General features: G+C 36.0%; 1 protein-coding gene across 1 annotated transcript; it reads left to right on the top strand.

Annotated features, from left to right (window-relative positions):
• The first annotated feature begins 21,760 nt into the window (after positions 1 to 21,760).
• On the top strand, positions 21,761 to 70,660 carry Gabra1 (gamma-aminobutyric acid type A receptor subunit alpha1). Its single transcript, XM_059269256.1, has 9 exons — positions 21,761 to 21,834; positions 25,383 to 25,492; positions 38,542 to 38,609; positions 45,351 to 45,571; positions 48,188 to 48,270; positions 54,198 to 54,341; positions 62,565 to 62,717; positions 67,623 to 67,825; positions 69,968 to 70,660. Exons 1-9 carry the CDS (start codon positions 21,761 to 21,763, stop codon positions 70,277 to 70,279), a joined length of 1,368 nt encoding a protein of 455 aa, XP_059125239.1. The 3' UTR covers positions 70,280 to 70,660.
• Positions 70,661 to 72,089: the final 1,429 nt, after the last annotated feature.

Below are 72,089 nucleotides of genomic sequence, written 5' to 3'. Positions count from 1 at the left end.
CATGGCTGTGGGCCTGTTCCAGCTTCATCATTAAACACAAGCTTCATGAAAAAAAAATAAAATGAAACACTAGTGGCAAAATTAGTACACCATGGGCTTGAGAACTGAATATACTAAGAACTAGACCCAGCATTTATTGATTTCTTTAATAGTTTGAAAAATGTATAACTGGGAATTAATGTGATAACTTAGCTTTTACTTTTCCCCATATAATACAGAAAACAAAAGCATATTGAAAAAAAAAACTAAGGCTTTCAGACTATGAATTGCCTCTGCTACATAGCAGCTCTACTTCCAGAAGTATGCATTCTTTGCATTTCTTAGAAACAAGTTAAAACATTTTCTTCAGATGATTATTTTCCTCATGTAAAAATGTGTCTGACCCTAAACAAATTTAAAATTTCATTAGATTAAAAATTTGCCTTTTTCAAGTTATTGCAGTCCTTTTGTTTTGTTTTCTCCAGAGCTGGGAATTGATCCTAGGACCTTAGGCATGCTAGGCAAGTGCTCTGCCACTGCACTACACTGCCAGCACCTTGTAATCCTTTTGACTTTATGCACTTACAAAGTAATCTATCCAATAATAATCCTTTTCTTTAAAGATATTTGTCAGGAAACTCATCCTTTTTCTTCCAAATGGTCAGAGTCTCAGAGTGCCTGGAATAAAGCATGGGCCAACTACATCCTCATGGTGAAGAAAGGCACTTCTGCCCATCTTATTATGTAGATCTCACACATCTGTTCTCTACTGTGGCATCAACTGGAAAATTTTATATGCAGTTTCAGACTCTATATAGAGCCAGGCTTTTCAAACAATGTAGATAAAAGGCACCCATCATTTTGCCCCATTTCTGATCCTAACAATCTTTGTAATACTGCAATTCTTTATCTGCTGACGACAAGGCTGTCGACTGCACAAGGGAAGCGACATCTGCAGTGTGAAGATGCTGGCTTGGCATATGGCCTGCATATTGCACAATTATTCTGCCTTGGGGACAAACTGTTGCAAGGTTCAAACCTTGACTTAGGCATTGGCTAGCTGAAAAATCTAAAGCCAAGAATTCCCCTTTTGACGTGCTGATTCTTCACCTCTGAAAAGAACATTAAAAGGAATGAATAACTTTGATGTTTGGAAAAATATTAAAGTGTTCATCACAGCTCCTAGCAGATAAATGCCCCTCCATAATATTTTTATTTTATTGTTTTCTCTTTTGTCTTCTTCATCCTTCACTTTTTTGCTTCATCTTATCTTTAGACTGTTATTTTTTAGCAACATTGGAATTCTCTGAGTTTTAGTAGCAATAAGAACAGTAGTTATTAGTTGTGATTATACTTATGTCTGTTTTCTGCAGGCTATTAGTTTAAGGGAGTTTTATTATTATTATTTTGAAATCCATGTTCTGCGTATTGCCATTGTGGTCCTTATTTTCTTAAATGTTCGTGACATTAAAAAACTTTACTTTAAAAAAATAATGAGGAAAGTGAGTCAATTAAACTTTACAAAGGAAAAGAGATAGCATCTTTTCCATCTGACTGAAGAGTCTACAGTAAGGTCAGATTCTTTCAGAATTAATGAATTCTCTCTCCTCTCCTCCTCTCTTTCCTGGGATGTTCTTGCCCTAATGTCTTACAATGAAGACAGAGCAGTCGTCATCAATTGATAAAGACCTTCCATGACCCCCTTAGTGAAAGGAACTACCATTCGCGACTGTTATTTTCTGTTTTTCTCCCTTTGATTTACCTTGATAGAGTTTATAGCCAGTTTGAATTAAAATGAATATTTATTAAGGCATTTGACTTTTTCCTTGCTCTATAATCTAGGGATGCAGCAAAAGAAAAGAGAAATTAATAAATTAAAAGAATACCTGCCGCAGGGAAGTGTTCAATAGATGGAGAAATCAACACTAGATGATCCCTTATCAAATGTAGGTGAAAAGACTTGCAGGCTATCTTTTACAACGTTTTTCTGAATTAGTTTGTTTGCTGTATCACTTCCTTTACTTTCATTCTGAAAAAAAAAACCTGTGCTATTCCCTATGTTCCTTTTAAGTTAATGGTTTATAAATTGCTACACTTTCATATATGCTAGCAGAAGACATAAGATTCCTAGGTCAAAGAGAGGATTTTGTCCTTAAAGGCAAAGTCAGCCGCCAGCGAGCATTCTCTGCATCAGTTTCCCTTCCCCCACTTCTCATTGAGAGATATGACAAAGGCTACACTGTACTACACAAGTACTAACCACAGGAGAGGAAATTCTGCATTCCAGCTGGATTTTTTGTTTGTTTTTGTTTTTTGTTTTGTTTTGTTTTTAAACACAAAGTGAGTTTCTGTCCTTCTCTCCAGAAGGAAATGCTGTTTCTGCCTTCTGAAGTGAAGGAAAGCCTACTGTTGGGAGAGAGATCTTGTTTATCTTCCAAGGAATTTACTACAATCCTCTGTAACAAGCTAATCTGGCTTAAAGGAAGGGCATATCTCTGCTTATAAGACAGTAAAAGTCCACACGCCCCCAGGAGCTCAAGTCACCTGTCTCTGTTTGTTCCTCGGTCATGACCTCACCCCCCATTGGCTCATACAATCTTGACTCCTGGAGCTCGACCCAGTGCTTGACTTTTGGATCTCCACATCTGCTTCCATCAGTTATTGGATGATGAGCCTACATGGGACCGACCTTGGCCCTCTGCATGTGTGTGACAGTTGTGTAGCTTGGTCTGTTTGTAAGGTTTCTAGCAGTGAGATCAGGACCTGTCCCTGGTGCTTAGCTGGATTTGGGAACTTGTTCCCCATGCTGGATTACCCTGCCCAGCCCTTATACAGGGGGAGGAGCTTGGTCCTACCTCAACTTAATGTGCCATGCTTTGTTCAAGCCCATAGGAGGCCTGCTTTTTTCTGAATGGAGAAGGGGAAGGAGTGGGTGGATGGGAAGGGTTATAGATGGGAGTGGGAGGGAAAGGAATGGGAGGAGAGAAGGAGGGGAAACTGTGGATGGTATGTAAAATAAAGGAAAAAATGTTAAAAAAAAAAGACAGCAGAAGTTCCAGATGCATTTAGAGGTTGTTTCTCGATCGGTTCTACTAAGTCTTAAATTTCAAACTAATGTCTGCATAGCTCTTTTAGAGATAACCTTCTGTATGACTCTACAAACCATTGGATTGCTCCTGGCCCTCAAGAAACTGGCAGATATTAATTAGTAAGTAGATACAAACCCTCTAGCTCTAAATGAACTCTTCTCCATTCTACCTCAACTTTGTGATGACCACCTCTGAGTAGTATTAGTGGCTAGGCTAATGTTTCTCAGAGATGTCTCCCTAAACATAGCAGTCAGGCCTCCTGGGTGTGTTCTGACAGATTTGGGGATATTAAATCACACAAGAGAAGTTAATCCATGTTTACACTAGAAAATATCTCCCTGTGTGAGTAACTGATGCTGTCATTTTTAGAGATCAGAATTTCCCTAATCAGAGTGGCCCCTGGACTCCTGGATCTTTGCATCAGAAATGTGCTTCTCATAATAAATAATGCAGTCAGAGTCGATGTATAAGAGTTCAGAATTAGCAAGAAAAACCTGGTTAAGAAATTTAGACATCAATACTCAGGCTGTCAAGTTTAAAGCTTCTTGATAAAACTTGCTCTATAGACAATGGATGTATGGGTGGATGTAAGCTAAAATAGTGTTGTGGTCAATGTTGGGAATAGTATATATATATATACTATATATATATAATATATATAATATATAATATATATATTTATATATATAATATATATTTTTTTCCTTTATTTTACATACCATCCACAGTTTCCCCTCCTTCTCTCCTCCCATTCCTTTCCCTCCCACTCCCATCTATAACCCTTCCCATCTACCCACTCCTTCTCCTTCTCCATTCAGAAAAGAGCAGGCCTCCTATGGGCTTGAACAAAGCATGGCATATATATATATATATATATATATATATATATATATATATATAATCATTACTCAACATAGAAGCCAGGAAACCACACACATGATTCATCAACTATAACACTGTATTGTTGTTATTTGTTGAATAAAATTGTCCTTACAAAGACATTTTTCACGGGGTGAGGCATTTGCATAGGTACTTTATGAACTCTCAAGTGGTGGTAACATGAAATATTCTCTAAGTGAAAATATTCCAAAGGCAAAGTCTCCATTGAAGATAATCAAGGTGACCTATGGCTTGAATTATTGATATCTAACCTAACATTATGAGGAATTCCTATAAATTAATTCTGTATATGTAGAAGCTGAGTTTCAAAGAGAGAGGGAAAGGGAGAGAGAGAGAGAGAGAGAGAGAGAGAGAGAGAGAGAGAGAGAGAGCGCTTCTTTCTTATATGTAACAGTGATAATAACAAATATATAAGATATACTACCAGTAATTTAGTTTTTTGAGACAGGGTCTCACTATGCATTTCTTACTGGTTTGGAACTTGCTATGTAGGTGATGCTAGGCTCAAACTCATAGAGATTTGCCTGGCTCTGTCTCCCACATGCTGGATGAATGGTGTGTGCCACCAAGTTCAACTCTTATAACATTTTAGAAATTTTCATTGCATATCATAGGTCAGACATTAAGCCAGGTAATTTACCTAAATTATATTTCTATACCTAAATTATATTGTAGAAAGCTATGCTTTCAGCATAGATAAAAAACAGATAGTTAAGTATATATTTACATTTTGCTATGTTGTTACCTTCCTTGGAAAAATGACATGGGAAAAGTTATACTTTTTCTTGATAATGAAGTTAACATTTATGTCTCGATAAATACCGAGCTGGTATAGTATGTTTTGAACAGAGGAACTTAAGGAGTTCAAACTTATTCTCCATTTCAAGACTGTGTGGGAAACAAATACACATGAGAGGAAAAGAACATCCTTGGTAGAGGTTTGGAGCTGTTTGCTTACATAATTGTTATGCAAAACCACAAAGCCAACCTTCTATGTTTTTCCATGTAAGAGATAAAAGGTGATTCATTTTACAGTGAGATGAGTGAAGAGTTCCCAAGTAAACAGACAGGAAAGTGGGCTAAGAACTCTGGTACCCTTCATCATGACACTAACAGACTTAAACATATGCTCCCCAGGGTATTTACAAGCACAGAATGATTCATTCTCTCTAAAGGAAAAAAAAAAGTGGCTGTATATCACCACACTGGCAGTACTGGTAAAATGATATGGTATTTATAGCATATGCTGGAGTGTATTTCTTACTCAAATATTCGGTCCACTGATTGACAGCTCCTATTTTCAAGCATTTGTTGGTGTTGAATTTACGGGGACCTATAAGCATGCTCTTTTGGGGAGTCACTGAAATTCTGAACTAAGCTTATTTCTGAAGGAATGTGTTACTCCTGCACGACAAAAGAAGTGAATCTGAGCACTCTGCAGCCACTTCCTCCTCAGCTTCTCAGGGTGCATGAAATCTCAGCAATTCTGAGAAGCCAGCTCTCCCTGGGTGATAATTATAACAAAACCGTCTTTGCAAAATGTTCAGACTTTTGGAATTTCAAATGCACTCTGGGTGTCATTGAATTACTATGTGTGTATCTAGAAATCTAAATTACATTTTAATCTTACTTTGCTGTTGTTTTGTCTTTTAAAATTGAAAAAAAGATATATGCATTAACAATATAGAAGGGGATAGTAAAAGCATGTGTGTGTGTGGAGGGGTGTAGGGCTGGAGATATGGCTCAGTCATTAAGTACATGTCCTGCTCTCCCAGAGGACACAAGTTCGGTTCCCAGCACCCACATGGAGAGGCTCACAATCTCCACTAACTCCAAATTCAAGGGAACTGAAGTCTCCCACCCCCCTTGTTCACCTTCACAGGCACCTGCACTCACATCTGCACTTACCTACCAACCAACCCACCCACACATACACACGTACACATATAAAAAACTGTATTAAAAATCAAACAGTAATCCCTATATAACTATGGACAGTTTTAGATATCAGAATATATATCCCAGGCTTGGCTCAAACCCAAGATAATCTTGCCTCCACCCCTGGAAATTTGAGATGAGAGACAGGCATCATCATGTCCTGCTTAACTTGTATATTAGAGGTATTTTGTAAATTGGCAACCATTGTATTTGGATTTTTTCCTCTTGAATAATCATGCATTGTACATACACTTTTTTCTTGCCAATGAATAAAGATTTGCTTCATCTATAAAGTTATACACAAACTTAGTAATGTAAATATATCCAAATGTATTCAATAATTCTATTTTTATGCATTTTGGATGCTCCCATGATAGCTGTATATTAATATTCTACCTAGGTATATGCTTTCATACTTGAATTTTGTTTATGGAATAGATTGCTGAAACTGGTTGCAGATTTTGAATTTCGAATGAATTGCCATGGATGGTAACTAACCAACTAACCACTAATAATGAGTGTGGTTTATCACTTCTGCTATGAGACAGGAGAAAAGCCAAATTAATTAAGGGACTATTCTATTACTAATCTCAACTCTTTGATTCTATTCTGATTCTTTAAACTTTTCTTAAAGTATAAATTTTATATCAAAACTTACAAGATTAATAGATATAGATATATAGATATATACATTTTAAACTTTGTTAAGATATGAATGGTCATATAGAGTACTAATTAATTCTAGAAAAAAGGCTTCAATTAGCTGCATATATATGTCTTTGTGTTCGAGTCTCTTATCAGTTTTCTGCAGGAATTCACGGCCAGGCCTAACATCAACTGAAGTCTTCAGGAAGAAGTTGGGGCCCCACAACAACAACAATTCCACATGGACAATAATAACATCACTAAGCTGACAAACATCATCTACAGATCAGCTTTGAACTACAAGGTGCTCAGAGCAATTTTGAGATGACTAGATGAGATGATCCAGTCTCAAAGACTACTTGAATAAGGACTTGAGATAAACCCTGAACTTTGGCATTATACACAGACTGGATAATGAAGGATATAGTTACCTTTCCTAGAACTTGACAATTAACCTAAAATTTTTCTTTCAGGATAAAGATAACTTTGCCCATACCCAGCAGGAAGCAATTTTAAGAATACGACGCCCATATTCCCAAAGAGGTGGTGTGGGGCGGGTGGTTTTTTGGTCTTTTTAATGGGTTTTGGGTCTGGGATAATTTTCATTGTTTAGGGGGGCTAGAGAGATGGCTCAGAGGTTAAGAGCACTGGCTGCTCTTCCAGAGGTCCTGAGTTCAATTCCCAGCAACCACATGGTGGCTCACAGCCATCTGTAATGAGATCTGGTGCCCTCTTCTGGTGTGCAGTCAGAACACTGTATACAGGAAGTGCTGTGGGATGTTCTGTATGTTAAATGTGTTGCTAATTAGTCAATAAATAAAACACTGATTTGCCATTGGCTAGGCAGGAAGTGTAGATGGGACAAGGAGGAGAATAAAGCTGGGAAGTGGAAGGCTGAGTGAGAGAGACACTGCCAGCCACAGCCATGACAAGCCGCATGTGAAGATCCCGGTAAGCCACGAGCCATGTGGCAAGGTATAGATTTATGGAAATGGATTAATTTAAGCTGTAAGAACAGTTAGCAAGAAGCCTGCCACGACCATACAGTTTGTAACCAATATAAGTCTCTGTGTTTACTTGGTTGGGTCTGAGTGGCTGTGGGACTGGCGGGTGATAGAGATTTGTCCTGACTGTGGGCCAGGCAGGAAAACTCAAGCTACAACTAATCATTAGTTTGTATTATTTAGACAGCCATGGCATCATATAGCTTCAGTTTACATCTCCACAACCACAATTGCAGTTAAATGTTTATTTCTATGTTCATTGGCCAAAAGCAGAAACTTCTCATTGTTTATCATTTCATGCTCTTCTTATTAGCTGGAGTTTCTCTTCCTCTACCAGGAATCCATTTTAATTTCTGGGTATGAAATAATTTTAAAGGTTTTAGTTGAATTTGACTTGCTTTGATTTATTTTACCTTATAACCTACGTATAACTCCATGTATTATTTAATAAATTATAACAGTTTGGAAAACTATTCATATCAAATCTCATTTATAAAGAGATCTGTAATTTTAGAGTCTTCATGTCTTCATGGCTATGCAAGTCTCTCTGTCCAATAACTATTGATTTCTATTTAGTAAGTTTCATGCCCATGTTTAGATAAGATAGAACAAATTTATGTCTCATTTTCCCTACCTAAAAGATTTTTGGTATTGTTCACATTAATTCCTTCAGTAAACTTTTTAATCAACTTAGATTTTTAATACAAATCAAACTGAACACATCATTGAATATGATTTATTTTATATGAATGGGATTTTGTTCAGGCAGCCAGATGTTTCTGCCATTTCTCACATTTTAAACAAGTCACTTATTTGCACTTCCTGTTTATTCAGTTAATATTATTTCCTTCTCGGGTCTCTGAGGGATTTGAAGATTAGAAAGTTATAGTTATAGTTTTCCTCATTAACAAATTCAGAAAAGAAACTCACAAAAAAGGTGTAAAGTGTATAAGTTTGAAAGACATCAAAAGATATTTTTGGTTGGTAATACAAGTTAGGACAGAACATGAATTAGGTACAACATTTTAGACTCACCAAAATAGGTTAAATAGTGAAGTATTTTCTCTGAATCTGTCCAATGTTAATGGACTGGACATTGTTAATATAATTCTTGACTGTATATATTGTATATACTTATTGTACTTATTGTATATATTTTTTATAGTAGTTATAACCTTCTTTTATTATTTTAGACAAAAAAGGGAAAATGTGGTGATATATTGTGTACCCTAATAAAGCTTGACTGGGGATCAGAGGACAGAGCCAGTCACTAGTAGATATAGAGGTCAGGCAGTAGTGGCACACACCTTTAATCCTATCACTCTGGAGGCAGAGATTCATCTGGATCTCTGTGAGCTCAAGGTCACACTGGGCTACATGAGAGAAACAGATATAGGTAGTGGTGACACATGCCTTTAATCCCAGGAAGTAATATGGCAGGACACAGAAAGGTATATAAGGCATGAGGAAACAGGAACTCTCTCTCTCTTGAGGCAATAATATCTATGTAGACACAAATTCTCCCAAGGGTCACCAGAAAGTGATGCTATGGGCCTGACAAGGATATGTTTTTATATAGTATGGTGATAAGTGGAGAAATCTCAAATTTAGGTTTAGATTTGGAAGCTAGATAAAAAAATGATCTGTACAAAAGAGATTACTAAAACCTTTTTACACAAAATTGAGATACATAGTTTTAATTATCTGTGTTGTATAGGAAAATGATTTTTTGCATTTATATACATTTTTATAAATATTTGACATCGTGTGCTCTGAAAACTGTTTCTAGCTATAGATTGATGTTTTATATAGGATCAACTTTAAAATAATGATACTTAAGCATGAAAGAATTTCTGAAAAATTAGGGGCAATATCAGATTTATGAACACTTCAGCATGTTTAAAAGCATCCAGTGCTTCTCTGTGGGTCTCACAATCTTCATTTTCTAGGGCTTTACGTTTTGAATAAAAGAAAATGCTGCTCTATCTTCTGTTGTAGTTTCATTGTTGTTATTTTTTGGTACTTTTACTTTTCCTGTGTTATGACATATTGTTTAGGATTAAATTACACTTTGATTTTAGGAAATATGAGCAGTGGTGGCCACATTTTTGCAGCAGATTCCTTTAAGTCAGTGGAATCTTCTCTGAGCATGTGTATGAAATGTCTGGAAGCCAGGCTTGTACTTGAGCCCCCCTTAAGCTTTTGACAAAGGCTTTCTGAACCATGTCTGACCTTCAACAGCCATGTTCCTCCAAGCCACAGGGCAATTCCACCAAATTCGATGACTTGTTTGGGAGTCTGACAAAAATTTCTCCAGGCAGTGAAATCATGATTTAAACATATGGCTGTCAGACTAACTTAGGACAGTTCAATCTGTAAAACAGCTACTTTTCCTAGAGGTATGAAGCCTCAAGGTCACCGGAAGAAGAACAAGAGTATTTCAACATAGTTCAAAGACCTAATGATGAAGGGAAACAGAACAGCAGTCTAGCTGAGCTGCATTTCAGATATCCTTCCTATATTCTGGCTTCATTCCACATTAACAGATGAGAGGACTACAGACATACCTAAGTTTATATTAGCATACAACAAGAAGTGTAAAACAAAATAAAGATTGTTTTATTGTCAGTATAACAGTAGTGGTGACATATGCCTTTAATCCCAGGAAGTAATATGGCAGGACACAGAAAGGTATATAAGGTGGGAGGAAATAGGAATTCACACTCTTGAGGCTGAGGATTTTGTAGAGGTAAGAACTAGTGGCTGACTGTTCTGCTTCTCTAATCTTTCAGCTTTCACCCTAATATCTGGCTCTGGGTTTTTTTTATTATAAGACCTTTTAAGATTTGTGTTACATCTGGCACCCAATGTGGGACTCAAACTCATGACCCTGAGATTAAGAGTCTCAGAGAAACCTTGGGTGATTGTCCAGGCAGCCAGCTATTTCTGCCATTTCTCACATTTTAAACAAGTCACTTATTTGCACTTCCTGCTTATTCAGTTAATATTATTTCCTTCTCGGGTCTCTGAGGGATTTGAAGATTAGAAAGTTATAGTTATAGTTTTCCTCATTAACAAATTCAGAAAAGAAACTCACAAAAAAGGTGTAAAGTGTATAAGTTTGAAAGACATCAAAAGATATTTTTGGTTGGTAATACAAGTTAGGACAGAACGTGAATTAGGTACAACATTTTAGACTCACCAAAATAGGTTAAATAGTGAAGTATTTTCTCTGAATCTGTCCAATGTTAATGGACTGGACATTGTTAATATAATTCTTGACTGTATATATTGTATATACTTATTGTACTTATTGTATATATTTTTTATACTAGTTACAACCTTCTTTTATTATTTTAGACAAAAAAGGGAAAATTTGGTGATATATTGTGTACCCTAATAAAGCTTGACTGGGGATCAGAGGACAGAACCAGTCACTAGTAGACATTAGAGGTCAGGCAGTGGTGGCACACATCTTTAATCCTATCACTCTGGAGGCAGAGATTCGTCTGGATCTCTGTGAGCTCAAGGCCACACTGGACTACATGAGAGAAACAGATATAGGTAGTGGTGACACATGCCTTTAATCCCAGGAAGTAATATGGCAGGACACAGAAAGGTATATAAGGCATGAGGAAACAGGAACTTGCTCTCATGAGGCTGAGGATTTCTTAGAAGTAAGCTAGTGGCTGCCTTTTCTGTTTCTCTGATCTTTCAGCTTTCACCCCAATATCTCGCTCTGGGTTTTTATTATAAGACCTTTTAAGATTCTTGTTACAAAGTCCCATATACTTTTTGAACCTAGTTTCTTTATCTATAAATAATGCTACTATAAAAATGTGATTAAAGTTTATTATGGGACTAGACCTTAGTACAATACCTGGCATGTTATTTCTTCTAAAGAACAAAGAGCTAATCATGTCTATGAGCCAAGAACCTACTGTTCTGAAACTCATCTGTCCTTTTCTTAAAGGCAATTTGAGAATGGTCTACCTATCAGACTCAAAATACTGAGTGTGAGCAAAGGCACATAGCAGTCCATTGAACTACTATCAAAATTTTACTTGATTTGTTTCAATGACTATCATCTTTACAAGCAGTTAAAGTATGCTGCAAACCAAATACTAGAAATAATGTTTTCCAGAAACAGCAGAGCTGTGCATGTATGAACTCACAGTGTTGAGTCAGGATCCACAAGATCTGTGCAAACACAAGACAGAAAAAAATTCTTTTTTTGGTTTTTTGAGACAGGGTTTCTCTATGTAGTTTTGGTGCCTGTCCTGGCTCTCATTCTGTAGACCAGGCTGGCCTCGAACTCACAGAGATCCACCTGGCTCTGCCTCCAGAGTGCTGGGATTAAAGGCGTGCACCACCACAAAAAAAATTCTAGCATCAGAAAGGGATGGTTGTAAAGTCCCACTCATAACTAAGGAACTATTGCTGATTTATGGATGCCTTGAAGGGGGGGATTCATTTTCTTTAAGAGTGTGGCTTTAGGTAGGTGGACCATGCTCCAGTGGGTGACCACACAACCAAAAGTACATAGGTAACCTTAATTAGACAGGACGGGAGAGATGACTCAGCAGTTCAGTGCACTTGCTGCTCTTGCTGATGAGCCGAGTTTAGTTGTCAGTGCTCAGATGTCAGCTGACAAACATTTGTAATTCTAATTCCAGGACATCCGATGTCCTCTTCTCATCCCTAGTGCCACAAAAGCTCCTAAGTATGGAATGGGATGTGGATCTGGGGTGAGTTGGAGGGAAGTGGTAAATACGATCAAAATAAATGTGTGAAATTCTCAAAGAATTAATAACACACACACACACACACACACACACACATATATATATATATACACACACATATATATATACACACACACACACACAAATCTTCATTTGTCATCTAGATTATTTTATCTTAAAATGAGCTTTCAAGTATATGGTTTCTGGTGTGTGTGTGTGTGTGTGTGTGTGTGTGTGTGTGTGTACTGATCCAGAACATTGCTTTCTGGGCCAAATCCCAAGTTACTATGGTGAATTGTCTGCTCTTTTATGAGATTTGCGTAGTCATAATATTGTTTCACAGATAATTATACAAAAGTGATTGGTACTCAGATTTGATCTTATTAAATTTCCTCATACTTCTATTCAAGCTTTCATATATATATATATATGTGTATATGTCCACAAATATGTACATATGTATATACACATATGCATATATATGTATAAAATTCCCCACATATATATATGTGTGTGTGTGTGTATGTGTGAGAGAGAGACACACACACACAAGAACAGACAGTTTATATGCATATATGTATACATGAACACATGATATATACATGGACACACGCATGTGTATATATACACTTAGAGAGCGACAAAGAGAGATTGCACTTTTCTCTAAAGAAATGTTTTTGTGAATTCCATTATAAGTGAAGTAGGAAATGTGTTTAGGTTAAAGATCTTGATGTGTATGGATGAAAATTATAGTAAATAAAATCTAATTTCCACTTTCCACATTTAACACAGGGCTTTAGTTGCATTTGGATGTATTTATGTACAATCATCATACAAATGCATCTACATCCACACTCTTGTTTTCACTTCATTCCACAAAGCACAATTATTGTAAACATCAAAAACTGAGAGCTGTTGAACAGATGGGGCATTAGTGTCTTAATTCTTGATCTTTGTTCCCACAAATCCTTCCGTTTCATATCCTTTCCACAAATCCTGTGACCATTCAGGGCTTGATGAATAGTTTTCCAAATGCTGCTGTAATATTCATGTCATTTTTGTGTGTGGTATGACTTTAAACAAATATATAAATGCAGATGTCCAACAGGATAATGAGAACACATTAAAGTCTTGAAATACTATAAGCCAGACATTATCATAATCCTACCAGAAGATTCTACATAAGCTATGTGCAGTTTCTTCGAACCAGCTTGTCTATTGTTTTATTATTATTATTTCTGGTAAGTAAACTAAATTTTTTTCCTAGATAGTAAACACTTAATATATGTTGCTAACTGAGTATTTATTCATCTAATTTGCCTGACAAAAGATAGAGAAATAAATGTGCATCTATATTTACAGTTAAAATATATTCGCTTTGTATACCTACCCATGAATTTCAAATCTACAAAATAAAATGCATGTGCATATTTAATATCTTAATTATGTTCTAAAAATAACATATGTTTCTTCATTCAGGTCATTTAGCACGTGTCTGATATTGCATTTTAAACTACCTTCACAGTGGATATTTTAACAGTTGTCTGTTTTCATACCTCTTTTCTGACTTGTCTCATTGTCTTCAAATTGCCAAGTGAATCTACTAAGCTGAAAACCCTTGTTCAGGGCTTGGGCAATATGAAGACTTTATTTCTTTTTAAATAAATAAAATCACTTCTAGCTGTCAGCTTATCATTCCATTCAATTCTAAATAAATCTGAATTTATCTACTCGAGTTGATGGATTTGGCATCTATGAAAAGTCTTTTAAAGAAAATGAGTGAATCCAGGTTACCTGTGAGTCACTGTATTGAAAATTACCAACAGAGGAAACATCAAGAGTGTCCTACTTAAATAACTATTCAGCCGTCCCTGTCTCCTGCACATGTATGTTATTTTTTATTGTACAGAAGAGAAGTTGTTTTAAGTTTGTCCTTGGGAGCATCTATGTTTGTGTGAAGTAGCTGTGGATCATGTGCTGTGTGGATTCTGGGAGGCCTCATATTCTCTTCAAGGTTTGGGTTTGGGAACTATGTTAAATAATGTATAGCTAAAATTCATTAAAAAACAATTATTTTTGTCAGAACACCCTACATATAAGAACGTATTCCTTGGTTTAAGATGACATGGGAGTTAGATTCTCCTAAGACCTTGTGTGATGACCTCTCTTTTGGAATTTTATTCTCACACAAAAGGGAATACTGATCCCAGTACTGTGAGTTACATGGCCCCTCTTTTAAAAAGTGTGTTAAACTCCAGCAAATTAATATATTACTTATAATAAGGGATATAATGAAAAGTGTGTATTCATTAGATACAATATATGTTTCAAACGAAGGAGTCAAATGAGTTATTTTCCCATGCAATGCTGTGACTCATGTATGAGGTATTATTACCTCACTAGAAATTCAGTAAATGGTATTTACAGAACACTAGAAATAGACCCAAGCTCAGAACTGCTACATGTCAGAGACTTCAGTTCTCATACATATGTGTGTGTGTGTAAATTTATAACATTTACATATATAATTTATAACGTGTGTGTGTGTGTGTGTGTGTGTGTGTGTGTGTGTTTGTGTGTGTGTGTGTATTTACCTCCTTTGCAAATATTATTGGGAAACGATGTAACTCTTACAATCTGCCATTGTTGTGGGCATGACCATTCTACATTATCAGATTGCAGGACACATCTGAGACAAATGGAAAAAAAATGGCCTTTTCAATTTTTGTTTTTACATTGTATTTACATGGCCCTTAATGCCTGCAATTATTAAACTATGCTTCTAATATGAAAAAAAATACTGTCTTAAATGACAAATGTATCACAAATAAAGTACAAAAACATCCTTTTTTATAAATCTCATTTGTTTTATTTCAGTGTCAGTTATAAAAAAGGAATATTCTATGCAATATATTTATATGGTTCCTTAAGTAGGGTGGTCTGTATTATATACTAGGGGAATTAGTAAATTTGGAAATATTGTATGTAATTATTCATTTATGTATAGATAAATAAATATTAAAATACAACATTTATATTTATTGTTATTGATTACTAAACATACTTCATAATATGTTAATATTGAGAAATATTTTCAGCACACACAAATCTGAGCCATGCCAATATCTTTTTTTTTTCTGGTTTTTCGAGACAGGGTTTCTATGTGTAGTTTTGCGCCTTTCCTGGATCTTGCTCTGTATACCAGGCTGGCCTCGAACTCACAAAGATCCGCCTGCCTCTGCCTCCCCAGTGCTGGGATTAAAGGCGTGCACCACCACCGCTGGCTGCCAATATCTTTTTAAAAGTGACTTTGTTCCAGGTTTCAGCTAAAGCTGATTTTTTTTTTAACTTATGTTTTATCCTCACCTTACATTATTTTGTAAATGGTAAAAAAGGTTCTCTGAATAAATGAGAACACTCATTATTTTACTCTCATTTACTATGCATTTAGTTGAGAAAGTAAAAGCAGTTTTCTATTGAATAGAACCAGCTCCACTTCTTCAATTAGGTCAGGGCTTCCTGTCATTTAAGAATGACAGAGAAAGCAATATGGACCAGACTGCAACAACTAGAGATAAAGCTATTTGGCTTTCCTAGGATCTCTGGTGTTAGGTTTGACCTCAAATTCCTCCTGTTAAGAACTAGTAACTATTAAGAAGTTCTTAGCCATTGGTTTCATGAGAAAGAGGGAAAATAAACTACAGCCAGAAGTCTGAAATAAAAAAGAAATTGTGTGTTGTTTCTCAACACACAGATCTTCAAAACAAAGACTCTTGCTACGAATAAGTGTATCCTCACTATCCAATCTTTCTTTAACTTTTAGAAGGGAATACTTTTGAAATTAAAATGTCCATTGATATCAGAGGGAAACCATGTAACTGACATAAATGGTCAAGTCCAAGCATAAGACAAACGAAAAGAATATTTGTTTAACACATGGCCTCACAAGAAAGAAACAAAGATATGGAAGTATGAACAAGTGAGTAAATGAGTGAACTTTGAATTCCTAGGATTTAATTTCCATCCTACCATCCTAGAATTATTCACTCATGATCCATGTAACCTTGGGAGTTTGTTTTGATCTCTCTGAGACACAGGTATTGAAAGACTTGTAAAATGGGTACATTAAGGTTTGCTTTAAGAACTAAGTTGAATGAGTTATGCTAAATAATTAAGACATAATTCTGCAAAGTAAACACTTAGAAATGTTAGACATCATGATTTATGCTACTTCAATAACTTATTTCATCAAGTAATACACTTTGTAAGGATTTATTCCAGATGTAACAGGAAAAGTATATGCCATCAACTATCTTAAAGAATTAATGGAACTGGACAATATAAAATAAATTGGGTTCTTGTTATTAATTTTTTTTGTGTTTTATTATTTGGAAATTGGGGAATATATTAATATTTCAGATAGGAAACTAAAAACATATTCTTAATTTAGAATCCTGATTACTGTTTTTGGATTTATGAAGTTATTAATATTTTAAATGCATGTACTTTATAAAAAACGTAAGTGTTCTAAAACAAATGTATATGTACTGCAAAGTTTATCCAACATATGTGAGGATAGATACCAGAACCAAGATTATATACATGGAAATGATGTAATATACTCTACTTTGCTTTTTATTTTAAGGGGCATTTCCATTTCTGCACTCACATTACAGCTCCAAAATTATTCATATGTATTTCCTTTTAGTGTGTAGAAATGTTGTATAACTGCATGCGGTTGTTATTGTGCATAAAGCAGTATGTGATTGGAATTGTTCAAAGAGACTTTTGCTCAAATGATAATATTTCAGGGCCAGTGTTTACAAAAATTATAATCAATAGAGATTTGGTTGTATGACATTAGATATAAGAGCTAAAGTTTTCCCCAATTTGTTGAGAAATGTTAAAAAAAAAGCTACAATAATTTAAACAGGAGAAGAAAAGACTTTAAAAAATATCACATTTTAATGACTATTGATTGTTTTTCAAAAGGTACTGAAACTATGGAATATTACATATTTTTGAGAGATAAGAAGACACTTTATAGTTGTTAACTTGAGGTTTCAGAATCTTAGTAAAGCCAGTTTTGCTTTACAAACTGCTCAATGAATATGTAAATTGATTGATAAGTAAATAAATATGTCACATGAGGGAACTGCAGTGGACTTCAGTGCAAGAGTGCATCCACGTTTGTTACCTGCTTCACTGACAACACACTACTGTTTAAAAAAGCGACACCTGAAGTCAGGCTTCAAACTTAACTTCCAAATGTTTATCTCTAAAATACTTTGTTAGTAAATTACCCCCCAAGGGAAAGAGAACAAAGTCACATATGAATGTGGACTACCATTCTGTAGGCCACATCAATGCAACCACCCAGCTTAAGTTTTAATCTTACAAGCTGATTTCCTTGCAGCATAAGCCAAGAACACTTGTAGAATACTAAACACAGACGTGCTTGGGGCCGGCTAATTAGTTTTTGCTCTTTATATTTTTTTTGACAACACTCAGCCTCCGTTTCAAATTTCTCCTCTGCGAGAAGTACACCCAGAAGAAAATGGCCAGCGGGCTTACCAAAACTCGGACTTCATCCACCAGAAGTATGCTCTCATTTTCAGCATCTCCTTCCTGTGGTGTTTAAGTGCTGAAAGACAGCTCCTGGCAGTGCTGGGCCTGTCTACCAGCGCCCCTAGGAAGATAGCACCCATGACCTGAGCTATAGTCATTCACAAAACCTGAGCAAGGAATCACAGCCATCGCTCATTCCCTGAAAATTCAGTTAGGAGGATGTCGAACACACACACACACACACACACACACACACACACACACACTCCCTGAGTGTATAATTATCTGTAGGTGGAGAACTCCTAGGGAAGGTAATAAAAGAGGGCAGAAAAGAAAAAAAAAAAAAAGCTACTTTTTTTTTTTGGCCTGACTCCTAAACATCCCTCCCCCCTCCCATTTTTCTGATCCAAGAATGATGGAGTTCACGGCAAAGGCATGTTTCCGGAAATGGAGATATGTCTCTCAAACCCGAAAATGATTTATGTGAAGTTAAATATTCCACATTCGGAAACCCAGCAAAATCCAGAGTTACGGACGTCTGTGCTTTCTTCTCCACAACGCACACAGACAAAGGTTAAAAACCCGTTTCCGAAGCCTGTCTGGCTGTCCTCTATGCTACAGATGAAAGGCGGGGTGCAAAGCGCTCAGAATCTGAGAAAAGTACGAAGGACTGAAAGCTAGGGGCCCATTCTCTAGCGGGCAGGGCTCTTCCCTGCTGTTCCTCACTGTTCCTGGCTCTGCAACATGCAGGGATTTAGACATATGTGTGGGAGTGTTCGAGGGAGAACAAGTCGAGAGGACAGAGCGCTCCCCACACGTGTAAGCCTGCATCTCCCTGCTTAGTAGCTTGCGTTCATTCATATGGATGCAGTGGTTAAATATTTGATCAGAGGTAGCAGAGTTACAAGGATCAGGTTTGCTCTAATGAGCACACCTTAGAACTGTGTGCTCATAAATCGCAAGAGAGAAAAAATCCTAAGTGTAGCCCCCATGTCTAACCCTTTTTACCCTTCCTTCCCCCCATTTCCAGTCCCACCTCCCACCCCCCCAAAATAAAGGAATGCTTGTAGGAGATTGAAGAAAGATTTGAGTCTGTAGCTACAGAGCAGGGGATTAGGGCCAGAGCGGTTCAAGTTAAATTGCGCTGCATATAAAAAATGGGCGGATTGGTGTCCAGATCCAGATCCAGTGGCTGGTACCACCTTCCTTTCTAAAATAAAATCTCTCTGGCATGAAGTCACCGCCTATTTCACATCCGGTTTGCGCTGGGACGTATTACTACTGTCTTGGTACAGAGAAATCTTTTGTTGTATAGCTGCAGATTGGATATTGGGAAGCAAATTTGGGTATGAAATCTCCAGTGCAGGAGCACGCAGAGTCCATGATGGCTCAGACCGAGTGAGTGAGCGCGGCGCGAGGACGCCCTCCGCCCGGCGCGCCCGCGCTCGCACACTCGCGCAGCTCCAGCTCACCGCGATCCTCTCTCCCACACTTTTCTCCCCGGTCTGGAGCGATCCGGTGCCCAGAGGGGGCCCCGAGGTAAGTGAGACTTCGGACCGCGTAAACCCAGAGCTTGCAACGTGCCTTTGTCGTAGCTGGAGAGGCACGGATGCTCTAGTGAGGAAGAGAGCAGGAGCCAGCAGGACAGGAGCTGAAGCTGGGAGCAGGTAGAAACAAGGAATGTTTTTCTTTCAGGGCGAAAACTGCAGCGATATAGGAGCAGAATTTTCTCTCTTCCTTCTCTCCTCTCTGAGGCAGATTTGAATGTACCCTGAGGGGTGGGTGGTGACATGTTGTTTTGATTTTTTTTTTTTTTTTTTTTTTGACCAAGGGGAGCTGGGGTGAGTTGGGGAGGGGCGCTGGGGCTTGCCATTAGCTGAAGTTAAGAGGCTAGAACAGAAAACCTGTCACCCTGTTCCATGCTAGGGAAGACTCGCTCACCGTGCCTGTACATGTCCCTTCTCCCCTTCCCAGCTGCCGCTGCTGAAATGCCCTCTGGTGTAGGGGTCTCTCTCATTCGGGAAATGAGAGGCTGAACTTCCTTGATCTGGGTGGCAGGGGAGGTGGGTAGTGGAGCATGTGTCTGGCTAGGGGCAGGATGGAGGTGGAAATGGGTAAGGAAACAGCTCTGTGCTCCCTTTTCAACTGTTAGGCTTGTATTCGCAAGAAACTTTCTTCCTCCACAACTGAAGTGCCATGGCAGATTTTGTTTTCCTCCAGATATCAGAGGAGTGCAAAAGCCACGGTGTCTTGGTTTGGGGTTCTGTTTTCTTCACCCCTTTAGGACTTTCTCCCTTTTTCTAGAATCAATGGGAACTAATAGGGCTAAGAGAAGTTGTTCTCCTCTTCAGAACAGATGTCATTTTTTTTTTAAAGGATGAATTATCATCGTGCGATTTGGATCCAATATTTTAACTTAATGATATTTATCCAAGATGTCATATCATATTCTACTCCTGTATGTCAAAAACCAGTCACCAAAGGAAGAGAAAGCTATGATGAAGCTCACAGCTCTTATCTTTACATCATTTCACTCTAAAGAAATTCGGGTTCCTTGCTTACATGTCTGTTTGTGAGGGTTTTTCCTGATTGGAATGATCCGGGAGAGTGTGGAGAGCATTTTGTTGATGTACTTAAAGGCATACCACATGGAACTAGAGAGTGCTCAATGTAAAAAATAGGTTTTAGAATGCTTCCATCTATCCATTCCTGATCTTACTAAGGAGTTAAGATTCAGTAGAGTGGTTAAAATAAAATACATGGGATAGTTTTCATAGTAGGACTGGAAATAATTTCAGTGCATTTAAGTAATTATATCTGCTTCTCAACCAGGTGGTGCACAGAATGTCAAAATTTGGCCTAATAATTGTGTATATACACACACATAATTATATGAATGCATACAACATACACATACATATTTCTATAAGCCCTCCATTCTATAGTCCTTTACTCTTGCAGTATCCCCCTACCATATCCAAATTCAGCAACCAGATAATGATTGATTGCACTTTACCTAAGTGGGAATAAATACTCCCTTCTTCTTATGCAAAGCAAACTACTTAAGCTTCCATCTGTTTGAGATGAAGCATTTTCTTGCAGCAACCTGGAAGAAATTAGAGAATGCATGCAAGATATGTGTGGGTATGTTTGTATGCATTGTATGATGTGTGTGTGTGTGTGAGAGAGAGAGAGAGAGAGAGAGAGGGAGAGGCACATGGCCTGACTATAAAGTGTATTCTTTAGCTTCACAGAAACATTAGTGAGCATATTTAACAACCCCAGAGGAGAAGCACGACTCTGGCATTCAACAGTGTGTTTCTAATGGTGTTTATAAAAAGGTAAATAGAGTTGCTTCTGAAATCAAGGTACATCCAGAATTCAGAGATGCATTCAGTCAACAGGAGGTGTTAACCTCCCACCTCCCACCTACCCACATGCTCTCCTGTTACAGACACCAAGCTTAAATCTTTCAATACAGATTGTGCCACAGGGACTCAAATCACAAAGGTCAATTTTTTTTCAGATGATAAACAACAACAGAAAGGAATAAGCCGGCAAATAATGGAAATTTAAAGGCTATTTTAGAAAACAACCCACAGCTTTTGTGTTGAGCAATATTGTCACCTGAAAGCATTTCAACTTGAATTCTTTTACAGGCTAAACTAAAATTCTGGTCTATTTCTGAATGGAGAGATGGTAAGGAAAGTGGCGAGTGGATGGCCCAGGTTTCCATTGCTTCCAATGAGGTGTCATATTCCAGTGAGGTCATTTCCTGACTTCAAAGCATTCATCTGGACTGCCTCAGTCAGCCCTAGTGGTTATAACCTGATGTTTCTTGCAAGACACATTGATCTCTACTTATTCCACTTTTCAGTTGCACAAGCCCGTGATGAAGAAAAGTCGGGGTCTCTCTGACTGTCTCTGGGCCTGGACCCTCGTCCTCAGCACTCTGTCAGGAAGAAGGTGGGGCACTTTATTTTAAATCTGCATGAAAATTTCTGTAATTTTTCATTTATTCCATCAGGGGGAAGAACATTGTCCATGGATGCATACATGACTAAGGGAATTCAGAAAAGTTTACTGCAATAAAATTTCAGCTAAAACTAAAGAAGAATAGAACGTGAAAATACCTTTCTTATTAGGATGTTCGCTAGAATACACTTAACAAGTTTTATTTTGCTAAGAAATATATGAGTTCAACTTTGCAGTCTGATATTGAACTTTGCAGTTTTCATTTGTAACTGAACAAAGCATGCAGTTTCCTAATTTATGAAAAAGTTACCCTATTAAACTCTGCATGCCCTATAAGTTGTAAATTTTCCAACAAGAAAATTTCTAACTATTTGCAAAAATCATAGAGTAACTTGTAAAAGCATGGGAGTAGAAAACTTAAAATAATATTTATAACTTGATTGTCATATCTACAAACACATGCATATTGTATTTTTAAACCAACAGAGATGGGCTGTACCAAATGAATATTTTAAAATACTAGATAAAAATTAAACTGCACTAATCAAGCATGTATACTAGGAAGGCATGCTGTGAATAAATTTCAGTAGGTTGAACTAACAAAAATATTTTTTAATTATCCAATAAAGAATATGAGATATTGTAATAGCAACTATCTAAATGACCAAATAGTTTATATTATCCTTTATCCACTTTAATAGCTTTTGAGTGGTTTATTCTTGTGCCTCATTGGAATGTATTCATTATATGCCAAAGTCCTGCACTCCTTGAAATGTAATAGGAAGTGAATCTTTATGGGTTAAAGTCAGAGATATGGAGTCACCTGGAAAGGCAGAAATTTCTGAGGATTGGTTTTAAATGAGATGTGGACTGTGTTATTTTTATTACTTTTAAGTATTATCATGTAAATAAATATGAGATGAATAAGACACACATTACTGTCAGATACTCTTAATTTGAGGAGTTAAGTGATGACTGAATTTTGAAAAATTATATGAAGTGTTACTATTATAATGACCTGTAGATGGAGTTAGTGCACAGTGTTTTATTACAGAGTGGTTCATATGGAATCAAAAGCAGGTTTAGCAACTGACATTTATCTTCCAAGTGCATATTCAGTTTAGGGCACTCTACACTGTTATTAGTATTTGTACCCCCCAAAAGTCATCTTAATCTTTCTCCTAGGGTTCTTTTGTGGCAGTTGGCACTTTATATAGAGAATGAATAGTCAGGTTGAACATGAGCCTGATTACAAAATCACAATAAAGGAAGATTTCATTCCAAATGAGATAGATGGGCTGGTCTTGTTTGGGAGGGGGCTGATCTCTTTGGTATTTGTATTCCAATGCTAACCATTGTTGAAAGTGAGATTCCTAAACTGAGAAGATTTCTTGCATTTTACGTAAGCTGTGGAAACACAGGGAACACAGATAAAGGTAACAGATACTAGGAATTCTGAGGGCTGTGTTAGCAGTCTAAGTACCCTCTGATGTCACCCTAACTCATCTTCTTTCCCCTCTTAAATGTATTGCTTCCTCCCTAAGAGTTTTCTCTGTGGAGAGTTTCCTGAATCCTAAGGTGTGTTTGTATTTCCTTTTCATCTTTATCAAGATGACCTTCCAGTGTCCTTGAAAGACACATGGATGGCATTTGGTTTTGTGACAATGAATTTTTATAAATAATCCCTTTCAGAAAACTGCTTTTGCTTTTGCCTTACTGCTGTCGTCTGCCAATGAAACATGCGGGAAGTCACAAGCTCACTGAAAATTTGATTTAAAAAAACAAAATGAAACAGCAAGATGCTTAATTTTGCTAAAGGAGAGTAAGTCCTCAATCTGTGTGACATGGATGGATGAATGTGTAATTGAAGAGAATGAAAAATGATTTCATAGAAATAAATTCCATCTATTTAACATCACAGAGAATGTTTACTTATAACTATTGAATTAAAACTCTATCAGAAAAATGGTCATTGGTAGTATATATAACTTAATGAACTTCTATGCAATCAGAACAGGTATTCAGAACAGGAGCAGTGAAGATTCTCATTGAATTCTACCCTTCCATGTTGAATGTGTTTTATGCACTTTTCCATTACAGAACTGGAAAACTAAATATTTTTGTATCCTTAAAGTGGGCATTATCTGCAGTCAGGCCTTCCTTATTTCCTTCTAGTCAATCTAGTTAACTTGGTGTGTGATGTTTTCATCTGCAAGTTTTAAATACAATTTTATAAAATTAAGAAAAAGAAAAGTGGTATTTGAACTTTGCTTATAAGAAATCAATTACTTGAAAGACAGCATTTGTTTCTGAAGTGATAATAGATTATATTTGGTGTTCCTATCAAATAAGTGAATTCTGGTTTAAAATGCCATTATTTTGTGTATGTTTATTAACTATGTAACTACACATGAGTAAAGCAAAAGAATAATAAAATTCAAATACGAAGTATGTAGATTTGTTACCCTTTCTTAGTTTTACACCCTTTATCCACTTACTCCTTCAGAGCTATCGCTGAAATCTGTCAGGGAGTGTATAGTCTTTCTAAGATAGAAATTGCTTCTCTCTAAAGATTTTGAAGGTGTCATGGTAATCATTACATAAAATAAGATTAAAACTGCGTAGATAACAAAATGATTGGTATAAGAAACACACAGTATATGCAGTGCAGCCCTATATGGTTGAAAGCCAGAATAGAAACACTAAGGGATAGAAGCCATGTCCTCAAACAGAAAGAAATAGGAATTGCCGTTCCTCTACAGAGGATGGAAATAAAGCGTTAGCTCAGAAGGTGAAAAAGCCTGAGCTGTGCTCTTAAGCAGTGGTATCTTAAAACCCAATGCACAAGGTTTTGTGCACCTTAACATCAAGAGTGTTAATCTTGACTTTCTTCAACGGTTCTACTGAATTTAATCCCAGAAATAACCAAAGTTCAGCCAAATAAATTTTTAAATAAAATTTCAAAATTTGTTCATACATCTTAGGGGAAATCAAAATTTCCACACTGATAAAAATGTAATTAACATAAGAAATCATTTGTATATCTTCTTTTCCTAAGTATCTTAAAAGAGCATTCAAAAATCAAAAGCACAAATATATGGAAAGGAAAATTGGAGAAGGAAGTTTGGTAGGTGAAAATTTGCATATTAAATTTTTAAAAGAACCTTTGAATTAGTTTTATAACCCACATATATATATATATGTATGTATGTAGATAAACAAAAATAATATGTATAGAAACCTCCAAGATGGTTTTTATATAGTATGAGTTAACAGTCTTGCTTGCTCAGGGAAGATCTGTCTCTTCTAAGACTCTCTACCTTCTGAGAACTGAAAATGTAGACTTAGAACTCATTTTGTATATTAAAATTAAAAGCCTGTCACCAATGAGGCCAGAAATGAGAAAATGACAAGAATTATAATTACTTTCAAACTCGTAACAGCAAGGAAAGTAAGACAATCTGAGAAAGGTTTTGAATAGTAAGCTTTTAGTGGAAACTTATAATTTCATGCTATTATTTTCTTTATTCTTTCCTCAGTTATGGACAGCCCTCCCAAGATGAACTTAAAGACAATACCACTGTCTTCACGAGGATTTTGGATCGACTCCTGGATGGTTATGACAATCGTTTGAGACCAGGATTGGGAGGTGAGTTATAGTCTCACATTTTTCTTGAGAAGATTTAGTATTATTAAATCTTTACTAGTATATTTCTATTTTCTCTTCAAACAGTAAATAAAAATGTTTGCATTCTGATTGATAGTTAATTGTATTTTAATAGATCACTTTTTGTGTACATACATACATATATATTGAAAGACACAAAATTCTCACAATGACACAAAAGAGATACATATTCTTGACAAGCACAATGATTTTCTCTCTCTAATAACTTGGTTATATAAAAAGAAAGATAATACTCTCCCTTTTAGTATAAGATTTGCCAACTTCACCTGCATTGCTTTGCCTGCACTGAATTCTATCTCTGATTCTACGCTAGAAATATTTACCTAAGAAGATTGTGTATTCCATCATATCTTTGTGTTGTATTACCCCATCTCTATGATCAAAGGTGAATAAAATAGATGTGAATGTTTTATTTTTAAGCCATACCTTTAAATGTATTCTCTAATTTTCTATAGTAAAGTTTATGCTTCTTATAAAATTAATTAATTGATTAATTGATTAAGGAATTTCTGCTTAGGGAGAAAATAATGTTCAATATTATGTATTTAATACTATATGTACAATAGTGCACAGTACCAGAACTTACATGCTTATTTGAATAATCCTTGAAAATATAATACACTACCTCCTTGTGATTAAGTAAAGACTAATGAAGCCACATCAGAATACTGATCTTAAAGCAAAATAAGTAAAGCAAAGGAAGAAATTGCTATTTAACGTTTCATAGGAAACCAACATATGACTCTATGACTCCAAGTTACAGCCAAATTCTCACCTGTACAAAGCAGCGGAAACAAATAGTAATATTTAACTGGCACTATCAAAAGCCAGTTATTATTAAGTCAGATAGAACAGATAAATGAAGCTAAGTTTAAGAACTCAAACACTGGTTTTCAAACAAAATGGTATCATAGATTTAGAATTATTTATTCATTCTTTCTTTGCTCAGAGGTGGGACTGGAAAGAAAGACTTCACATGTGCTTGTCATGCTCTACTCCTGAGCTACATTCCCAGACTCAGAGTCTCTAAAAATATATATAGCTTGCTTACTATAATCACATTGCTGGAAATCATGGGTCTATTTTCAAGCCGCCAAATATCATTATCATCTCATAGGTTACAAGGAAAACTCCTCACCAAAGTCACAGCTCGATATATGATATATATGTCCATTCATCCATATATATATATATATATATATATATATATATATATGGTCATATATATATGGTCTTACCAGGTGTACTTTCTTATCAAGTTCAAACATTAATCTTTGGACATGGTTTCTTCAGGTTTGGCCTCTACATTGTGTTATTTTAACTTCTTGGGGAGTAAAGAATATTATAAAGATGCTGAATATAATATCATGTACTCGTAGATTCAGATACTAAAAAGTCTGAGGAAGGAAGGTAGACACATTGGAGCTAGTGCTTCCAAAGCAGCCTCTCTGTCGAGAAAAGTAAAATCTTATATTTGAGATGAAGTAGTCATAAAATGGACAGCACAGACCTGTTCATAATGCAGGAATATAATGTCATTGCATGTGGATTGACTCTTAAGAAACTGCCATCTTTGCATACAGTTTGAATAAATTGCAAAGACTAGAGATAAGGGTGAATGTACAAAAGGAGGCAACCACTGGGTTATTGATACAAATAATGAGAAGGAAGGCTTCTGAAAATGCTGACATATGTTTCTTTTACTTAATGTCCAGCCTGTCTCAGGTCAATCCTTGTATAGCAGAATGAACTTCATACGCAAATAGTTTAGGAAAATAATTTGATACTTTATTATGTGTATATAAATATCCTCTGAAAGGTGTGCATGTGACTTTCAATTTGTTAGAGAATGTTGCATAAACACACACATACACACTTCCTTTAATGATCATTTGTGATTGCACAGTTATTACAGTCTAAGTAAAAAGGCATGACTGCTAATTTTCACTTAATTCTGTATTCTAATTCCTTAATAAATATAATGTACGTACACCTAAACCACAGAGAACCATATATTGCAAATGAACAGACAGCCTAAAGTACATATTCAAAGGTAATTTTTGAGATCTATGACATTGTGATATTTTCTTAAAGAAATAGCTACATCAGTTTATCAGAATATTAATATTTTTAGTCCATAATTACTTAATCTCTGTAAATAGCAAAAATAGACTTGTGGGTTAGAGAACAGAAATAATGGTTAATTTAATAAAGATCAAGTATACTCTTGTAAGATAATAGAAACTCAGGATTTAGAAAAATACATTTTTAAATGAAAGTCTTTTAATCTCTAGGAAAGAATTTATTTTTCCATTTTTCATTCTTGAAAATGCTGACAAAGAATATGATGGTTATAAAATCAAAGAAAACATAGTTGAAATCTTTCTTCTGTTTGTGTTTTAAATGTTGGCTTAAAATTTAGTGAATCAAGATGTGAAGGATTTGGGTTTTTGTTTGTTTTTTTTTGAAATTTTAATATTGACTAACCTTATTTTGTACCTTTTGAAGGACATTCATAATTTTTAAGACACAAACAGCCATGTGACTGTTATAGGCTCAAAATAGTTTATGTACATTTTGATACTAGATATCTAGACAATTACAGTTAGAATTTGAAGTATATTTCCAGGACATTGATTTTATCACATAATCAGCTATGAATTTACAGGAAATGGTCAACTCTGATACTGACGGGTTAAATTGAAATTATCTCATTTTCTTCAGGAATGTAATATTTAATTTCATTTTTTTTACTATAGATTTCAGATAATTTAAGCATGGCATGGTTACTAGTAAATTCCTGCAACGAAATGGGATTTTCACACTTATTATTATTACTGCTATTATTTTTATGTAACCCACTTTAAGACTGTGGAATGGAAGAGTTTAGTCTTTATCTTATATAAAAGCAAGGCAAATGCTTCCCTGTAGTTTGTTCATGGTTATATCTGAGATGACTTTCTCCTAGGAAGGGATCCTGCTGTCTTCTTCATCATGTGAAAAAGACAGGGCTGCTTGTTCTGAGTATCCTCAGAAAATAGAGCTATGACAATGAAGCTTAAGGTTATGTAAGCAATTATCCACTATGCAGATCCATTATGACATCTTCAGCTTTGTTATTTGGGAGTGTACACCTGAATGTAATTAGAAATGAAATTCATGACTTGGTTGATGCAGGTATTGGAAATCAGCTTGCAAACATTATAACCCTATTGTAGAAGGCTAGCTCCTGCCTCCCTTAGCCCCAAGAGTCAACCAGAGAATCAATCAAAATTGTAAATGGCTAGAAAATGTATAGAATCACAAATAATTACTGAATTCCTTCTCATTTACAATCTCTTGCTTCTGTGGCAAGAAAACAAGAGACTCTTCTTGCAGCCAGGAAACTCAAAGCGTGTTTGACTAACCCAAGTTTAAGTCTAAAAGAGTGACACAGTTGGGAAAATAAAGGTGAAAACCATAAAGAGTAGGAAGATAAGAACAGAAAGGTTCAAGAAGAAAGAAAGTAAATCAGAAGCCAGGGGATGGGAGTGGTATTGAAGTGTAGCAAGAAGTATCAGTATGACGAAGAGGACCAGAGACAATTCTGAAGCAGAGGAAAGGCATGGGCAGGATGCAAGGACATGAGCTTTTTATGTTTCTCTGTAAACAGGACCAAACTGGAAGTTCTCGATAAATTCATGTTCTAAAATTTTCTCCATATGTTAAAAAGATGAAGGATGGCTGAGTGTTCTCAGCTTTCCCCTAAACTAAGCAACTGTATAGACTTGGATGAAATTTGATTTGCCTTTATATATAGGCTCCATTCCAGCTCCGGGAATTGTAAAAAATAATCCACAGGCAGTCACCCAATGCTTAATGCTGAAGAACAATTTCAGAGGTTCTAAGAACAAGTAATACCCTCTGGCCACATCCTTTCCTTTTATCCCTTCTGTAGAGACCTTTTTCATTTTACAGTATGCTTCAGTCCCATGGTGAACCTAACTGGCACATAGTGAACGTATTGTACTAGTCCCCTCATTTCACTCCTTCCCAAACAAATTTCAGTAAATCCACGTTTAACTAGAATACTAATGGGATGGAGAACAAGGGAGAAAACATGGGAAAGTCACAACTAAAGGGCTCACAGAATCTCTTCACACCTCCCTCTTTTTGTTTCCGGTATTTCCTGGAAGAACTGTAAACAATTTCTAAATTTATTTTTAAATTTAATTGCAACGACTAATGCATGGAATGAAGGATGGCTCTCAAAAGATTTCAACACTAAGCTACACAAATAAAGAAAGCCAAGGAAAGTGATATGAGGGAATATTTCTAGTGTTACAAGCCCAGCTGGGTGAGTGGAAAAGTAGTTTATAAATATATAGGCTTTTAGACAGACAGTGATTCTATCCCTGCTACATACTAACAGCAGTTAGTTAAATACTTTTTCTTTGTGTTATAAGTATCTTTCATTTGAATTCTTTGGTTTTGGTCTTGTTTTATTTTTTTGCTAAATAAAAATAAATAGGCTAATAGGGATTTAAGCAACTCGTTGGGGCATTGGTAACTTTAGATACTCAAGTATTTTAGAAGCAGCAGGTTTAAGAAGTAATTTTTGCCTCTAGGTACATGAACTGGCTACTTTTATGTCAACTTGATACAACATAGAGTCATTTGAAAGCAGGAACATCAACTGGAAAAAAAAATGCCCCCTAGATTGGCCTGTGGCCTGCCTGTGCTGCATTTCTTAATTGACAATCGATATGGAAGGGCACTGTAGGTAGTACCACCCTGGGCAGGTTGTAAGAAAGTAGGCAAATCAACCTACGAGGAAGTAAGCCAGTAAGAAGCATATCTCCATAACTTCTGCATCAGCTCCTTCCTCCAGGTTTGCTTGAAGTTAGTTCTGGCTTTGACCTCTCCCCTCGGTGATAACGTATGATGTGGAAATGTATGCTGAAATAAACCCTTTTTCCCAAGCTTTGTTTAGTCCTGGTGCTTATCTCAGCCGTAGAAACCTTAACTAAACAGTACCCTTTATCTTTGTCATTAGAATTTTCCCAATCCCAGCCTGTAATTGAAGCTCTTGATAGCAAGAGGCGGGAGGACCAGCAGGTCATCATCTGTCTCAAAATAAGTTCAGGCCAGCTCTGCTACAAGAGACCCTGTAGAAATAAACAAAGAAGCTAAAGCAAAATAGTTTTCTCAATCTTGAGTTAGTCAAACACTTATAAACCTTTTGAACTGTTAACCCAACTATTGCAAGAGACTCAGCTTGAAAGAGCCGAGTGGCTTGAAGTCCTTTGTCACTGAAAAAAAAAATATTACTGGGAATTTACTTGTGTTTTGGATTGTGTTTTTCTTTCAAATATGAGAAAAGTGGAAAACTAAAGGAAAGAAAATGTGAGTAAATTGTATGTTTTGTGCAAATGGTTAAACGTTTAAGTCACTAGAAATGAGGAAAATATTATAATGTAATTCTTTTTATTTTATTTTAAATTAAAAATCAATTCATGAACTTAGTATTTAACAAAAAGATTTGCAAATAAAATAAACATCAACATTCAAGTTAATCAGACCCAAAATCTATGCAGGTCAATGAACTTCTGTGCAGTTAGGTGATGGACATGAGTTGTGGAGGAAATCCTAAAGCAAATGGTTTTGCAAGTTTTAACTCTCTTTCAGATTTTTCATTTTTGGTGATGGATAAGTGCATAAAAATAGGTTTGATAGCGAAGAAGTAGAATCCAATGTGAAGTTCCACAGCACCAGAACAGCTATTTTACACTTTTTCAAAAAAAAAAAATCCAAATTTAATTGGCTAACTTATAAGATAGCTGGTATTCAAAACCTTTTATGATTATTTGGCATCCTAAGTAGTACTGAGATCAGAGAGAAAAATTATATTCATGTTTATCATTAAAACACTGGATTTGCATTTGTGTTTGGAGCAATTTCAAACAGCTTATATTTCTTTCACAATGTAATAGTGTTAGATAAAATTAAAAATATATATACTGAAAAAAATCACAAAATACAAATAAAAAGACTATGCTTATTTAATAAAAACATTGATGCTTTATTTACTTTATAAGAAAATGATCTTGAATAGAGTATTTAAAATTTCTACACTTAGAATTCGTCACTTTAAATTTATTATAGTTTTATGGAGTTTGAATGCAAGTTGTGGAACAGATGTTCAGATATTTGCAAATGCAACACCCTTTCACAGAAATAGTAGATCTAGACAGTCTTTGACATAGTTGTATTTCAAGAGAAAGACAGCTACCAAAACCCCGGGAGACACGGTTCAATAAACTGCAAACCCCTCTGAATGTTTACTGGCTGAAATCTCCTGTTGGCTCATGAATCCAGCTTATGTAATGAATCACCATAATACACTAAGGAATGTTCTAGCACATTTATAAATATTCTATTCTAGTCTTTCCTGTTGTATGTCAATCATCTACATGATCAATGCCAGGAATTTCCTCAGATAAGAGGAAACCATTGAGACTATACTCAAACTAGGAAGGTCAGTCCTGGAAAATGAGAATAGGTAATTTCTTGTGCCCCTGTAATTAATCTTTTCCTATTCTTTCCATTCTCATATTTATTTCAGTTCCATGGGAAAGCTCTAAAATGTTTTCTGTAGATTATTTCATTTTATAGTAGAATGTGAGTTCTTTAAAGGAAAATTTATATAATTTTCCTGAGATAAGAAACTCAGAGTTAAGAATCACAGAGGATGACTTTGAGAATTCTAACAGAGAGCTAGTTCCTATGTGGTGGAATAGTACCCAATATTGTTATACTGTTATCATACAACTCAAATACTACATGGGGTATCATGCTGCAAAGCTTTATATTAATGTAAACATATAAAAAGAAACTCATTTTTCTAAGACTACCATGCACACCCTTCCCTTAGATTGAGCAATCTCCCAGAAGACACTACTCCTAAGACCACAGAAGGAAGAAAGTTTTCAGTGGAAATGAGATGTACATCATGTTGCATAGTAAAATTAATCTTTTTTCTTTAGATATTTGTTTCATTTGAGGTCTCTGAACCTTGACCCACTAAGTAGTCAGGGGCCTGTTAGACATATTAAAGCATATCTTTTTACTAGTTTTAGTAGGTAAACAAGTTAGTTTAATTTACAAATTAACCAGGGAAGAGCTTCCATTTTTTCCCTATAGTATTAGGAAGATAGCAAGATTGGGAGATAAATGTTGCTTTAGGCAGGTTGATCTGGAGCCGAGACATGGCCCACTCTAATATGATGGTGTTTATGTGGAAACCCAGGGTATTTCCAGTGCTTAAGCCGGACCATTTTAATCTAAGATTTTTGGATTTATTTTATGATGCTAACTAATGTCAGTCCATTTGGTCTCAATATAGGATTTCATAAATTAAGAGTGCATGAAAACTTTCCCAATGAATATTTCTGAATTGCTCAATTGACAGCATTTTCATCGAACATGTGGCTAATGTCCCATTAAACAAGCTGTTCTGATGGGTATTACTAAAATGTTGCCTACAACTCTCCCATCTCCCTTTTCTTTTTATTATACTCACTCTCATACTCCACGCTTCACACAGTATCAGTTATTTTCTGGAGGTTCAAGAAACATAATGTTACTTCTGTACCCAAAGGCTTTCTGTGGCATTAGCAGAAAGGTCAGCTGCCTTCTCCCATCCACAGTGACCTCCACCACACTCCTACTTACTTCAAAGCATAATCTCGTATTGTGATCATCAGCATCACCAGGCTCCAGACGCACCCATCTTTTTCTTCTGTCTTCTCTATATTCATCTATCTACCTACCTGTCTATCTAGTATCTACCCATCAAATCTTGATTACATATGTTTTCATTTATAAAGCTAAGAGATGTGCTCCAGAACAGAAACATTAGTCACTTTTACTCAGTTTTATTACTGTTATAAAGAACTGTGTCGAGCCAGCACATTGAAAATGAGAAGTAAACTAAATTCACACACACACAAATGCTTCCTTGGCTGTACAGTCTTGGTTAAAAATCATTTCAGGGATGGTTCCTTTATTATTTCTTCATTAATAACGTGAAAAATAGATTTAGAAAGATGTAAGGATGGTACTTGAAATCATGCAGCTTTTACTAAAGGAAAATCAGAGTTAAAATCTGAGCACTTAAACTCTCAGTTCAATGCATGTTCTACTGGATTTACTATACTGCTCTTTTCTTTTATGTCTCTGGCACTAATCATCCCTTTGGAATATCCCTTCAGAACCTCAGTAGGGTCTCAATATTGTAGGAAAGTCTAGGTCAAAGAATTTGTTGTCTGGAAGTTAGAAGGTGATGCAGTAATTGTATATATTTAAACACAGCCCTGAAAGGTCAGTTTGTTTAAGGACTGAATTTAAAATAAAAAGTTATTACTTTGATTTTTTATTATATTCTCCGAAATATAGTAACAATCATCATTGTGATCCCATTTTATATGAAGCAATCACATATTTTCCTTGACTGATGAATATATGCATACATTTACACTTAAAGAATCCATTGAGTTTCAATTATATTGACTGTGGCAAGGGTACTGTGAAGAAAACACTTTTAGGAAAATTATTTGAATATTTGGATATTCAAACAGTTCTTCCATTCAAGTCATTTTAACTGATTTATAATTTTCAGCCAGTTCCCTAGTTATATAAGGGATTTGGTCATGTTTGGCTTTTGCTAGGTTATAAGTATTTTTACATAAGTTCCTTTTAAGGATCCTGATTCCTGCTGTATGCTCTCAAGAAGAAGACATTGAAACATAAAATGTCTTGGCTTTTTGTCATGTGATCTCAGGAAAAATGTTGGGTATCGTCCAAATATACCTAATGAAATGTTAGTGTGGTATTAAATCAATAAATTCTGGTATTAGAGCATATGATTAATTTTAATTTTTCTTAGTTTAGATAGGTAAATTTAGTTTTTCTTAGTTTAGATAGATAAATGATGGATAAATAATAGATAGATAGTTAGAAGACAGATTATAAATAGGTGATAGATTGATAAGTGATAGATATATGATAGATAAATTGATAGATAAATAAATGTTAGGTAGATAGATAGATAGATAGATAGATAGATAGATAGATAGATAGATAGATAGACAGCAGATAGATATTACTTGGAAATCTCATTGAGGAGAAGGACCTGGGAAAAATATATTTTCCAAGCACATGAGCAAAATAAGGTTCCTTAGCTGTGTTTCAAGATCTTAACTAGAGCACTGAGAAATGAGGATATTTCCACTTACCCTCAGTCCTCAGCCTAAAGAAGTGTTAATGTCAAGTCACTTCTTAGTCAACCACAGTAAGGTAACCATGCCACCGAGTTTTGCTCAGATTTGTTTATAGAGATGCTTTCTCCTGAATTCTGTGCTTGGGGTTATAAAGAAGATTGATTCAGGGCATTCCTGCTACCTTTGAAAGTTCTGTTGTGGTCAAAGAGCTTGCGCTTCACTCTGAGTTCATGCTGGGCTGAAAGAAATATAGTGTTAAGGAAAGCCACAGAATTTAGTGAAATGATTATTTAAATGTTGGCATTTGATATCTTCATATCTTTTTGAGATTTCTAAACTTGTTAACGATAGATTTTCCCGCAAAACATCATCTTTTACATTGGCCTCGAACTCAGCATGAAAGTGTTGTATCGTTTTGAGAGTATTCTCAAAGATCTTTGGGAAACAAACAAGTCATATAAGGCTGAATATATCTACTTGAAACAGTGTCTTAGAGTCATTTAGAAGGAAAGAAAAAGCAGAGGAAGTGTTCATTCTCCCGTTGTAATTGCTCTATGATACTCAAGACTTGAGTGGCAGACAGAGTTTCCCTTGACTGTGCTTCTTCTGTCTCCTGTGACATCACTCATCCTTACCATCTAGTTTCTGCATTCCCTCATAGGCGTGTTTCAGGTTTGCAACTTCTGTTTCCCTCCCTCCCCTCCCCTCCCTTTTCCTCCCTGCCCTCCCCTTCCTTCTTCTTGTCCTCCCTTCCTTTCCCTTCAGTTCTCTCCCTCAGTCAATTCTCTTCCCCTTCCCTTCTTTCCCATTTACCCATCTCCCCTCCATCTCTCTGCCTGCCCTTCTCTCTTTTCCATTTGGAGGCTAACAGAAAATGTCAGAAACCAACAGTGAGAAACTCTTTAAGGATAAATATATGATTAGAGAATATAGTGAGGAAGTTATTTCAGATTCTTATGATACAGTGACTTGAGGCCAGATTTCTTGTTTTGGAATGTAGTTAATGTGAGTGCTACCAAATCTCAGAGCAAGTGGCTGCTAAATAATAAGATGAAGTATCTGAAGGTTATACACTGACATGATGAATAAGTTTCAGGCCAAGGATGGATAAAAAAATGATACAATTTTTAAATGTAGTTATAAATTTTTAAAATTTAAAAATTTAAAAATGTAGTTATAGTCATTCATGTAAATTGCTTTCCATTTTTATTTAATCTTCACATGGCACAGGTACAATTATGCATGGCAATAGATGTACCTAACCTTAACCATGTTTCATGTTTTACTTGTTTGACACAGTGGACTTTATAAATAAGATTTTAGATTTTTGAAATTGACGGTTATGTAGTTGGTCATCCATTTACCATCAATCTTAAAACAACAGAGAGAAATGGTATCTATATTCTATAAAGTTTCATCTCACTTCCTCAGGCCACTTCATCATGAATGATGATACAAATTGTTTGATACTAAAAAATCTGCTAGTCCAATTTCCTTAAACTATCTACCTTGTGGAATTTCCATAATAAAAACTTAGTTTTCTACATACACAATAAATAGACAATAGTGATATAGATTTGTAAGAGTGTCCTAGGTTGGCAAATGTATGCCAAAGTGCAGACAAATGAGTCAGCATTCCCTAAAAGAACATGCATTTCAAGAATGAAAAGCAAAATGTAAAAACAGACATAATTTTATTTTGCATGTCACTAGGTTACATAAGATAATTACTATAGATTATATATTTAATAGTCACCATACAATAAAACTTGAACCTTGAAAATAATATGAGCTCAACTCAATTAATTAAAAACAAATATACAACAGAAATATCAGATCATATTATAAAAAATTATTAGAAAACAAATTTGGCTATAAATTCTTCCTATTGCACAGCTTCAGCAGGATTTAACAGCACAAAAGTGAATTGCAAATAATATAAAACAAATTATTTCTCATTAGAGGCATACTTGGTAGGAAATAATATAGTGTAAATTTTCCTAAGACTCTAATATCTACTACCTTTCTTTTTGTACCTTTTCATGATAAGAGATGTTTACTTTATTGTATCAAATAAAATCTAAGTGTTACCTGTGGAAGAGAAAAATTAAAAGCGACACCACATAATATGATAAGCTTTAGCTTTTATAAATATGTGGCATTGGTTTTCCTGTTGTTATTGTTCATTGAAAAATGGTCACAATATTGGTATAAAATGTGACTAATTGAAGGAATCTTTAGTTGAACAGAACAAACAAGCATGAAAATATTGTCGTGAAATATATTATATAATTAAATTTTAGTTGTCATGTAAGATAATGAGGTGTTTCAAATCAGAAAAAAACTATAGTTAAAAACATATGGAGAAAAGTCTGTGATAGAGGCAGAGGTACACATGAGGGTGGATGCTAGAAGATGCAGGGCGAAGGATGTACGAGGAGAATGGGTAGCCTAGCCGAGGCGCTTTGCTGAGCACCTTCCCGTTTTCAGCTACAGTGTGTAAGGCTGAGGCTAGACATGAGATCTAAACACACAACTCTACGGTTTTTTGTTACAGTCATGAAAAAATTAAAACTGCTTCAAGGGTAAACTAGAGATAGTTCTCAAATGAAGAAGCTTATTGGGTTGTCTTAATATCAAGGAAATATTTTGCTCAGACAAGAACAAGGGAAATGGTTGTCTCAATATTTTCTCCTCTACCTGTTTTTGTTAATTAAGATTAACATCTTTGCAATAAATTTGTCCTGAAGTCTTGAGTATCCACAAAGGAATAGCTGAAGGAGACAGGCTAGCTTTTGATTCTCAAAAGACTTTACTGTTGCAGCAATAGGGTGACGTTTTCAATGCCCTCTGATAGAGATAGAAAGAGAAACACACATGATAGGAGCCCTTATGAGACTGGATTGTCATTTTCCAGAGTGTATTGGAAAACTGTATAGCCTTCTTTCCCATTCTCACTCCTCAACAAATCGTGTCCTTTCAGACAGAGATGTTTTCCTGTTTCTTGGTTAGCAACTGTATTTCTTTGAAAATATCTGTGTTGAGTTGTCACAAAAGTGCAATAAATATGGTTTATTGGTTTATATATAGGCCATCAGAGGCCACTATAATAAAATTACATTCAACATGAAAACAGCATTCTAAATTAACTTTTTCCATGCCACAGTATGTTCTCCTCATCATCAAAAATAAAAATGCTTCCATCAGTTGTCATATTTTTCCCAGGGAGTGATTTAGATAATTCAGTTATGATTCAGTTATGATTTAGTAACAGAAAGCAATCATTTGTAAAATATACACTTGAGACTTCAAAGAGTCCATAAAGCCTGCTAAGCTCTCCTCTATGCCTCCCAAGGGTAGACAATGTACATGAAAGGTCTGTCTAACTATTTAAAAATATTTAAACTTCAGGCATATTGCTATGCTAACATATTGCTTATTATAATGTGAAGTGGTTCAGTATCACTTAAACAAGTGTGTCTGTTCTTTAAAAAAAATCATTAAGAAGCAGCTGAGATCTCCTGAAAGTCAGCCTCCCAAGGTGGCATTTTTAGGATCTTTCCTTCATTGAAAATATTAACTGTGAAATTTCATATGTATGCAGTCAATTATCAGAACTACACAGTGGATAAATTTTAGGAATGGCTAATCAAAGCCAATAAATTTCCCATTTGGGTGTGAGCGTGTGATAGTGAGCTCTAATAGGGGCTGTTGATAGACACTCACTAGCACAATTTCCTGCTTCATCAGAGCGTGTAACTGAAGTGAAGACTGACATCTTCGTCACCAGTTTTGGACCTGTTTCGGACCATGATATGGTAAGTGACACTCTATGTTTGATTTTTGGTGTTTTGTTTAGATTTTCAAAATTAAAATATAATTACATCATTTCCCCTTTCCCTTTCCTCCCCCACTCCCTCTTGAAATCAAGATCTCCTTTTCTTTGATTGTTATTGTTATATATGTCTAACTGTGTGTGTGTGTGTGTGTGTGTGTGTGTGTGTGTGTGTGTGTGTGTGTGTGTGATTTCAGGGCCGACCACTTGGTATTGAATAACCGATTAGGGGACTCATTCCTAGGGAAAACTAATTCTCTCCTTTTCAGCCTTCCTTAGTTGCCTGTAATTCTTTGTCGTTTGGTAGAGCCCTGTGAGATTTTCCCCCTTTCATGTTAGCAAGACTACTGGTGTTGGAGTTCAGGTCTTGTTTAGGCAGATGCATTGTTGTATCATGAGTGAAGCTTACCTGCCATTTCTAGTATTGCCATTATTAGTACTTTTAAAATCTGTATTTTAAAAGAAAAGTATAGACTGTTTGAGAACCCACTTGAAAAGGCTGGGTTGGTCATAATTTTGTGTCGTTGTGTGTATTATAACAAATACATGTGTATATACTGACAATATATATTTTACAATATAACACACACACACACACACACACACACACACACACACACACACACTGTTTCTGTGCTTATCAACCAACCACTACAGTATTCCCCTTTTCACCCCTAAAATGACTACTCAGCTCAGCTTCTGTCCACAGGACTCCCCATGCCTCATGCCTTTCACTTCACTTGTGAGACCATGGTGATTCAGGGATGTCAAATAAGCACTACTATTCCAGAACAAGCAGCCATTTGTACTACCATGTCCCAATCCTTTTTGGATATATATGGAAAATGAAATAAATATCAAAGTTGAGAGAACACTTGACCCAAATTAAAAGAAAAGAATACTTGAGAGGGAGAAACACAGGACAGAGAAATGTTCTTTGTTGCAAAACGTGCACCAAATAATTTTCAAAAGTGGAACTGTGTGTATCTGTCCTTCCTTTTCCTATAGAACATCTTTGAAAATTTAAAAAGTCTATCAATCTTACCAAACCATGGTAAAGAGGCCACTATGAATATTTCAAATACGTATTATTATTATTAGATGTCTTTTATTAGTACTTAATGCAAATGTGTTTTGATTTCCTAGTAGCTTAGGGATAACTCAAATAAAAGTTGCAGATTTTCCTGGTTTAAAAGGAAACTCAGATTATTCTGCCTGTATCCTTACAATGTATACTTAATCTTGGCATTCTCTCTCACTCATTCACAGGCTTAACTACATGCATATTGTCATTATGCAAGTCCTGATTATTATAAGTTCATACAGCCTGGAACTTCTCAAGCCTGACTCTAGGAGTAAATATGGCTGAGTTAAAGTCTCACCACCATCCACAGTCTCCCATCAAAGGCAATATAATAAAATCAAGTTCATATGAAACAGAACATTAAGTATTCTGGGCAAAAATTTAAAAACCAAAGGCTCAAAATCTCTCAGATGTCTAGGTACCCATTCATGTAAGATTATACATGATTTAAATCACATACTCAACATCCCCCCACACCCTCACCCCCACCCCCACATGCATGCTTATCCCCCACCCCCACATACACTCACACATACTCCCTTAAAGGTCATTTTCTCATTTCTATACTCATCTAAACCCTATATTTTCACAGGGGACCAAATTGAGAAAGAAAAACTTATCATTGTCACAATACCAAATTAAGTCCTTGTATTTGTGTTTCAATCAAATTCCTTGACGTTAAATTCAACACTGTTCTTGGCTGCATGCATAGCATTGCTTGGTGAAATTATTTTTTTTATTGCAAATTAATGTCTTATTTTCTTAAAGTGATGTGAAAAGTTGCAAAGACAAACATGTCTTACTGATGTTACAGTGTGAGCGCATTGCTCATTTAAAGGGTGTAAAGAATTACTAGTTGCTTGATGATAGAGGTACAGCCCAGTTCCCATTAAAAATTGAATTCTGACTGGATGGCTGTGGCGCACACCTTTAATTCCATCACTTGGGAGGCAGAGCCAGGCAGATCTCTATGAGTTTGAGGCCAGCCTGGTCTACAGAGCGAGATCCAGGACAGGCACCAAAACTACACAGGGAAACTCTGTCTTGAAGAACCAAAAATAAATAAATAAATAAATAAATAAAATAATAAATAAATAAAATTGAATTCTTGTGGGCCAGTGTAACCTGAATCCTCCTCCTTGACTTCTGACTATTTTGATAAAGAAGTCAATGGAGTAAAGGGCATAGGATTAGAATAATATATTGTTCGTTTTTATATTTACTTTTAAACTTATTTATTTATTTATTTATTTTACAATAATTCTACCTTTGTCTCTTCCATTTGGCAGAATGCCTCACGGTGTTAAGGGACAGTGCCCAAAGGAAACCAAATGTGAAAAATAAGTAATTTCCCTAAAAATAGTAAGCCTTAATTATTTTTTATTTAAAAAAATATACTTGTGTTTATTCTTTTAAGAATTTGATCCATCCACTCCTGTTCTTGTCTCTCTTCCCTAAGTACTACCACAGCCACCCAAGAGTCTCCTTTCCAATTTCATGTACTGTTTTGAACCCGCTGAGTCCTATGTGTACTGACAATATTCATGATTGTAGGACTATCCGCTAGAGAGAGCATGGGCAGCCAAGCAGAGATCACACTCCACGAAAACTGATTTTCCCTCCCCCAGCAGCCACCAGTGGCCAATAGCTCTGCAGCTAGGGGCGGGGTTTTGTGAGTTCCTCTTCCATCTGTGCTGGATGTTGACAAACTTGACTATGCTTTTCAGTTACTGACTCAGCTTAATGGACATTCAAAGGACCAATGAAGTTGTGCTTTGGGCTTAGAATAAAGCTACATAATAGTATTATTTCTACTGGCCAGTATACCTATAGCAGTCAAATTTGCATTTCACATATAAATTTCAGGAAAAAAAATAGAAAAGAAAAGCAGAGGATGTACAGAAGCTTATCTTTCTCATTGCTTATAATTTTTGAAATATCAATCAAGTTGTTTCATAGAAGGATCAAATTAGGCTTCACAACTGATTTGCAAAGTGGATCATGGAACGTGTACCTGATCTTTTGCTATAGAAGATTATTTGAATTGTATTATGGGAGGGAGATTAAGTATAAAAAGGAGTTTTATTTAGAGGCAATCAAAGTTTGAAGAAAGAATGATAAGGTTACTTTTTAAAAACAGGAAAAGCTTTCTCTATTTTTTTAAGCAGGAACTGATAAAATATCTAATTAGTAATAACTGTATTTGAACTTGTCATTACTGAGTGTTTTCAAGGTTCTAGTACATTTTAAATGTTGTTCTATCTAATCCTCATTTCAAACCTTTCAGCTCAATAATATTCTTATCTGCATGCTCTCAGGAAAGGAAAGTGACCCACTAGCTAAGTGTACCTATTGAAACCTGAGCAGTCCATCCCTGAAGATTGCTTAGCTCCCAAGGCATCCAACTTCACCTAGAATAAAAAACAAAATGAGGTCAGCTCCTTAAGCTTATTTTAAAAACCATTAATTGGCCATCAAACAGTACATTCCCATGGCACTAGGCTCTGACAGAAATATCCAGGCTGCACAATCACACAGCCTTGCTTTCTGTGGTGCTTAAAATGTATTAAGTCAAGGCACATACAGATGTTAATAAATAGCATGAACCAGAACACTTCAATATGATATTTATTTAGGTACAAAGTCGATGTTTTGTCCCAGATCTTGAGAATAAGGCTCATATTCTCCAGGTACCTACTCTATTAAGCAGAGAAACTTGGGGAGAATTTTCTCTTATGAGGTGGAAACTGTAATCCTGAAACTTGAATAAATCCTTCAGAAATTCTTTGCATTTATTTAATCTTTTCTACTGAGTCTCGTCTTTTGTATTCTGCTTTTGTCTGTCTGTCTTGGTTATGACTGCTTCTCACCTTCTTCAAGTTCCCATCCTGTAACTTTTCCAAAGTCACTTTTTCCAAATAGCGCTTTAAAAAAAAATCCCAAGCTATAAAGAATTCTAGTTTAAAAATTGTGCTGATAAAATTGGAAATCAAACAATAGTTTCTGATTTCATACCCATAGTCACTAATACTATAGATCTTCCCTAAACCTTATTTCAGCATCTCTGAAAAGGGAAACATGGCTCATATTGGCCCAAATGGTAATTCTTGATTAAATAACTTGTGGTCATGGGGGCTAGATCATATTGTATAAGGACATTCTGGAAGTTGTTTACTGCTACCATGTCAATCATATGGATAGGTTCAGAAAATATGAGACAGAGAGTGTTTCTATTTGTAGTTAGACAGTATATGGTCCCAGTCAACTACTTTTGTTTAGGTTTTTATTTCTTTCTCTTCTAACAGAGAAAAGGAGAGATTATATTTTAAACTTAGTGTTGGTGTGTGTGTGTGTGTGTGTCTGTGTATTATATTTGAAGGTGAACTGTCTCAAAATTGGGGAAAAGGGGTTTCACTGTCAGCCTTCAGCACAGATAAATAAAGCTGAATGGAAATATAATAAAAACACAAATGTTAGGACATGGACAATATTGACATAATTTTTGGGGTCATTGCCTTTGGGCATTATCTTACTGAAAATTTAAACTCAATCTCTTTCAAGTTTAATTTGTATTGAACACTTACTATACTTTCAAAAACTAACCAAACCCAAACAAACAAGCAATATCTTCCTTAGAGCTAGGATATGAAGCAAGGGTTTCATTTCTTCCTGAGAACATGATCTGTTTAAGTATGCTTGGGATCTGGATTTACCTGCAGACATTCTCTGTAGTTCGGACCAGTCTAAAGCCACTCAGTTGTGTTGAGAGCAGTTGGCTATAGCTAGATAAAGAAGAATGGAAAGGTCATCAGATATGGTACCTCTGTCTCAGAAGCCTGCCTGTTATCTAGACAAGGAGACATATGCACAAGGAGACTAGATATAGTATGAGTAATAAGCACTGTTCTCATGTAATGTTGCCTCATCATCTGATCCACAATCCCTATCCTCCATTAGTTCTTCTAGTAACAATCAAGGCTTAAAAATTTCTCTCTCTCCTGAGTTTAATGGATGCTTAACAAATATTTGCCATGAATAAATTCCTATAATGTGTCACAGTGACTTCCATCTGACACTTCCTGACACAGAAAAGCCTAACAACAAACGTGGTAACTTGTCTGGCCTGTCTCAACAGAATAGCATCATTCCCCTCCTTCTTTATATGTCAGTCACCCCAATTAGCCACATGGTGAATTACACATCCACTAATGATGTAACTTTATGGATCAGTGATGGCTGAGCAATATCAAACCTCTGCCAGAAGAGCGGACATACATCCAAACTTTACTGCATATTGTTTAAATTCTAGGAAAGAGACAGGTAGTTAAAGCCATGCACAAAATGCCTAAAGACAGAAATTATTTATTTTATATGTCCTAAGGATGACATGTATAGGATTTTAAAACAGCTACTTTCAGAGGCACCAAGCTTCACAGGACTAGGAAAACGTGGCATAATGTTTTCCAGTCTCCCCACTCATCCTTTCTGGTTTTGAGTATGCTAAGATTAATGGAGAATGTGGTAATCTTTATTTCGAACCATTGAGTTCTAAATTTAGTGCCAATGTAGCAAGTACTGCAAGGAAGATGAACACTATCCTTTTCAATTTCAGGAGCTGGTAAGTCACATCGCTTGTTTTTAGATGAGCAGATGTTCGTCTCTGGGTAATGCCATAAGGAATGCTCTGCTTATTCAAATAAATCGATTCCCTGGCTGTGAATGATGATGAGGTTCACACATCTCTCATGTGATATACACACACATGCGATCACTAACACACACACCTCCACACTTTGCATTCTTCTCTCTCCCTTCTCTTTGGAACAAAAGTCCAAATTAACAGTGGAAATTGATTAGCTTCTACCACATTTTTATAGTCTTGCTCACTATGTAGGAGAACTGGAAGGCTACATGCATTATTTTAGAAAAGAACAGGAAACAACAAGCCATTTTCTTCGTCAATGGATTTTTACGTCTGTATCAGCACCATGATTGGCTTGAGTTTGAGTATGAGGTTTTCAAGGAACACAGATGGGCCTGTAAAATATTATGTTTTGTTCTTACTCCTGAAATTCATTAACTTAAATATTCTCCTTTGCATACAACCTGCAAATATGAATTTATTTTTTATTTATTTATTTTTTTGAGACAGGGTTTCTCTGTGTAGCTTTGCGCCTTTCCTGGAACTCACTTGGTAGCCCAGGCTGGCCTCGAACTCACAGAGATCCGCCTGCCTTTGCCTCCCGAGTGCTGGGATTAAAGGTGTGTGCCACCACTGCCCGGCATGAGTTTAGTTTTTTAAACTGTCATTTATTATTTTCATTTTTCTATTGTGACAAAGGGAGTTTCTGTTTTACTTTCATATATCTGAGGAGAAAATTGGGAACAATTTTTTCCCATAAATCATACAGATTGTTTATGTGTATCTCTGTGTGTGTATGCACATACATACATATATATGTTAAAAATTATTACCAAAAGCCATCAATGATTCCTCTAATACTAACACATAAGTGCCACCACACATTTGCTTCTGAGAATGTCACCTAAGCCACACTGAGCTTCCAAAATCTTATTTGTAAGTTATGTGTATGGCAACATGTAACACTGTGAACTCTGCTCTTTCCCCAAATTACCCAGGAATATACAATAGATGTGTTTTTCCGTCAAAGCTGGAAGGATGAAAGATTAAAATTCAAAGGGCCCATGACAGTTCTTCGGTTAAACAACCTCATGGCCAGTAAAATCTGGACTCCCGATACCTTTTTCCACAATGGAAAGAAGTCTGTGGCCCACAACATGACCATGCCTAACAAACTTCTGCGAATCACAGAGGATGGCACACTGCTGTACACCATGAGGTAAGGACAGTCTTGGTTCCTGCAGAAAACTGTCCCCAGTTTTGTTCTGCTATAAGAACTACGTCATCAGGGTGTTAATGGGCTATGATTGGTCTTTTAGCTTCCTGTTGTTTTGGGTGTTAAATTCATTCTGATAAGCAATAGTAATGCTCTGAAATAGCATGCATGCATGCATGCAATATTAAATAAAACATAAACAAAGTCTAGGTTAAGTAATACAACATTGCAGAGGCAGTATTTCCAACTTGTTTTAATTCAAAATGAGGACCTTTCAGTCCCTGTTATGAATGGCATATCTCCCTGAATTCAAATTAGGTGTAGGTTAAATTTCTAGAAGCTATCAAAATTTGAATATTTGGTAGTAATATTTATGCAAAAAAGGAAGACAAAATGAAAAATATGACTATACAAAGTTCTTTCAAAAATTCACATGGAACTATGTATGGGAAGAAATACATGATTTCTCAAATAGTATTCTTAGCTAGAGATAGTTCATTTGGCTTAGCCTGAAGACTGTATGTGTATGCATGTGTGTATGATGTGAAAATTTCCCCCCTTTGAAATGACTGAAAAAAACATGTTATAAGTGTACAGTGTCTTAGAGATAGAATGAAGGAAGCATGAATCACAAAACCAAAACTATTAAATAATTTTTATAAAAGGACATTTTTACATATTCTTAACTTGGAAACTTTGAATGGTCTATGATTTATTCTTTGATTTTTTTTATTAAAAATTTTCTTATTGTTCTAATGGAAGTTGGTTGCCCGGTATGACTATTGATTGGAATGGTCAGTGTTTGCTATATTTGGTTATTTCTTTCATTAAAATTTGGCACATCTGCCTTCTGTCCCTAACCTCACAATACCTATGCCCAATCATTTCATTAAACTGAGATATCCAATTGAACACTACCTGTTCCTAATTCCATCTAGCAATTGCAAAATTCTTTCTCTACTAACAAATAATTGAGAGCAAAAGTTTCCTTCTCATATGAAATTCTGACTTTTCATATAAAGCACCTGAGATAACAAGGCAACCACTACCACTTCCAACCCCTGTTTTCTTTCACTGCTTTGTCAAGTAAACGCAAACAACACACATTAACAAGGCTGGCTAGTCCATCTTTAGAAGAATGAAAAACTATTAAAAATATTTAATTGTCCAAAGCCTTCTGAAGAAGTCAGCAAGAACTTCCTTCTCCAAAATAATAATAAAAAAACCTCCATTGAAATATGTGGGTTTGCACATGGAAGATGTGCATTTGCAATTTCTTTCACACATAGAATTCCTTTTGACCTCTCGTCTTTATGAAGTTTCCATTCTTGTCAAGTATTTCAATGTGCCAGGATGAGCTACGATTCAGCTAGTGTGTGCTACTTCTTAATATCCCTCTCATTTCAAGTCGCACTACATATGTGTAAGCTGCCGCAGCTTCAACTGTACTAATCACAGTAGTATGAAAACTGGAGAGATCTTATATGGAGCGAAGGGGCAAGAATTTACAACTACCACAACCTAAGCACCTGTTTCAAATCTATCTATCTATCTATCTATCTATCTATCTATCTATCTATCTATCTACATATATTTCAATGAATAAGTTTTTAGCCATTTTTTTTTTAAAACATGAATATTATGTCTGGGCGGTGGTGGTGCATGCCTTTAAGCACAGCACTTGGGAGGCAGAAGCAGGCAGATCTCTGTGAGTTTGAGGCCAGCTTGTTCTACAAAGTGAGTTCCAGGACAGCCAGAGCTGTTGTGCAGAGAAAGCCTGTCTCAAAAGCTAAACAAACAAATAAACAGAAATATAAATAGAGTTCACATTCCCAGAACATGTGATATACATGTGAAATACAGTACAGACCTGCCTCAGCCTGGCAATGGGTTTGTAAATAAAACTAACTGTTGGAAATTCAGTCATACTTCATAAAAATCATCAAGGAGAGTTTGCACCGTGCATGAACCACAGTCTCACAAAGCCTAGGGACACTTTCTACTTCACCTGCTCTATTTCTGTCCCATTTGTTGGTGCTATTTGGGGAAGGATTTGGAGAATGATTAGGACAGGAGGACTATTCTTGGTATTGCTGCCAATGTCTTTTTCTCAATCAAGGATCAAGTGGCAATTATGCACGATCTTTTACAAGTTTTTTTGTATCTTTAATTGACCGATAATAATCATACATATTTAGGCCTTCAAATTTAGGTATACATTATATAATAATCAAATTAGGAAAATTACTATATCCATCATTTGGTTATGCAATTATATATTTGATTATAACTACTTTATTTCTCGGAACATTTCCTATAGCCAGATGGATTAGTGGATGCTTTCTGTTATAAGAAACACCAGTAATGTTTTCTCCTTCTTCAAAATCCAATCCTGTTGATTTTCATAAAGTAAACAAAGATTATAGAAAACAGTCATGGTATCTTATAAATTTTTCAAGATAATTTGATTATTGGGAATATAGCATAGGTGTACATTTTATGTCCATCTAATCTGATTTGTTAATATATTTGCTATAGTTAATAACATCCTTGTCTAATTATCATCAAATGTCTAATCTATAGAGCTTTTGTCTGTATTCTGTTTCCTTAATTGATAAGGCTGACGGTGAGAGCTGAATGCCCAATGCACTTGGAAGACTTCCCTATGGATGCCCATGCCTGCCCATTAAAATTTGGAAGCTGTAAGTAAATTTACTTTAAATTATCATTATTCTTACGCAAGATCTATGAACTTAAGCAAGAGATTTCCAGTTAGTTATGGTCTGTTGGAGAGTCACAAATACATCAAGAATATTAAGACAGCAATATTTTACAAGAGTTTCCTATGAGTAGTAGTCCTTATGTGTTTCGTATTTTCGCTTTTTAAAAAGGATTTTATTTTTGTGTATGTATGTGCGCACTTATATATGCTGGCTAATTTTATGTCAGCTTATGCAAGCTAGACTTATCTGAAATAAAGGAGCCTCAATTGAGAAAATGCCTCTGTAAGATCCAGCTGTAAGATATTTTCTTTTTTTTTTTTTTTTTTTTTTTGGTTTTTCGAGACAGGGTTTCTCTGTGTAGCTTTGCGCCTTTACTGGAACTCACTTGGTAGCCCAGGCTGGCCTCGAACTCACAGAGATCCGCCTGGCTCTGCCTCCCGAGTGCTGGGATTAAAGGCGTGCGCCACCACCGCCCGGCTGATATTTTCTTAATTAGTGATTGGTATGTGTGGGTTCAGACCATTGAAGGTGGTGCCATCCCTGCTCTGGTAGGTCTGGATTGTAAAAGAACGTAGGCTGAGTAAGCCATGGGAAGCAACCAGTAAACAGTTCCCCTGCATGGCCTTTGTATCAGCTCCTACCTCCAGGTTCCTGCCCTGTTTGAGTTCCTGCCCTGACTTCCCTCAGTGATGAACTGATACAGAGAATTGTAAGCTGAAACAAACCATTTCCTCTCCAAGTTCTTCTATCATGGTGTTTCATCACAGCAAAATCAATTCTAACTAGGACACTATATGAATGCATATCATGCATTCATGTGCACCTGTGGAGGCCATAAGAGGACATCATCAAATCTCCTGGAGCTGTAGTTACAAGTGGTCATGAACTGCCTGATTTATGTTCAGGGAACTAAACTCAAGATCCCGAGAAGAGCAGTCACACTATTAACCACTGATCCATCTCTCCAGCTCCCATGTTATTTTTTTAGTTACTAAAATAGAAACCATGGATTAAACCATCAAGTAGAAAAACAGTATCAAGTAGTATTCGTGGAAAAGGGAAAATAATCTTGGATCTCATAGATACATATTCATCCCAATAAAAGAGGATTGCTGTATTTACTTTACAATGTCTGACAAGGTTTTAAGAAAATATTCATTGGTGACCAAAAACAATACGTAGGTGTTTTTCTTAATAGAGTCATGTTAAGGAGATATCTAGAAAATAAATTATTGACATTATCATCTCTAATTTTCTCCAGTCAGTGTGACTGTCCCATGGAATTCATGAATGTATTTATGTTTTTGTTTTCATTTGATGGTATCATAGACACATCTCCATTGTGTTAACTTTATGGATCCATACTGTTTGAAATCATCAAGGAGTAACTATGGGGAGACAAAGGAACTTCAGGCTGTAGAGCTGGATTTTCTGAGCTACTCTTTCCTCTTCGATTTCTGACTCCAGTGCATACATGGAGTGAAGATAATGTGTTCCCGGCTTCCTGCAGGGGGGGTTCAGACAGGGACTGAGTCAATCCTGGTTTACCTAACTGGCTTACTCTTCCCACAAGACAGGCAGACTGAGCAACTATTTTGGTAAAATATGATTCATAGAAGAAAAATAGTGATAGTGTAGGATGACAGCAAGCAAAGAAAATAGCAAAGGGCCTTCATGCGCCTTGCAGCTCTAGTCATGGGGAGACATTGTTCTCTATTTATAGATCACATTCTATCCTGAAAACTCAAGATTAATCTCTTCCAAACCTTTCAGCTAAACAAGACTTTAGGGAAGACTGCCTTTTTGCACCCCTTTTTTGTTTTAATATGCTCTTTATATTGTGGGCTCTCCTGTTCTATTTCTAACAGTGACGCTATTATTTGTTACTTGGAGATCAAATAGTTCATCAAATTTATGCTCCCTTATAAGTTCTCCCAGTCTACAATGTAACCTTAGGAGGAATATCACCCACTATATTATTCCTGAGCCAGTGCTGATCCATCACCACTACCACAGTATCATTGCTAATAATGTCCCCAGGTAGAAGTATTTTATTCCCAACTTCGATTAGGCTTCAAATGTGTTCTTATTTGCTCAGTGAATTACAGTAAGGTTTGCTTCAGTAGTGTGGACTGAAAGGAGCGAAAGAAAAGGGCCATGTACTTTCATATAAGATGTGTAAAGGTCATTGTTGGTTGACGTCTGCTCAGTCCCAAGTCTTAACAAAGTGTGTCTTTACATGAAGTTCCTCATCACAACATGTCACCTCAAGCACCTGCATCTGCTTTCAGGGAGATGGAGAATTGTTGGTAAAGGAAATAAGAAATTAGTGGCCACACCGACCAAAGCTTTTCCTAAAATCCTAAGAATCATCTACCTATATCTCAGTATAATAAAATGTGTTTTACTTTGCCTATGTTCTCAGAGGAGGTTGGGCAGAATGTTTTCATATAGACACGTTTTCATTAGAAGGATTTGGGAGGTATTTTACAAAGGGAATGGATCGTGAAGAGAGAACAAATAGTGTAGCATACAAAAAGAATGAAGTTTAAAAATGCATAAAGCAGTTTTGCACCTGGGTGTTTGGCCTGTGTTCTTTCCTGTCCATGTTGCTCTTCTCTTCGTAGCATCTGTGTGGATAGCCTTCCCATCTTCCACATCTCAGCATAAACAGCACCCCTTAAGTTTCTTCCTGACGATTCTGTAGTAGTTCGTATATGGCACTATCAATTTTCTTGGTCCTTTTCCCCTGCTTATTTTATAACATTTGCCCCTGTATTCATTATCATTTGTGTTTATTAATGAACACTTTTATTGTGTGCAGATGACTACAACTTTTATAAGAGCAGGGTATATTTTATTTAGCATTTTCTGTTGCAGAGGTTAATAGGATTCAATAAGTATGTATTTATTGAATAAAGAAAGATTATACTAACCAGGTTTTAAGTGCCTTTTTGCTTTTCAACATTTAAGCAGGTAGAAAAAAGAGGTCTGAGGAATGAAAGGAAACCATGGAACTCTGGCCATTGAGGATGATAAAAGGCACTGGTACTTCATTTTACAGCTCCTCTCTTGACATTAAATCTAGGCTTTAGTGAAGTATTAACACTAGGCTACTTCTTAACCTCAACCAATGCCTTTTGTTTTGCCATTTCTTACTAGGGAATATGATTCCTTTGAGATCTTGTCCTAAAGTGTTTGACTATGCAGTTGAAGACATTTGCCAGCTTTTACTTTCTTCTATTTAAGAATTATCAGTTCACATAAACTATCCTTGTGCCTTCCTTCTGTCTTCTCTACCATAAAGCATCAGCTTGCACCATGGGAGTGCATTCTTCATTTAGGGAAATTTCCAGGAGGAGCTCTAAGTAGTAAGTGATGTAAACCTTCACTGCACTGCAGAAGAGGGCTTATGCATGTTCTTAGACCATGGTACTTCTAAAAAGTGAAGCATGAGGCACCAAAGATAGCACACCACTTTTCCCGCTCTAACTATATTAGCATTCCAGAGACAACTTAAGTTATAAAATGATACCATCCAGCCACTGTTGCCAACAACTGTACAATATAGTAGCAGGAGATTTAGCTTGTTCCAAAATGGCACAAGCTCTAGAATTAGCTTCCTCGACATTTACAGAACTAGCAGACTTCCGTGGCTTATGTACAAAGTGGACTATTTTTTCTAGAAAAAAAATATTTCCAATGAGATGGAGCAGAATGAACAGCATCTTAAGCTCTTATCTCTGTTTCCCCACTAAATAGTGGCATGCCATGAAAAAAGTATTTGGTTCTGTGCCCCACTTTACTGTCTATAAAATGTGATGAAAGTATGTGGCCATTGAGGCTTTTTGAAGAGGCACATTCAGTTAATTCTCACTATAATAAATGCAGTGTGTCTACTTCAGTAAGAAAACAAGAATTTGCTATGACCAGAAAGTAATATATTGCGTCTCCAAATTGTGTGCTCTGCCCTCTTCTAAGAGCCTTTTAAAGTCTAATTTTATAGCTTCCTCATTGATAAAATTGTCCTACGCTGTATCATGCTAAGACACCTTGCCCTTTTACCCACTGAAAATAGCCACAAGAAAATAAGGAAAATTTTAAAGTCTATGGGGGCAAATTCTAGATTACTCATTTGTCACTTAAAGTTGTCTCAGGATACATTAAATTATTTTCTTTCAAACTTACATAAATGTTTTCTCAGGAGATAACTGGTATTAATTGACTTATAAGTGATGATGGGGCAGACGGGATGCCACATAAGTCAGGGAAGCAAGATCTCAGTTTTCCTGCTTCACTCAGCTCAGAGTAAAGTAACATTCCAAGTTGTGTTTCAAAGTCAGAGTAGGTTTTGCAGAGAGCATCGTTTTCATGTAAAAGGCAACCATAATTTAATATCTTATAATATTTTAGCTTGGGGAATACATATTTGTACACAATTCTCAATCCGGAGTTTGAAGGTTGTATTGAACACATCAGTGTTAAGAATTCAATGAGCTCTGACCATTTTTGTCTTTTTTGGGGAGGGGCATTCCTCCAAAGCATAATTCAAATTATAGTTTATGACTGTTGGTATAAAGATGAATACATGCCAGTTTAGGTTATATTGATCTTAGATCTTAAATAAATTAAAACATTTTCGTAGCCTTCTGAAAGTGGTTTGGTCCCTGGGAGGGGTGCCAAATGTGACTAATGGATGAGTTGGCCATTGGCCAGTGAATCAAGCTTGTATCATAAGGCCAACCTTTGCTGTCATGCCCTACCATCAAATAATCTAAAGCAGCTTACTCTTCCTCATTTGATACTCCTTAAAAGGTTAACATCATTGTGCATCTAAACAGAGGATGACATTTCAGCCCATGTGAAATGGGTCTTCTGTGACTGGAAAAGAGAAAAGCTGTGAAATCTTTTCTTCCATCTTGCCACCTTCTTTTCTTCCTTCCATCTATCCTTTCCCCCCTCACTTCCTTCTTTCCTTCATTTCTATTCACGGGTCTCTAATCTGAGTGGATTAAAGACTTACGAACGAGAACCTCATACGGAAGATTTCTGGACTACCAGTGACTTGGCTTGTGACCATGAGTGAGAAGGAAGGTTTTGTAAGGTAACTTATCACCATCTTCGGCAGCAGCATCATGATTGTGAATATCTATACAAATCATCAGTTTAACAGGATGTCAGTGTGAGCCTCTGCAGCAACACTCTTCCACTTACTGTAAGCTTCCCATGGCTCAACGTCATATGTACCCAAGGTTGTTGGCTTTATCTCACTTTAGGTCTCATGCTTTCTACTGTGCATATACTAATCTTCTTCAACTACGTCATGCCTTTGTCTGAAATAAAGATAAATAAATAAATAACAACAACAAAAAAACCCATGTTGCCTATTGCACAATTTTTTTTCCCTCATGATCTCTGCTCTGCCCTCCTTCTGTTTTTAGGTCTCACATTTATAAAAGTGTTGGCTTGAACTTCTCTAAGTCCTTTTCCATACCTAAATGCAGACTTTCTCCCTCCATCCCTTCACCTAGTAGTGTATGGCTTTCTTGCATTAAACACTCTGCAGAATTACATGTTTATTTGGCTATATGTTTGTGTCTCTGTTACGCCAATATTAGCCACACAAAGTCAGCCACCTTGTGTATGTTTAATATTGCAACACTAGCACAGTGCTGTATCCATTGTATGAGCTTAACATGTTAGGAGTAGACAAGTGACTGAAAGAAAAATCTCAGAAAAAATATGTATTTACATTACCAAGCAACTGAATATGAGCTTTCATTTTCTGGCTTGGCCTCTGCAACAATGTGGCAGGAAATATGAAGCTGATGGAACAATCAGCTCATTAGGAGGAGTCAAGAGGCAAGATGCATAACTATGCTCTTTTTTTTCTCTCTCTCTCCCAGATGCTTATACAAGAGCAGAAGTTGTCTATGAGTGGACCAGAGAGCCAGCTCGCTCAGTAGTTGTGGCAGAAGATGGGTCACGCTTAAACCAGTATGACCTTCTTGGACAAACAGTTGACTCTGGAATTGTTCAGTCCAGTACGGGTAAGTTCCATCTGATTATTCTGGAGATGATGAAAGAAAAAATATCTAGTGAGAATGTAAGAACTCTGACTTTCTTAATGACAGAAAAGTCAGGAAAGGAGTGAACTCTGGGCCTCCAGTGCTCTACCTGCTGTTCAGTATCTCTGGCTTCCCTTGATTTCCATAATAAGCTGGTTCTGTATGATCAGGGCAGCCTGGGATATAAACAGAAAACTTGGGATAAAAACTGTTATGGATGAAAGTCTGTGCTACGTTGTCATGCCTTCAATTTTCCAACGGATTGTAGGAACTCTATACTATGTTGGGAAGAATAAATTAAACCAGTGCAGATGGTTGTCTGCAAGTCTTTGCACACAGTGTCCTTACATAAATACTAGCTGTATGTGGTCTCTAGGTCCCACTTATTGTCATACATCAAAGGATTGCATATAAATTTAAGCATTGATCATTACACACAGGACACACACACAAAATAAATTTCCTTATTTTCTGAGGCGAATACTGTCTCACACCTGAAGCCAGTGGAGGTATACAATACTGTTCATTCCGTTTTGGAATTAAAAGCAGATAAAGTTTGATCCTTTTAGTGTTGAAGCCAACTGTGTTCAAAGATTCTAAGGATGTTACAAAGAGTTAAGTAATACAAGGGACCATCTTGGATTATTTGAAATCTGATAATAAAAAATTACTAAATTAATTAAATTATTAAATAAATTAAATTATTAAATAAATTAATTAAAAATAAATTAAATATGGGAAATAAAAAATCAGAAAACTTATGCTTCCCCTCAACGTTCTGCATTTTAAATGTGTTCAACTGATAAAATATTTGTCAAGAGCTAATAATTATTTTCATACACATCTTACAGAAATTTATTTAATGCACTTGAATTTGTAAAAAAAAAAAGTGACTGAGTCATGTACAAAAACAGTGATGCTAATTTTATCAAGAAACCACCACCACCACCACTACCACCACCACTACCACCACCACCACCACCACCAACAACAAACAATAATAGTAAAAAAAAAAACTCTTCTGTTTTCAGATTTCATTTTGAGACCCTAAGAATGTTAACATTTTCAAGCAATAGATCAATCACTTAATTTTTTACATAAGATGTGACTTTTGCGTGTTTAAAAACAGTTCCTTAGGAGCTAAAATACTTATGCTTCTTGTTTTATAAGATGAAGAAGAGCTGCCCACAGCTTTGCCCTTATTAGAAATGCCATAGCATGGTGGAAAGCCTGTCTCTCTACTGTTAGGAGGATGTGGATAAACATCCTGGTGCTGCCACCAGAAGTCTGGGGATGTTGGGCGGCTTCTTTCTCCAGACAGAAACTTTCCCTCCATTTAAGGAGTCAGAACAGAATACTTTCCATTAACAATGAGATAGTGGCTGGGGATGTTTGTAGTTCACTGTGAGAGCACTTGCAAAGCATGAATAAATGTCAGGGTTCTATCCCCATACCTAAAAAGATAACTAGAAGTGGGTGTGAAACTCTAGTATAAAACACTGAGGAATATCACACTGTAGATGCTCAGATTATTGCATAATGGCCATTGCTCCAGTCTTAAATTCTTTTCTTTTCTTTTTCTTTTTTTGTCTTACAACATGTCCTGAAAAAAGATACCCAAATAAGTTCTGTTTACTTCTTAAAAATGGATGTTATGATAAGTCAGGTATCATGACTAGCACTGGAGTTTCAATGATAGCCACAACAAAGACCTTGCTCTTATGGAAGGCAAAGTCTAGGCTGGATGAACACATAAACTGTAATTATCAAAATGGGTGCTAAGTGCTGTGCTAATGCTTTTGTTAGGGCAGAGATCATTTCCATTTTCTTTATCCCTATTATTTTCTGTAGTAGCTATGGCAGAGGAGGCATTGAATAAATATTTTGTATAAATAAGGGGGAAATGTAGCTTAGGCTAATTGAGGAAAGATTACTATAGGAGGTAGATTTTCATGTTGGTAGCATATATCTCTGTTGGAAAACGGTAGCCAATATTCTAGGTCCTATGCATTTAGTATCATATAACACAGACCCACTTAATCTTTTATGATTGTGGTTGGTAATATCAAAGAGACAATCCCATTGCTGTAATTCACATGCAATAATATATACAAGTCTGGAAGACCATTTGGAGAAAAAGACTCTACTGTACTTCTATCCTTAATGACTGTGACCATACCATGACATCACTCTCCAGGACCAGATAGTACATCTTTAAACTTAATGGTTTTGTCAAATGATCCTTTGCTTACTAAAGAGTTATGCCAACAAAATTACAGGTATTCAGAGAAGAAAATCTAATTAAAAAAAAAGTAGACTGAGGCAAGTAGATAAGAGGGCAACACTTGGGTCACTGAGCTGGCCAACAGCATAGGTTGGGCTTACTTGGAATAGTCATTATGTAACTAAACATTGAGTATACCTGAACAGGAGGGGACCCCCACTTATTATTAAATATTGGGAAGAAAATTCTCAAATACAAGAGCTCAGTGTGATGTCCATCTTCAGCACTGCAATAACAAATGGAATTATCTATCCTTTGGGCCCACTTTACCTCATCAAGAATCTGTCTCTGCAGGTTTGAGAGAAGGAAAAAAGGTTTTGTCAAGGTTGTCAATACTACATTTCACACCCCATTGTGGAACCTTGAAGATGTTAAGATAGATGACACTGACTGCAATTACCTCCCTATTCCTGCCAAGAAACCAGAGAATGATGGCACTAGAACACAAAACAACAGTAACTAGATAGAAAAAGAAACCTTTGTCCACCTTAATATCCTTTGAGGGGCCTAGTCAATTCTAGATGGCCTTTTACAAGGTTAGAAAGTGGTATCCTGCTTACCTGTGAACACACATCATGCAATCCCAGTGGGATGCTTCATGTCCAAATACCTCTATATCACTTCAATGATGTGAGAAAGAGAATGGTAGAGATACTACCACAATATCTGAGATTTTTAGGTCAGTGATTTACAGGTCCTATACAGCAAAATGAAATAACTGCATCGGTCATTGGACAAGAATAACATCAGTATCCAGAAAAGAATAAGAAAGTAATTCATGCAATGGTTTTAAAGTTCAAGGACAACTTGACATTATCTTGTTTTCCAAAGCAAATTTCATCACAAGGCATGTTAGTAAGCTTGGAAAGTAAGCTGTTTCTCCTCAATTACTATCTTTTATCCTTAGAAAAATGACTAAGAAAAATGACAGGATCACCTTTCTTAAATAAGGAGAGTTTTCTAGACTTTGTCTGAAAGATACGTTCCGAGGTCAACATCATCAGGGATCATCTTATCTGACTGTGGGTCGAAGTGTGATCAACATTCAGGGATCCCATCTGTAAGGCCTAGTGCATGATCGCCAGAGAAAAGACTTCTGTGGTTTTCTTGTCAACTAATTCATATTTCAAATGAGAGAAAAGATCTAGTTAGGCTAAGAGTTCTATTACTCATTCATGTTCCCTTATTTCCATGGAATGTGGAAAAAATTCTTGTGAACTCAATGTTCAATAACGTTTTACAACTTGACTGAGGGTTGATTTTCCAAGCCAGAAAGAATATATATCTACTGCTCTATCCTTACACTGTAAATCTATCGTGGATTTAAGATTATAAGTACTGTCACACACGCTGTTGAATTTTATCCTCAGAGCATTCCAGGGAATAGGCTAGTTCAATAGTATCATATGATGTAGACAAATCAGGAGAGTGAAATCTAAGAAAACTAACCACGGTGGTTAACAAACATTTGAGAAATTCACTTCTAAACTAACTCCAAATGCCAATTTGCCAAATTATACCCACTTTCATTCTTGCATTCTCCTTAATCTTACTGTGTAATGTATCAGGAACTTTGTTACTTTTTATTTACAAACTTCCCTCAGGGTTGGATGATTTCTGAGGATATTTAACTTACAATTCTTCTACACTGTTCATTTGTTATGCTGAGTACATACACACTTGGTGTCTAGACTTTCAATCCATATTAAGATATGGGCTTTTTTTGTTTTTCTTTCACTTTTAAATGATTATAATTTGATTCTGATGTTGCTGCCACTTCTGTCCCTTATTTGAAAATTTTGGGCCAATGCTCTTTAGATTTTATTTAATTTAAGATGCTTTCACAACAGGAGAAGTCCTCCTATTCTTTCCTAATCTCTCAGGAAAACACATTGTTTATAATGTGGTATAATGTCAAATAGTAACTCCCCAGAACCATATTCTTTACAGACTCTTCACAAAAATGTCACAGTACAAATGACAAAAGATGATGGAATATATGTAGATACTTATCTTCCTGACATTTTGTGAAAGTTGGCATTTTTTCCCCTTTAAGCTGATGACATTTTTCAGGCTACAGTAGAATGAATAGTTAGGAATAATAAAGTGTACTCCTGGGATGGTCAAGCAACATGAGCATATATTTAACAAAGATCTCAGAAAATTGAGTTTTCATCCTATTAGGATACCTTGCTTTTCTTTCTATTGACCTTGAAGACATCACCAACAATATAAAGAGACATTCAACTGAAACTACTTAAAGTTGTGCATAGCATTCAAATGGAGATTTTAAAATGCAAATCTAGTTTTATTAATGAGTATAAAGAACACCTGTAACTAAAGTACCAAATACTTAGTAAGTATTTAATAAATGGATGTTGTCATTACTACCAATTGATGAATGAAGAAATGGTTTTCTTCTGTAACACTGGATGCATTTCTTTTGTCAATACTTCTCCAAGTTCTGATATTGGTGAAGAATGAAGAAAATTGAGAAAGGAACTAAAATTTATTTTAGGGTTTTTATGGAAGGTCCTATTAAAGGAGTTATTCTTCATTCAGTTACATTGCAGTTTTATTATTGTACAGATAAGAAAACTGAGACCTATGGAAAGTCCACATGAGGTGCCCAAGACTATATAACTAGAAAATAGATCTGAGTATCAAACTCAAATAAACTTATTTCCTTCCAAGGCTAATACAATTTCCCCTCAGGACATTCCTTGCTACCCTGCTAAGGATCTGGTATTTGGGCTTTTCTCAATCCATCAATGAACAAAATGTTTGGTAATAGAAGTCAAATAGAGTTTGCTTGGCCAAGATACAGAGATGTTAAGATGTATGGAAAGGCATGATCCATGTTAATACAGGGAAGAGATTATTCCTTACTGTGTGCAATGCAGACCATTTCTATTTTCATTCCAGGGAAGGAAGCATCACATGATGTTGTTATCTAGTAGTTATGTAAACAGGTGCTTAGCTACTCAAACAGCGGCTTTTTTTCAAATATTGTAAAGAAATTAGAAAATACAAGTTGATAGCAGAGAATTGATGTGGCTCTGACTAGGAAGAGCAAAATGTTCTTAGAGTCTGTCTCTCCTTTAGGAGGACTACAATTTTACAGAGAAGATGAAATGAAAGCCATGAAATATTTACATGTTGATATGCTGGTAGTAATCCCAGATAAACTGTTGGAACAGTGTGAAATTTCCTCTGGGAGGCAAGTTCCTCCTTCTTTGAACTAGAGTTTTAGTTCTTTCCTCCTCTAGTGTAGGATTATTTGGGAAATTTAATTCTGTGGGGTCTATTGTTTTAGGGTCCCTGTTTCAGGTAAAATCTAGAGATAGCTAAATAATATGCAGTGCATAAGATAGATTTTAATAATCACAAACAATTATTTGGTTCCAGATGCAAATTGTAAGTTTGAGAAACTTTGACGTAGATAATTTTATATGTTAGCTTTCTACTGCTGTGAAAAAAATACTTGAGGGCAATATTTAAATTGGAAAAAGGTGGGCCTTGGCTCAGGGTTTTTCATATGTTAGTCCATGATTGGATGGTTCCATGGGTTTGAAGCATGCTGCATATTAGACTATATGACACCAAGGCTGAGGCAGATTAAATCTGCTCAGCTCAAGAAATTTGGAGTCTCAGAACAAGAGGGACTTGTGGTTATTGAAATTCTCGGGAGTGTTGCTAGTTAAGCTTATCTTTAAGGACTGAAGAAGCAACCACAGACTAATGCCTGTAAGTTAGGACAGCAGCAAAATCACTCTAAGACAAATTTATGCATATTTGCATACTTAGGCTTCCAGCTTCTTGGCTCCTGGGTTGTTCAACCTACATTCAGCGTAGGTCTTCACCTCTTAGCTCCCTGAGTCATTTCCCATCTTCAGAAACACCCTTGCTGACACTTCCAGAAGTGTGCTATACCAGTCCACTCAAGTTGGCTACCAAAGTTAATCATCTCAAGGGAATCTGTTTAGATATTTTAAGTAGGAAGGATATTATAATCACAAATAAAAGATCCCTGTACATTTGAAGGTAGGAAAAAACTGGAGTTAGATGCCACTCGTGGCACAGAAGACAGCTGATAGCTTATTGTGATTAGTCTCCAAAAGAGATGGGAATATTAACCATGAGAAAGTAAAGGAGAGCTGAAAGATGCTGCAGAGGTGAAATCAAATGTCCTGATAGAATCCTCTCCTTCTAAACCACCGTTTAATATGTGAAGACTAATCCAATATACTATTGGCATTGATTAGACAGCTATGTGCTGGTCAATTTTTTTTGAGGGAAGTAACCTTGTATGATTTTTTTTTTTCTGGCTGTGTAACTCAGGCTGGACTAGAACTTGCTGTTCTCCAGTATTGGAATATTAGGTACATAACTGTGCTAGGTGAACTGCAACATGAATTTTAAACATAACTGTTGGTGGAACATGAAAAGCTATTATTTGCCTTTTTTGAATTTTGGATTAGAAGTCCTTATTTTTGGAATCAAATTAGTTTCACTGCCCAGTTGGCAGGCATTTTTACACCCCCATAAACCCAATAAGAAGAGAGATGGAGAGTAATCTTTTCAACCAAGAAAGATTAAGGGAGGGACCTGAGGACAGAGGGATACCTCATTTACTTAAGAATAAAAAGGAAAATGATGATTTGACCCATAACTCAGTAATTTATGGAGGAAATAATCAGTTACTAAGAGAAGCCAAAACATAAAAATGAAAAAAAAAAAGGTTGTGAGAGTGTGTTATCGAGAAGGGAGATTCATGACTGAATTCTCTGAGTAGAGTAAGCAGCCATGTATGAGACTGATGAATACTGAGCCAGGATATTTGAGTTATGGAGGACTTGTAGTCACATTACAGGAGCTGAAGTCAGATACCCAGGGGTGGTTGTTAAATGATAAATCAAGTACTGAGAAGTCTAGAATGGGAAGAAGGGGGCTGGTAGGGAACTACTCTAAGAGGGATGAGGATTTCTTATTCTGAACACATCTATTTTCTCATGTTTTCATCCACATATAGATTCTATGTGAATCAGGCTGAACATTTTAAAGAGTTGCAATTGAATAAGGTCTAACGTAAAGAAAAATCAACCCTTCTACAGTTTGTGTTGTTTAGCTACTCTTTCAGACCAATAAAACAGAAAAATCTTAGAGAGTGCCTAGTATTGTTTCCCAGGTCAGACTAGGGACAGAAACAAATCCTAAGGGTGGTTATAGAGCTATGGATGCTGTGTAGCTTGAGGACTTGCCCTGTGTGTGGGATGTCCTAGGTTTCATCCCCAGTACTGAAAAAAAAATACTAAGAGGAAAAGAAAATTATTATTATCAGTATAGATGTCCTTGTAAATTCAAAGAATGCTTTATGTGCCTGAATATTTGAGAGTTATGTCTCCCACATTCTGGGAAATAAATTTTGAGAAACAATGGAGTTAAGCTCAATATTAATTTTCTCTTTCTGACCAAAATCCATCACTAATCTGAGATTCAAGGAAGTCTTGGAACTAAAACTCAGCTGTCCCAACTTTCATATCAAAGCACCTTCAGCTGACATTCCAAATCTGCTTTGCAAAGGCTACACTTGAAACCAGGTCTGGTTTTGTTTGTTGGGCTCTCTAAAACATCACTTTAAGGATCAATCTGGAAATATAAGCTCAACTTTATCCCTTAGGTATATGATACAGCAAGGGTAAAAGGAAAGAAGAATCACAAGAAGATTCTAATACCTGTCTTGTCCTCAGAGAGAATGTTTCTTTTCTCTCTTGGTCAAAGGCCTTGCCCTCTAGCATATTAATGTCATGTAGAAAACAAGATGTGTCTAACCTCTAGAACTTTGCTTCCTTTGAAACCCTAAGGAATAATTTCTTTTCAGTGGCAAATTATTCAAACTCACTGTCCATTTCACCCTCTAGGAGAATATGTGGTTATGACTACTCATTTCCACTTGAAGAGGAAAATCGGCTACTTTGTTATCCAAACTTATCTGCCATGCATAATGACAGTTATTCTCTCACAAGTCTCCTTCTGGCTCAACAGAGAGTCAGTACCAGCAAGAACTGTCTTTGGTAAGTGGCAATCAATATATATGTGTATGGGTCTAGAGGGCATTTATTCCATGATTGTGACATTGCAAAGAAAATGAAAAATATGTCACTCTATGTTCAAATCTGAACTTTGTATGATAAAAAGTTTTGAAGAATTACCATTTCTATTATGGTGTGATTTTAAAACTAGTGTTTTTATACAGAAAACTGTTTTGTTAATACAAATAGAATGGCTTAATATAAATTTAATTTGGTGTTTTGACATAGAAGATAGTGAAATAAACTTCACAATCACTTACTAGATTAAAAATATAATAACCTAAAAATTTAAATCCTATATAGCATATGATTTTTGAAAATCTTAAAAAAATAGCAAGAATACTTTCTTATATTGTTGAAACCAGGATTGCATTAAGTAGGGAGAGGTCATCAGTTAATCTAGCAATAGATAGACACTTCTTTTTACCTCTCAAGCACACCCCTAAAGAGTTAGAATTCTATTAGAGTCTCTAAAATAACCTGAGCATTGCAAGTTAAGGCAATAGAATAGAAAGATATTTGAACAGTAAACACCCTTGTATAATGTGAAAACCTACCTACTGATATATTATTTTAAAGTTTACATTTCATAGACAGGAGTGTTTCCTGACTGAATCCCAGCCACACCATCTCAACTGTCTTTTTCAGACTGATGAAAGCAATATTTGTTACAGTTAACTTATCCAGTCACTTAATCACTGGGTTTTTTTGAAGTGCACCAAGTTATGGCGCTGTTCTGGAAATAAAATATGGTAGTAAACTATTTGCACACTATTGCCTTCTTGAAATACATGCTTGAATTGAAATTTTAATGATCATAAAATATGAATAATTATGTGATTTTATACTAGTTGTTTTCAATGTGATTCACCATATTATATTATTTAAACCTAAAACATTTCAGACACCATTATTATGAACATCGTATTAACTTGAAACCAAATGAACACAAAGTTAAATTATTCATCTCATGTTAGGAGCTACTAGGGGAGGTGATGAGGAATTAAGATAAAGTATGAGCTCCAGATTCCTTGTACTTCATGGTAACACAGAACCATCACTTTTGTTTCATACTGCTACATTAATCCAGCACATGATTGGCTCACTCTGGTCTGCGTCATTCATTTAGAAGTAATAACCACATGCTCATTGGTGGAAGACATATTCATCCAGGTTTCCTCTACAAGCAACTGCTATGTACCTGCTATGTTGAAGGCCACATGTTCCACACTGAAAACCCTTTAAACATGTGCAAATCAATTCATATGCAGAGATTCTGATGTCCCTAATGCCCATGGTGTTTAAGGGATAACATATCAGTTCTCTCTAAAAGAGAAACAGACTCTGCCCCATCACACCAGGAGTGTCTTGTCTTCTGAACTTAGCAATGCTCGCAGGTTGAAAACCATCTAATCTGTTCTCTGGTCTTCTGACAACAGCTTAAGCACACAACTAAATTAACCTGCAAAATGATTTCCAGCTGCAGAGTAAATGAGCAGTTCATTTCAAATTCATTTTTACTTGTACCCATTTGTCAATGTTAACAACCGTTGAATACACTAAAGACTGGCCTCCTGAGAGATTCTTAGCTCTGTATGGGCATTCCATCTGAGCCCTCATCACACCAGGAAATAAACATTGAATTAAATGCATGATTTAGGTTTTGGGTCTTGTTTTATTTTATTTCAGAAGAATGGAACCAATACTATAAGGAAATGTTTTTTTCCTACCTGTTTTTCCTACCGAAGACTATCCTTTCTATTTGGAAATTCACCAAAGTATTTCAGTGTTTTATGAATCCAAAACATTGCTTATAACATTTTCAATGATCTTATACCACAACGACCAATGACCTTTTGGTGAACATAAGTGTACAATAGTAAACTCAGCTATAGCAAATATTTCTGTGTGCAAAGTCATATATTTGTGGTGTTTAAGTTCAATAGAAATCACAAATACAATTTTCCTAGCCCTTTAGCCCTTTAACATTTATTCAGTACATGTTTCTGTTCCTTTTAGCTTGAACTTAGAACATTCTTCTGCGCTCTGTGGATGCCTAAGAAAGTCCCTAGTATGTAAAGAAATATCAAAAGAGAAAAAAATAATCTCACTAGAGTTATAACAGTTTGATATAAAGCAGTCCAAACTGAGGCCAAGCCAATCTACTTTATGACCTGAAAATATGATCTTTTTGTCTTCCTATGCTCTCTTATTTGCTGGCAATGCCATGTAAATTTGTTGCTTAAAAAGATCCAAGCTTTAGGTTTAATTTTACCCAGTAATAGCTATATAACATTGGCCTTTTAAAATTCTTTGTCCGAGCTCCTATTTCTAGTCAAATGCAAGTACAAGGAAGGAAAAGCAATGTTTAAATGGATCCACAGGAAAGGTAAAATAGTAATTGTCAGGCTTAACCATTGGAATTTAATAGCCATGTAACACATTTTGTTTCTTTGCTTTTTTTTTTTTTTTTTGGTTTTTCGAGACAGGGTTTCTCTGTGTAGTTTTGCGCCTTTCCTGGAACTCACTTGGTAGTCCAGGCTGGCCTTGAACTCACAGAGATCCACCTGGCTCTGCCTCCCGAGTGCTGGGATTAAAGGCGTGCACCACCACCGCCCGGCATTTGCATTTTTATACGAGAGTAATTTCAAATCACACACACACTCACACACACACACACACACACACACACACACACACTCACCTTAAACTATTCTGTACTAGTCTTAGTTTACAGGGGTTTTGGGGTAAGATAATTAATTTCTAGATTACTCTCAATATTTGCATATCTAAACTGAACATTATAAAACTGGAGTTTATGGTAGTAATGGTACATGAAATAGAACCAGACATTTTCCTTCATAATCATTAATATTTGCCTTAACCCTTTGGCTAAGAATTAAATATTTTATTATATTATCTTATTTAATACTCCCAATAACACTGTGAGTTAGAGTTAATAAAATCAATTAGCAAGGCAGAAATTAAAAGCAACAATCCAGAAGCCCGAGATTGTGGGGAAATTGTCCCAAGGTCATTTAGCAATTACAGAGTTGGGATTTGGAATTGGGCTGCTCTGTTCCCCAATTACTGACTTTTAATTACCTTGCTATCTGCTCTAGTTAATATTGATATGTAAATTTGGGGGCAGTTTGCCAGCTAATATTCTTTAGGTTGGTTATGTAATAAGGAACTTGCCCTAGAATTTTCTGAACCCTGTGCCATGCAAACTTAAAATAAATACATTTCCTACAATCCTGACCATATGTCAAGAATACCATTTAATAGATATTCTACTGTATTTCTTTGTAAGTATTTCATTTCCTATTGTAGTTAAAAGACTAACTTCCGGCCGGGCGGTGGTGGCACATGCCTTTAATCCTAGCACTTGGGAGGCAGAGCCAGGCAGATCTTTGTGAGTTCGAGGCCAGCCTGGTCTACAGAGCGAGATCCAGGAAAGGCGCAAAGCTACACAGAGAAACCCTGTCTCGTAAAACCAAAAAAAAAAAAAAAAAAAAAAAAGACTAATTATCTTGATATTCCTGGAAAACCTAAGAACACTTGTTGGTTTAAAACAGATTCCAAAAATTTTTTATCAGCTATGTAGCCCAACTGATTTTCTAAAGCTATCAACAGGAGGAGTTAATCCCAGATTAAGAATCATAGATTGACAGCTCCTTCCTCAGCAATGCAATAGTTATCATCTTCACGTTATTTAATGTAATCCTCACAATAATGTGAGTGACTGTGCAAAGATGGTCCTTTCTGAGAGTTTTAGTGATGGCATGGACAGTAGAGAGATTGGAGATGGAATTAGCCATTTTACAGGCATAGTGGCTTAGGTCTGTGAATTCATTTACCAGGGTGCTAATGTCTGGACCCTTCCCTGCAGTAGCTCAAGGTTGCCTGGTGGTGATTTTTGACCCTTTCTGGCAGGATTGCTTTGAACTGTTTTTAAACATTTGTAAATTTTTCTAAAGGCATCTCAAAGCATTAAAGTCAGTATATGGTACCAACACAGTGTGTTTCATATGGTAGTTCAATCAACAGTAAAGAGTATCATTACCCACACTCTGTCTCATTGAAATATCTAAATAAATTAGAAAGAACCAACTTAACAAACTGTTTTGACTTTGAATATAGATCACTTTAATCATTAGGCCTGGAATTGCAGAATAGAGAAGATAAGGCAACATTAGAAAAAGAAAGATCGTGGACATTTGAATCAGGCTTGTGTTTACAGACCAGATTTGCCACCACTTAGCTGCTTACTTTTAAGCAAGCTGTATAAAATCTATAAGCAAGTATGTGTACATAGTATTTTTCCCATAGTAACTTTTATGTAACTTGCTACACATTTATGCATACACACATTGCTTCTAGGAAATGAGTAGCTCTTTTGAGTGAGACATGGTATAGCAGGAAAGTTACAAATGTGGCAAATCAGCATTCCTCAAATTGTGACTTAGCTTTCCTTTATCAAGGGCTAATTGAGTTTCAAGTTTCTACATTTGGGACAAAGACTATTAAACACTATAAATATTTCTAGAATATCACAGGCAATTGTTATCTAAGATTTTTACATCAAGAGTTGGGTGCATGGAATGATATCTCCTTTCTTACTCAGGATACACATACAAGATGCCTATTTAAAGCAGTTCACTGTTTCAGGAACAGATTCTCAATTAGCAGAGTAGTTTATCTCTTCCTAATGACCCTTAGCATTGCTGTGCTATTGACCTTAGACTATATTGAGGCTACATCATGACTCTTCCACTACAAATATGATGCTGTTGGTACCCTTTGATCAAGGGAACAAGCTTAGGCCTGCTGTTATGACATTTTCTGCAATGAACCAGTGTATTTACTTAATTCCTCTCATTACAGGAGTGACAACTGTTCTGACCATGACAACCTTGAGTATAAGTGCCAGAAATTCCCTCCCGAAGGTGGCCTATGCAACAGCTATGGACTGGTTTATTGCAGTGTGCTATGCCTTTGTTTTCTCAGCTCTGATTGAATTTGCCACAGTGAACTATTTCACCAAGAGAGGCTATGCATGGGATGGCAAAAGCGTGGTTCCAGAAAAGGTAAATACCACAGTGACTCTTTGCTATATTAGGATTTTGAGGCCTTAAGCCTTGTAGATGGAATATGTTGATTTGTGGGATTAGATGTAAGAGGGGAATGATAAGGACTCCTTTCTTGTTTTCTTAGACTGTGAAGAACGAAGTGCAGTGGATTAATTATTTTGTTATTGGACATTTGAATCAGGCTTGTGTTTAAAGACCGGTTTTGCTACCACTTAGCTACTTGCTTTTAAGCAAGCTGTATATAATCTATAAGCAAGTATGTATACATAGTATTTTGCACACAGTAACTTTTATGTAACTTGCTACACATTTGTGCATACACCCGTTGCTTCTAGGAAATGAGTAGCTCTTTTGAATGAGACGAGGTATAGCAGGAAAGTTACAAATGTGGCAAATCAACATTGCCCAAATTGTTACTTAGCTTTCCTCTAGTGGAGGTTGTTTGGATGCATCAATGTGCAGGTAGAGTAAGAGAAAGAAGGAGAGACATTCAAAGATGAAAGGATCTATTAAAATGTGCCTTCCATGGTTTCAGAAACTGTGTTTTTTTTTTTTAACAAAACAAAGTAAAAATGTGATATCAAATGCAAAAACAAATCCATTATTTTTCTAGTCTTGTATATTTTTTTGTAACAAAAAAGATACCCCTTTGGCTGTTTTCTGAGCTTAATTATTTCCATGTTTTAGTCAGGTTAATTTGAAAAATTAACTACCTTCAGCTTTCAGTAAAGTCAAGAGTAGGTATACTTTCCCTATCCTCTATAAAATTTCCTTGATTTAATGTACACAAAACAATGGGAAGCCCTATCCTATAGCTGCTGCCTTATACAAATGTTGTAATGCACAAATGTAAACTACACAGGCCACTGAACAATTTCTAGTAGCCTTATTTTAAGTGTATAAATAGCCAGGCATGTTGGCACACATATCTTTAACTCTAGCACTTGAGAGGCAGAAGCAGGTGGTCTCTACGAGATCCAGACTAACCAAAGCTATATAGTGATACCCTATCTCAGAAAAGTAATCTAAAAATAATAATACATGAAAAAAGTATAAATAAACATTAATCATGATGAGATGATGAATATACTTCTTTCCAATATAAACAATACATAAATCATACTGGCTTTGTAGTTGTAACCCATTGAGGACGAACACTGTATTATATTTTTATTTATACAAATCATCAAAATCCCATGCATATTATTGCATTTCGTACATTTCAAGTCAGTGTAGATATATTTCAAGTGCTCAATATTTACACATGGCTAATGGCAAATGTGTGAGATCACATAACTCCGAAAAAGGACAACTGTTTAGGAAAAGCCTACTAATGGAAGGCCTAGGAACTAGCCTGAAACAGTAGTTAGTTAGTTGCTGGTGATTCTGAATTTGTGGCTGGGGACAGCCTGGAGTGGTCCTTTCATGTAATCTGGGCTCATTCACACTACTGTGATTAACTGGAGGGTCCACCAAAGTGGGGTAACATTTGGCCTCCTCACATACCTGAGACCTCAACTGGCTGTCAGGGAGTCTAGCACTCTACCCATTCTCAGGGTATTCTCTAGTCTATCCTGGGCTTCGTTTCTTGATCAGGAAGCATCTAGAAGGGGAAGACTGAGACTAAAAAGTATGAATCCAGTATCCTAAGCTTGCATAACATCCCTTCTATAATACCAAGCCTGCTTTGCATTCAATCCGTGAAGGAACAGATTCCACCTCTTGATCTAAAAGGTTACAAACATCATCTGGCTTTTCAAATGGTGACAGTACGTTAGCCATAAATTAAAGACTTTTAGATTTTTTTAAATTGAACCATAGGGTTTAATTGGAGTTGCTAACACAAATATGGGTGAGGGATTTCCCACAGGAGCAGAAATGACTCAAAGACAGCTGTGTCACCAAAGTCCCTCACAACATGGATGACCAGACTTACAAAGGCCCTCCCTGCCCACAAATATAGAAACAGTGAGAACGGCTGAGAGACATTTTGACAAGCTGAGCTGTCTAGAAGAGGTTCAGATTTTTAGATTTTTAAATCAAGCAAAGATTTTGATTTTGCAGCAAGTGCTGTTTTGCTCAGAAACTTATCATTTTGTTCCTCCCTGCTTGCTAAATAAATTGCCTTTTCTTCTCCAGCCCAAGAAAGTGAAGGATCCTCTCATTAAGAAAAACAACACATATGCTCCGACAGCCACCAGCTACACCCCTAACTTGGCCAGGGGTGATCCTGGCTTGGCAACTATTGCTAAAAGTGCGACCATAGAACCAAAAGAAGTCAAGCCTGAGACAAAACCACCAGAACCCAAGAAAACTTTTAACAGCGTCAGCAAAATCGACCGACTGTCAAGAATAGCCTTCCCACTGCTATTTGGAATCTTCAACCTAGTCTATTGGGCAACGTATTTAAACAGAGAGCCTCAGCTAAAAGCCCCCACACCACATCAATAGGTTCCTTTAGTCGCATTCTGTTGTTCAGTCCTCTGCACCGAGGATCGCTTTCTGTTCTCAACGCAGTGATTCCTATCTGCTTTACTGCCTCTGTCTTAAAGAATCTGAAGGTTTCCTTATTTCCATATTTTATACAAGAACAAGAGACCCCTGTCTGACAGTCCAGAGCAGACAGAGTATTCAGCTTCGAGACAGGATTCTGAGAGGAAGCCAGGGAGCAAAATCATGTCAGAAGGTGACAGACGTGACAGGAACGGGGAGGGGGAAGGATGTCCAAAGATAGGACGAAAAGTAGAAGAAAAACAGAGCTTAACTATAACCACAGAGTCATTTGTAGATATATATTTCCAAATATTCTCAAAAAATATATATGTCAAAATATTTTTGTGTGAAGGTGTTTAAAAAACGATAAACGACAAATGTTTAATGAACTTTAAATTCATGTCGTTATTGCGCAAATAATGGTGTGCTTATGTTTTTACTTGTTTCATGGTTTAAGCCGATATATAGATTTAATGTTTTGTTTGTCAACTTGAAAATCCCCTAGGCTTTCTCTTTTTAGATCTCACTACGTACTATTTTGCTGTTCAATGCTCTTTTCGAATTTATGGAAGTCTGACAGGGTAAGATGCGGCTGTCAAAGTAGCACTCTGAATCTGATGGAAAGAAACCCTTTGAACGGGCTACAATATCGTCATCGGAGCTTTTGCCAGTAGGCTATGGAGATCAGCCAGCCTAGCACAGAAGTTTACTTGGTAGAAGAGGAAATAAATAAATTAATTGAATAATTTAGAAAACTATACTCCCTTTTCACTCTTATTCCCATATAGCCCATTCATCCAAGAATCACTCTATTCTTATGATGAAGATTTTTTTCAGAAGGGCAAAACTATTTTGCAAGCTCTAGAATTGTTGAATGTATTCTTTTATATAACTACATCAAAAGCTTTAGATTGAAATTTATGACTAGCAAACAAAAAATAGAATATATAAATTATATATGTAAATATTCAGCATGAGATTGTACATTTAAACATTTTTTAAAAGTTATGTTCTTAAAATATCATTGAGGAATCTCCACTTTTAGCTGTTAGAATGTTGTTAAATGCTATGGAAATACATTTAGCGCCTGCATTTAAGAACAGAACAGCCTGTAGGAGACAGATGCCACTTAAAACATATTGAGTATGAAATCCAATTATATAGAGAACGCTCATAACTTCACTGTTGCCCGGTGTTCAATAGAAGATCAGTTGCTACCTGCTCGAGTTCTATCATACCATATTTTCCCTACTTTAGGCTATTGTGATAAAGAGAAAAAAATAGGGAACAGTAGTTGGAGCTAGAAAACCAATTGTATATTATTTCTTTATTTGCTGATACCAACTATTTCAATAAGTGCTCTACCATATGTAGCATCCAATATAAAATACATGAAAGAATGTACAGGAACTAGCTTTTATTGAGTAATATTATTACATTTCATTTATACTGCAGCAATATATTTGTAGGTATACTATGTAAGGGCTTTAAATAAAAGAGGTCCATTAATATTCCTTATAAAAAAATTCTAGTCTTTCATTACTGCCCAGATGTTTTAGAAGTAAATATTTATGAAGAAGGTATTTTTGAAGTCTCCTTTTGTCTGATAGATTTTCACAGATATTTAACTCTAGTGTTCAGAATCCACAGATCATGGTCTAATCACATTTATAAGACCATGACATAAACCTTTTAGCATAATTGCCAAATAAGACAATTAGAATGCATACCTGAGTTTTGAGTGATTTTTTTTCAACAAGCTGCTATC

This window comes from Peromyscus eremicus, chromosome 8a (genome assembly GCF_949786415.1).
Source record: "Peromyscus eremicus chromosome 8a, PerEre_H2_v1, whole genome shotgun sequence".
NCBI lineage: Eukaryota > Metazoa > Chordata > Mammalia > Rodentia > Cricetidae > Peromyscus > Peromyscus eremicus.
The sequence above is the reverse complement of the archived record's forward strand: the minus strand, read 5'-3'. Positions and strand labels throughout refer to the sequence as shown.

Bases quoted from the DNA above. Each gene is read 5' to 3' on its own strand.
- Gabra1 (XM_059269256.1), top strand. From the start codon at position 21,761: ATGAAGAAAAGTCGGGGTCTCTCTGACTGTCTCTGGGCCTGGACCCTC. The intron at 21,835-25,382 runs GTGGGGCACTTT...TTCTTTCCTCAG, and splicing joins AGCACTCTGTCAGGAAGAAG to TTATGGACAGCCCTCCCAAG. The intron at 48,271-54,197 runs GTAAGTAAATTT...TCTCTCTCCCAG, and splicing joins CCCATTAAAATTTGGAAGCT to ATGCTTATACAAGAGCAGAA.